General features: G+C 37.2%; 4 protein-coding genes across 6 annotated transcripts in view; 1 reads left to right on the top strand and 3 right to left on the bottom strand.

Moving 5' to 3' along the window:
- Positions 1-34,896: 34,896 nt before the first annotated feature.
- Positions 34,897-50,310, bottom strand: LOC104240412 (putative hydrolase C777.06c). The gene is made up of 10 exons (XM_009795252.2): positions 49,991-50,310; positions 48,854-48,989; positions 42,472-42,599; positions 41,584-41,731; positions 41,388-41,493; positions 40,150-40,208; positions 36,397-36,432; positions 36,202-36,311; positions 36,054-36,115; positions 34,897-35,191 (listed from the first exon to the last, which is right to left on the bottom strand). Exons 1-9 carry the CDS (start codon positions 50,161-50,163, stop codon positions 36,058-36,060), a joined length of 954 nt encoding a protein of 317 aa, XP_009793554.1. The 5' UTR covers positions 50,164-50,310; the 3' UTR covers positions 34,897-35,191; positions 36,054-36,057.
- A 2,421-nt stretch (positions 50,311-52,731) lies between these two features.
- Positions 52,732-57,730, top strand: LOC104240411 (pentatricopeptide repeat-containing protein At1g09900). The gene is made up of 3 exons (XM_009795251.2): positions 52,732-55,719; positions 55,882-57,088; positions 57,180-57,730. The coding sequence occupies exon 1, from the start codon at positions 52,923-52,925 to the stop codon at positions 55,500-55,502; it is 2,580 nt and encodes an 859-aa protein (XP_009793553.1). The 5' UTR covers positions 52,732-52,922; the 3' UTR covers positions 55,503-55,719; positions 55,882-57,088; positions 57,180-57,730.
- Positions 57,731-61,749: 4,019 nt separating this feature from the next.
- LOC138882814 (uncharacterized) lies at positions 61,750-62,745 on the bottom strand. Its single transcript, XM_070163447.1, has 2 exons — positions 62,533-62,745; positions 61,750-62,274 (listed from the first exon to the last, which is right to left on the bottom strand). Exons 1-2 carry the CDS (start codon positions 62,743-62,745, stop codon positions 61,750-61,752), a joined length of 738 nt encoding a protein of 245 aa, XP_070019548.1.
- Positions 62,746-68,470: 5,725 nt separating this feature from the next.
- The window catches only part of LOC104240408 (solanesyl diphosphate synthase 3, chloroplastic/mitochondrial), an 11,260-nt gene continuing 7,641 nt past the window's right edge, over positions 68,471-72,089 (bottom strand). For all 3 annotated transcript variants that reach the window (XM_009795248.2, XM_009795250.2, XM_009795249.2), the window contains 4 exons: positions 71,193-71,325; positions 70,780-70,869; positions 69,915-70,013; positions 68,471-68,978 (listed from right to left, as the gene is read on the bottom strand). In XM_009795248.2, coding sequence (XP_009793550.1) covers positions 68,799-68,978; positions 69,915-70,013; positions 70,780-70,869; positions 71,193-71,325 — 502 coding nt within the window. In that variant the 3' untranslated portion in view covers positions 68,471-68,798. The remainder of the gene's footprint in view (positions 68,979-69,914; positions 70,014-70,779; positions 70,870-71,192; positions 71,326-72,089) is intronic.

Genomic DNA, 72,089 nt, shown 5'->3' with positions numbered 1-72,089 from the left:
GGAATAAGCATAAATCTTTGTATGCTACACTGACTTGCCCGCCTAATCCTCGCATGTCTCTGAACGATTGTTCTAGACTCTTGACCTTCCTGAACATCTCTTCTTGTTCAACATTTTTAGCTGGCTTGTCAATTTCGGTTGGGAGATCAAAACGAGGAGTAGTTGAATGAATTTCGGAAGCTTTGAGGGTGGGCTCCGGGGGGCAATATTGGTTGTCCTGGGCCTGGAATGTAGGCTCACTAGGAGATTTGTGGAATGTAGCAAGGGAAGGTGCTACGAAAACAGGAGTCATAGGTGGAGGAAAATATGGAACGGGTTTCGGAGGTAGAGACTGCGGTGTCTGAGAGGTGGTGCCTCGGTAGTGCTGGTAAATGGGGAAGTTTGGGGATAATTCAGTGGTAATATTATCCTGAGTTTGGGTCATTGATGGAGCAGGGTTATTTGGGTAAGATGGGGGTAACTGTCCTTGTAGACCAGGCTTGGTACATCTCAGCCATTTGCTGCTTGAGCTTAAACATCTCTTCTTTCATTTTCCCGACATCCATCTCCTCTATCTCCATACCTGTGTCAACATCTGGGATAGACATACTTTCGGGTATTGGTCCTTTTGATCTTGTGTGATAGTGATAATATGCCAGTATACTCTTTAGAGAAACTAACTGCTTGAATTCTGGAAATGAACAAACTTGTTAGTTTTGAGAGTTTAACACATATATAATCACATGTTGAGATGCAATGCTCCTAGACAAATAATCCCTTTCTATTATGCATTTGCTCGGCTGCTTGTGTCGTCCCAGCTTTCTTAAAATATTTATTGTTATTCACTTTTATTTATTATATATATCTTTTATCGCGGTGGTCGAATCTTAGAGATTGCCTACGTATTATGCCCTTACATGAATCAGACCTTGCGTAGTTCGGACTAAAGGCAATCACTTTTATTCATTACACAAAGATGGAATTACATTTGAAAACTTTAAGAAAATGGCTTGAAACACACACACTTAAATCAAAATAAAAGATACAATTCTTAACATCTCACAACGTGCCCCACTTTCCACTTGTGTTGTATATTATTAGACTATTTGCTCAATGTGGAGCTTGACCTGGATGACCTCCCAGCGTACGATACATCCTTTCCAATTCCAATGCTAAATGACGGGCAAAAGTGGGTGCATGTTCTGTAAACCTTTCATAGTCCATTCCCTGACAGTTTACGTAACTCTGAGAAGTGTAGACCGCCAAGTCGTGGATTTGTGCCCTGAAATCTTGGAGACGTTGGTCTTGGTTCTGCAATTGTTGCTGACGAGTGGTGGCTATATCTCTGACACGATTTTCCCGATCTAGAGTTGATTCTAATAGAGCTCGGAGTCTGGCCTGCTCTAATCTTGCTTGTGCTCTTTCCCTGTCGAGGTATGCTTGTTGGTGTTCTCTGTTGCATCTTCTTGCCTCTTCTAGTTGTGCACGAAGCTGGTCTTCTGATCGCATCCAATAGTCTTTTTCCTTCTTGAATTGTGCCTTGTCTTTTTCGGATTGCCTATCTTGGCGTTCCTTGTTAGATCTGGCTTCTTCGTTTAATTGTTGGATCCTTTCTTTTGCTTTGCTCAATGCCCTTTCGTTTTCCGCAAGAATGGAATCATAATCTTGCATTCTTTCAAAGAGATTGGCGATGGTTTTTTGATCCTTCCAGCTCCTCTTTGGCGTTTCAGAAACTCTTTTCATTTTTTGGAATCGAGCATGAAGATTTTCATTCTCACAAGCTAGACTCTTCTTCTCGCCTTTAGCTTCTTGTGTTTGCAGATCTTTCTCCAAACTGAGGCTTCTCAGATTTTCTTTTAGGGCATGGATAGTTGCTTTGTACCCTTTTTCCTTTTCTCCCCAGATCAACCGCTCTTGGATTTTATCATTGAAGTTTTGAACATGGGGTCTTTTTGTTGGCCTTCTTAGCTCAGGCTCTGGTACATCATCCACGCGAGACCGTTTTTCAAACCACCTTGCATATCCAGGATTTATCTCACCCTTTGTAGCGTCTGGGACTTGAGTATCACTTTTCAAGTATCGGCACCCATTCCACATCTGCTGAAGTAGAGCCTCGGGAATAGTGGCTTCTGGGTGTAATTCGATTACTTGCACACTCAAATCTTCATCATCAGGAACTATTTGATATCTCCCTAATTGCCTTAGGACTCTCAGTGGTGCATACGGCTGAATGCTTCTCAATCCCAATAGTAGTAGATAACTATTTGAGGTTGACATGTGTATTACTTCCCTCATCGGGAGCCATCCCAGAGTCCATTCAATTTGATTTGCCGTTAAAGCCTTTAGATGAGATACCCATGCTTCTATCCCTTCTGGAGCCTGATAATTTTTTGTTCTTTCCTCATAGCTCTCGATGCAATTATCATTGTTTGACCCATACTGTATGATCTTGGGCTGTTGTTGGAGATGCTCCATCACCCACATTTGCAACAAAATTTTGCATCCTTCGAAGACCTTTGCTCCTGATTTACATAAAGTTAAAGCCTGATAAATATCTGATAGAATGATGGGGACAAGGGCGTGATTTTCTTTGGTCGTGAGGATTTGCACAACTTTCGCGGTGCGAATATCAATTGTTCGCTCTTTGTTTGGGAAGACCATGACTCCTAGAAAAGCCACCATGAAGGCAAAGCGACGGTGAATCTGCCAAGTGTCTTTGTTTTGCTTGTTAGTAAGGCCTTTCTCATGAATTTCGAACCCATCTGACTTTCCGAACCTTGAATACAAAAAGTTGAAGGAACAACATCCATTGATGACATTGTTTTTCCTGATTTGACTGCTGATGTTCAGAAGACCGAAGAATCGATGTACCGAAGGAGCCTTTGTGAATATCAAGCTTTGATTTCTTAGACTTCCGTCAAAACCAGCATATCCAGCTATCTCCTCTAATGTAGGAGTAAGCTCGAAGTCAGAGAAACGAAAGACATTGTGAGCAGGGTCCCAAAAATTTACTTACGCCGTAATCAGATCATCACGGGGTTTAACTTTCATAATGTCCGTGAGATTTCCCAAATGCTTGACGACCCATTTTTGACCATTTTCGCCTAAATCATACCACCACATTTGAAGCTGAAATAGAAATTCTTCTGTACTCGTGGATGAGGGCTTTGTGTGGTGCTCATTTTGTATCTGAAATTTAATTTTAATAAAGTCAAAATTCATTTTGAAAATTTATACTAAAAAAAAAATTCGAAATTTTTTTATTTATTAAATACCTTTATTTCAAGATTTAAAACTTTTTCTTTTTTTTTTTTTGAATTTTTTTTTTAAAAACAACCATTTTATTCCTCTCTTCTCACCATGATTTCATTTAAGCTGGTCAACAAGCATGTTCGAGGCAAATGAATGCACAAGTAGCAAGTAGGATGCATCATGATGGTCTTTTTATTTCGGGTTCACCTGTCCTAGACAGACCCAACCCCTGTGTTGAGTCTCCAAGGCCAAATGTACATGATGCAAATATACGTTCCTACTAGGGATCCGGTACATGGCTGAGTTATTCTAAGTGAAAAACCTGAGGTTGATTGTTCTAAACCTGGCTTACCCAAACGGACAGTTTGAGCCGAAGCGGGGGCAACGTACCGGGAGCACGAAAGTCTGCCCGGCCTAGTTACTTGTCCCAACTCCGTCTTATTTGGTATGACTTTAACAGAAAGGTGGGTCACGCGCACGTGTACACCATAAATTCAGAAGACTCAGAAAGAAGGGGGTTTCGTAGCAGTTGTATATATTCACAATTCAAATAATATTAAAGCGGTAAAAAGCAACATTTAGCATATTAGCATATAAACAGTTGAAAATCATATAGTAAATAAAGCCAATTAACACAGATATTTTAAGCTCAAATTCTTTAAACCCTGAACCAATGGTTCTGGGTTACGGAAACAAAAGTCCCCAGCAGAGTCACCAGAGCTGTCGCACCTCCTTTTTACCGCGCCCGCGAGGCGCGTGGGGAGTTTTCTCCAATTAAAGGACAGTCGAAACGGGATTTATTTAATTATTTCAGAGTCGCCACCTGGGAATTTTAAGGCGTCCCAAGTCACCAATTTTTAATCCCTGAATCGAGGAGAATATGACTCTGTTTATTATTCTGCGAACCAGAAATCCTGAGTAAGGAATTCTGTTAATCCGGAAGAAGGTGTTAGGCATTTCCGAATTCCGTGGTTCTAGAACGGTCGCTCAACTGTTTTTACTATTGGCTTAATTATCTTGACTTTTACTAAATGCGTCCTTATTGCATGATTTTTACTACCGCTTTTATTTATACTGCTTGTGATTAAGGGCCCTTCTTTGAATCGAATCACGCGTACGTATATTCGTGTTATAAATTAAAAAAATGCGGAATTGTGTCACGCGCACGTGTACACGATAATCTTGATAATATATTTATTAAGAAAACAATGATTTTTTGAAATTGTGTCGAATCAAGAATATTCGTCTTTCTTAAATAGTGAATCGCATATCCCGGGTTTTATGAAATAAATTTAATATTTTTCAAAGAAATTCATTTTTTATTAAATATTCACTCGAAATTGCGCGTACGCATAATCCGAATTTTTGCTTTTTTTAAAAATATAATCAGGGTGCGCGAACGCATCCCTGATTGCGTAAAATCTTTGTTAATAATATTATGGACTTTCCCCAAATTGTTTATTATATCACGAGAAATATCCATTTAAGATACCCTTAAACTCTTGAAAAGAATTCACAATTTATTAAATGTTGCCCGTCAATTATAATTTCCGCGTATAAATTATATTTATCCAGATTATTCAAATTCAAAGAAAAGAATAAAAATATGATTAACGTTATTTTTGGCAAATACAACATTATACATCTACCAAAGAATGAATTGCATATGAAACTAAAAAAAATGATTCATAAAGGGAGGAAATATTTTCCAAGAATTTTCATTATTTACTTAGTGCAAATTCTATTTCTAATTACCATTGATATAAAGTGTTGCAATTTATGCTTGTACATCTCGTTTCATTCTCATATACTCGCTTTTAATCTAATAGGCCTAATTATTTGGTTAATTTTTTTTATTAAATTGTTTACGATGGCAGATAAGCACCAAATTGCTAAGAAAGGGAATTATTATGCAAATCGATTAATAATATTGCCTTACATGCAACATAGTTGAACGTTTGAAACATCCATAGCATTTTAACAACGTAATGAGCTATTCAACTCAACTCACCATCCATTAATGGTTCTATATATACCTGCTATCTTATACATGAAAATACTACCAACACCATTTTTACCTTATTTAACAATAGATATCACTACTGTAGTTTTCTTGGTACTTCTACATCACTTCTTACTTAGCTAACAACAAAAATTAAATAATGACCAACATTCATGCCATATTCCCTACTTTGACAATTTAATTATATCTTCCGCTAATGAAAATTTAGAAATTAACCTTATTACAACATTTCAAGCAACTTCAAGAAATGACATTTAATTTACAGCCGTTACGTCAAAATATACTACTATTAAACCAACGCGAAACAAAGCTGAAATTTAAACTAATGAACTTGAGCGAATAGAAGATAGAATTACAATTCGAGCTTCATCTTTGTTATACTCAAGGCTCTTCACAACATGAGTTTTAAGAATATGTACCTGGAGACGAGGGAATAAGAAGTGAATTTCAGCAGTAATGACAGCAACAAAAATAGACAGAAAATGCCAAATAACGCAGCTGATTTTGAGCACAATCAACGAGTCCCGTGAAACCAGACCAATAGTAACAGAGATTTGAGAAAAATTTCAGATTTAAACCACACAGTATTAATAAACAAACACGGACAGATTCCAGAAAAAATATGTTTCGGGTTTTTCTTTCCTTTTTCTATATCTGTTTCAGATTCACTGTGTGTGTGTGTGTGCGAATACTCTCTTTTGGTTTCTTTTCTGTTTCTTCTTCTTCTTCTTCAGATTCCAAGAGGAATCTGATTTTTCTGCTTGATTTTCTCTTTTATCTCACTCTAGGTGTATTTTTCTTAAATTCTCTTTCAAAATCTGTTCTAAAAATCTGATTTTTCCTCTTTCAAAATCTGTCTCCCCAAGTCAGTCCCCATTCCCCCCTTTTATACAGGTCTGCCCCCTCTTTTTAAGTGCTGCCTGGACTCCTTTTATCTTTTAAAAACAGAAAAATTCCATTAAAATCTGCTTTTACTACTTTAAATCCCATTAAGTTAACTTTTTCCTGATTTCCAGCAGCCCATTATCCCTTGTTCCCCATTAGTATCATTAACTAATAGCCATTAACACTCCATTATCAGCACACTATCACATTATTTCAATCCCAATAGTACCCCCTGAAATCCTGATGTTATTACTGAAAAATCAGAACCTACTGCAAAACAGATTCTATAATCTGTATAAACTTAATTATCCTTCTGATTTACAGCTATAACCAATCCTATTAACCTCCTAACACAATTGTATTTGACCAACTTTTGTAAACTTGAATTCAAACTTGACATTACAACAATATTACACTGAGTTCAGCATGATAATTCAAACTGAACTTCAAATTTGAACCAAAATCAAACAAACACAGGAGCATTGTCAATATACTGACAATGCCCTGAAACTCACTGATTTCAGAAATCAACATATACACAGCATTCATTTTGCTTCACTGATTTGCAAACAAACATGATTTAATTGACGAGTATTAATCAGTTGACTATTTACAACATTTGTCCATAATCAGTCTAAAACAATAGAAGCAGACTGTTTCAGTCAGCATTTTCAGAAATGAAAATTCGTAATATAACTAATCGACGAACTTAATCGAGTCGATTACACACATTGTAAACAATCACAACCAACAGAAATAATTCATGTTTGGATTAAGTAGACGGGTAGGAGACAAAGATGACAGAATTAATCAAAATAAAAACATGAAAAATTAACAGGTTATTAAACAAACAAGAATACATGTAGAATACTCATAAGAAACAGAAAAAATACCTTTGAATCCTTCAATTTTATTCCGACTTGGACTCAACTTGGATTCGGACTTTGTTTGAAATCAAACAGACCTTAGTCGAAGTATTTTCCACTGAAAATACTTCGACTAAGGTCGATTAAACCTCAATCTTTTAATCAATTTGGACAAAATCCAGATGTTTGATATTTCTAGGGTTCCTGAAGGTTCGATTTGGGATTTACTCATTTCTGGTTAGATTCGAGGGAAACCAAAGATGTTCTAGGCACGAGGGAGGTCAGGGGGATAACTGGTGTGAGTTTGAGGTAGGTTGGGATAGGGTCAGGTTTTACTCGAATCTTCAAATGAAGATTCGAGTAGTTCTAGTAGGATTCGAGCCATGCAACCAACAGATCCGTGGTGAGGGTATTTAGGGGAAGCTGTGGTGTTATTTTGGGGGTCATCGGAGAAAGTTGGTTTTTCAGGCCAACCTTCAATCGAAGATTCGAGACATTGGGGCCTGATTCGAGGTATATGGGTTATGGAATTGGAACGGGGAGGTTGAGAGGAGTCGAGGGTGTTAAGGTGGGGTGGTTTGGACTACCGGAACCGCCGTGAGGCGATTTCCGGTAGGCGGTGTACGGTGGTGAAGGGCGGAGTTCATCAGATCTCTTTGAAAGAGATGATGAACAGGACCGGGGGTGGGGTGTTTGGTTTGGGGGCTGGGGTGTGGATTAGAGTTATATACGAGTGGGGTGGATTGATCTCATCCGTTGGATCAATTAAGATGCACGGTTGAGATCAATTCACTTAACCAAACGACATCGTTTGGTTTAAGTTGGGGGAAAGGGGTCAGCCCGGGGGTGATATGGATCGGGTTTGGATGAGTTCCTGAGGCCGTTGGATCAAGATAGATGAACGGTTCAGATCTAGTTGCCCTAAACGTCGTCGTTTCATTTATGCAGGGGATGAACTGGACCGTTTGATTGCAATGAATCAACGGCCCAGATTAAAAATCCAGAAGCGACGTCGTTTGAGTCCCGTATGGGACTGGTTGACATGGACCGGGTCCTTTGCGTGATTGGGCCTGATTTTTTTTTTAAGAAAAAATCTTTGGCCCAGGTCCGTTTTTTCATCATTTCCCATTCTTTTATTTTCTAATTAAATTCCTAATTGTTGAATTCCTAAAAATTATAAAAATAAAATTACCCTTACAAAGATAAATTACCTATTAATACATAGACAACACATTAATCACACATTGAAATATTAAAACTAGAACAGACACATATTTTTGTGATTTTATTTTTTGAATCAATTATTAAATGCATAATCAAATCCTAGATATGCATGCAACATATATTTTTATTTTTATTTTCATTTTGTTATGACAAAGTAAACATTTACGGATATAAGACAAATATTTAACAAACATCACGCAAATTCAAAAATTGCACAGTAAAAGAAATTTATTTTATTTTTGATTTATTTTGGAGTAGTTTTCGTAATGCAAAAATCACGTGCTCACAACTACCTTCACCCTTTTGCCTCTTTTTGAACCACTTGTTAAATGTTAGTTATATTTTTTAATGGATGTTGTAATGTTTATTCAAAAGGTCTCTGGGATACATATGACTTGGTTCAGTTTAAGAAGCTTTCTTATACCCGAAATAATGATTAGTGTAAGCACGTGATTTTTGCCCTATATGAGAATTACTCCCAAAAATTTAAAAAATAAAATGATTTTCCTTGGTGTGCAATTTTGTGATATTTTTGAATAATTATTTGTATTTGTCTGTGCATGTTTATTTGTTAAATTAATAAAAATACAAAAAATATATCGCATTTTGCATGTAGGATTTAATTCTACAATTGTTAGTAATTAAGTTTGTTTTAGAAAAATTAAAAAATTACAAAAATAGGCATCTTTTGCATTTTAGGATTTAATGTCCAAATATACAATTTTATGCTTAATTATTACTCAATTGTGCGTTAATTGTTATTGGGAGTTAATTTGCGCTTTTATAACTTAATTTAGTTCTTAATAATAATTTAAGCATTTTTAGAATTTAGTTTTAGAAAAATAAAAGAAGAAAAGAGAGCAAAAAATAAAGAAAAATCGGATTGGGCCACTTCTTCAAATTTCAACCCCAGGCCCAAAAAATTGTCCAACCTTCCCACGACCCGGTCCATTTCAAACCGGGTTGACCCAATCCATAACCCAACACCTCTTATCTTGCATTTAAAAAACAAAACAAAACAAAACAAAAAAAAGAAAACCCTAAAAAACCTAAACTCATCCGCCCCCCCCCCTTTCTCTTTCTCTCTTATCCTTCACCATCTTCAAGCTCCAAACAAACCCATCAATGGCTGCCCCTCCATCCTCACGTCCAAGCAGTTCGCCATCGTCATTTCCTGTTTTATCAGCCCCATTTTCGCCACTGCTGCGTCTTCGTCGTCAATCATCATCCATGGCTGTCATGGCTAGTGCATCCATCGATGCCACAGCTGCGTCTTCGTCGTCCATGGCTGCAACCTTTCTTCTCCAGTTGCTGCTGCTTCTGTTGTTCAATATCACCTCCCATGGCCGCCTGTGTCGTCGCCTAAACGACCAGCTGCTTCACCACAGCCCGACACGCAGCAGTCCGTCGACCACACTACCGTTGTCCGCCATGGACGAGCATGCACAACTGCGTCGACCAGCTGCTTCGGCTTCACGTTTCTGCTTCTGCTGGTGCTTCATCTTCTTCGTTTCGTCAAAGTTCGATGGTTTTTCATTGAGTCGAGGTCCGGTACGTCGAGTTTTCTGTCCTAGTTTTCCATTTCCGTTCGTCATTGGTCATTCCTAGTTAGTTGGATTTTGAGTTCCTCCGTATTTTATTTTTGATATTCTCAAATCTAAAATCGATAAATGTTTGTTTTATTCATTATTTTGTGAATTTTTCAGTTTGTTTCATGTTTGTTTCATTGTTCTTATTTATTGTTTAGGTAAAAGTTGTTAGTTTAATGTTGGTTAGATACAAATTGAAGTTTAATTAATTGTCTCTTCAATTTGTTTCATGTGTTTTATTATTTTTCAGAAATTGTTAATATTGTTAAAATTCAAGTTTAAGTTCATAATTGTTTCTTCGTCGATCTTGTTATTTGTCTAAAAGAATTTAATTGTAATAGGGAAATATGTTGGTTTAATCGTTTGAATACGTCATGTTTTGTTGTTTAAAAATAGATTTAATTCATGTTCATCTTTGTTTGAAGTTCGTTTTTAATTCAGTGATTTAATGTGAAGTTATGTTTTAATTTTGTTGGAATCATATATCTTTGTTATAATTTTGTTGGATTTAATTTTAAAAGATCAATTGATTATTTGAAGTTTAGTGATTTGAATAAGTTTATTTGTCTTGTTTAAACCTAATACAAGTTTAATTCGAATTTGAATATGTTGTTGAATCTTTTCATTTATGTCTATACTTTATTTGATTGTTTTTGAATCCGAAATTAGTATAAGTTTGATTTTTCTTGTTTATTGTTTATCATTTATGATTATTTCTTGAGTTTGTCTCATAATCTTGTTTAAGTTTAATATAGGAATTGTTGGTTGTAATGTTGTTAGAGTTGATTTTAAGTTCAAATGATTATTGAATTTAGAAATCTGAATATACTTGTTTGTTGTTGTTGTTGAATCTGAAAGTAGGTTTGTTTGTTGCTAAAAATATTGTTCAATCAAAATGTTAGTTGTTCTTTGTTGTTCAATTTGTGTTCATGTGATATTGTTGTTGAATTGGTTCAGAAATCATGTTCATGTGATTTGTTGTTTGAATTTGTGTAGAAATTGGTCATATTGGCTATATTTTGGTTAAGTTTGATTAATTGATTGGTTAGAGCTGATGGGGGTAGTTTGGTAAATTGCAGTACGTTCAGGGGTAAATTGGTAATTGCAATAAGGTCTGAGGGGTAATTTGGTAATTGAACATTTTTGAATAATTCTTTATGTTAAGCATGGGGGAAAAATATAATGGGGTATGGGTGATATAGTTGTTTAATATAAATGGGGGACAAGACAAAATGTAGCGGAGGGGAATATGGTAATTGTTTATGGTAGGCATGAGGGACAAAATGTAATGGGTTGGTTTGATATATTAGTTTAATGTAGTGGGGGATGAGTGGGAAGATAATGAGTTTGGTAGGAGAAAGTGGTTGATTTTAATTGATTAAAGGGTTAGGGATATAAATAAGAGGTCTGGAATCATATTTTGGGAAAAAACAAGAACAAGAACGGACAGAGAAGAATAGAGAGGAAAAGAGAGAGAAAAAAAGAGCTGAATATTTAAGAGAGAAAGAAAAATTCCGAAAAATATTTAAACTTTCAAATAAAAAAAAACTAAAAAAATCTTCTGCTTTCTTTCATTGTTTGAAATCAGCATTAATTGTTGTTGTTTCATCGAAGCTTGAAGCTTTTGGTTTTGGGATTACTACTCCATCGATTTGCAAACTCGGTTCCTGGGTTGTTACTGTTGCTGGACTGTTGTTGCTGTGCTGTATTGTTATTACTGCTGCTGATTCTCATCTTCTTTTGTTTCCAATACCAGGTACACGACTGTAATACTAGCTATTGCAAGCTAATAATGTGGAAGCATGAATACATATGAAGAATGAAATTTTGAAGTTTTAATTTCGTTTTTCTTTGTTCCTTTTGTTGATTGTATTTAAGCTATTTCATGTATTACTGAATAATAATTGGAATAAGAAAAAATAACATAAGTTAGTCTTTAATGAATCGGTTTGGCAAAACGGGTTAATTCACTAGTTATGAAGGTTTCAAGATTATCAACAGTAGGTTAATCATGAATAAGTAGCTAAATTTAGCCAAGGCATGAATTTAAATTAAATTTCGTAAATTAGGCATTAAGGCATGATTTGAGTTCAAGCAAGATTAGAAGAACGCTTAAGTTTAATAAACTTTCTAATAAGCTTTAGTAATTATGGTTAAATCTAGTTTCAAATGGTTGTAAATAATTAATCTCAATAATTTCTTTATAACAATGCTGAGTTGTATTTGATTCTTTTGGATATTAGTTGTCGAATTTTTATTTTATTTATAATTTCAAAATTTTGAGTAAAATTCCCTTTTCACCAATATTTGTATTAATCTAGCAATTAGCATGCCATGTTTTCTTAAAAAAAAAACTAGTAATTAATTAGGATTTTCTTTCTTTATTTTAGAGACTAATTTTTATAGAAAAATGTAGTCGCTTTAAGATTTGTCCATTTAAAATAAATGAGATGAGCCTCGCTTAATAAAATGTATAGATTGCGGGGCCCTCAATAAATGTACATTTAATTGCTTAGAATTCGGGAGGAGCCGTTTAGCAAATTTCTCGGCCCTACCCAAAATAATGATACGCTAGTCGCTTTAGGCGCGTATTTAATAATATTATCTTCTTAAACTCGGGTGCGTATTTCATGCAACCCAAATCCAAATCCCAAAACATTGAATAAAAATGTGTTCCGGATTGCGGGTGCATTTCATGTGACGTAATCCAAAGACATGTTTTAAACAATGTTCACATTCTTGTAAAAATAATAATAACAATTATGAAAGCGGTAAAAAGATAAAATTTGCACATAAGTTCATATTTGTATAAAATCAGATAATCAAGCCGAATATAACAGTTGAGCGACTGTGCTAGAACCACGGAACTCGGGAATGCCTAACACCTTCTCCCGGGTTAACAGAATTCCTTATCCGGATTTCTGGTACGCAGACTGTAATATGGAGTCATTCTTTTCCTCGATTCGGGATTAAAATTGGTGACTTGGGACACTCTAAATCTCCCAAGTGGCGACTCTGAAATAAACAAACAAATCCCGTTTCGATTGTCCTTTAATTGGAAGAAACTCCTTGTACCCTCGCGGGGCCGGAAAAAGGAGGTGTGACAGCTCTGGCGACTCCGCTGGGGACTTCGACCCAGAACCACTGGTTCAGGGTTAGAAATCGAGCTTAGAATAAATTGTTATGTTCAGCTTTATCTGATTTTGTTACATGATCTGTGCTTAATGTGCTAACTAACTGCTTTTACCGCTTTGATATTTTGTGAACTGTATATAAATTGTGTCGAAACTCATATCCTCTCTGAGTCTTCTGAATCATGAAGAAGGGTGTACTTCGTACGACTTCTTTTCTGTATAGTGTCAAATCCCAATTTAGAACGAGGTTCGGACAAGTAGCTAAGCCGGTGAAGCTTCTGTATTCCCGGTACGCTGCCCCCCCTCGGCTCGAGCTGTCCGCTCGGGTAAGCTAGGTCTAGAACAAACACCCAGGTTCTGAACCTAGTATAACAAAGCCACATGCCGGATCCTTAGTAGGAACGCTTATTTGCATCATGCGCATTTGACTTATGGGACTTAACACAGAGGTTGGGTCCGTCTAGGACTAGCAACCTGAAGTGAAAAGACCATCCTGCAGCATACTGTATGCTTTATCCATTTGCTTGTTTCGGACTTGCATGTTGACCGGCTTCAAAAAATCGGGAATATTGGAAAATTGCGAAAAAAAGGAAGTAACTGTGTAGAGAGTTAATTGCCTATTTTTTTTTAAAAAAAAAAACAAAGCCCCAACTACTAACGAAATTTTGGGAAAAATGAAAAAAAAATATTATTTTTATATAGTTTGTTTCACTCAAAAAAGCAGAAGAAAAATAGAAAAGAGTCTCTTATTTTTAGGTTGAAGAATAAGTTGGTCATTTTTGTTGAAACGAAAAAAAAAAAATCTTCACTTTATTTTGTTTTCAAAATGAAAAAAAAATAGAAAAGGAAAATAGTTTGTCTTGCCATGAAAAATGAAAATGAAAAAAGAGTCTTGTTTTTAAAATGTTTTTATTTATTTATTTGTTTAGAAAATGTCAAAAAAAAAAAGGTCTTGCGTTGAACGTAGTTTTATTATTTGTTGCAATATATATATATATATACATAAATCCAAAAAGTATTTTTTCTTTATTTCCTTTCTAGAAAAGTTTTTTTTATACCTCCAATTTTCAAAAAAAAAAATCCAAAAATATTTTCCATTTTTGATTTCTTTAGAAAGTCTTTTTAATTGTTTTTTAAAATAAAAAATATATATAAAAAAAATCCGAAAATATTTTTATTTTTCTTTCAAAATTGAAAAGAAAATTCAAAATTCAAAAATATTTTTTTAGAAGCATTTCTTTCATTGAAAATAAAATTCCAAAAATATTTTCCTTTTTCTTTAGAAGTTTCTCTTTCAAAATTCAAAAAAAAAAAAACTCTTCTTTATAAGTCTTTCCTTCAAAAATAAATAATAATAATAATAATAATAATAATAATAATAATAATAATAATAAAAAGAAAAAGGGTTACTTTATTCATGATTGCCCGAACTACGCGGGTTTGATTCTCACCGGATGTAAGATACGTAGGCAACCCTCATCGGGTCCAACCCCCCTTTTTGCTAAATAGCCAAAAACCAATAAATAAATAAATAAACGTGTCAAAATTTTAATTTTGTCATAAATAAGTCGGGTGGTGTCCAACCTCCCCTTTTGCTAAAAAATAGCCAAAAAAAAATATGTTAAATTTTAATTTTGTCATAAAGAAGTCGGGTGACGCTGTTTTATCAAGACATAGCCGAATGTTCCCGAAAGGGGCGCCGGAAGCCTGACTTTGCATAAACAGCCACCTTTGGGTCATTTTTTAAGATTTGGTCCAGTTGACCTACACAGCCTTAAAAATCTTCGTCCCCGAGACGTTGAAAGGCCGTGTTTGCAATATTGAGTTTGCTAATTTGAAAAACGATAAAAAGAGCATGAATAAGTCAGGTGATGTTGTTTTGTCATAAATAGCCGAATGTTCCCGAAAGGGTGCCGGAAGGCTGACTTTGTATAAACAGCCACCTTTGGGTCATTGTTTTAGATTTGGTCCAATTGACCCACACAGCCTTAAAAATCTTCGTCCTCGAGACGCTGAAGGGTCGTGTTTGCAACACCAGGTTATATTATAATTTGAAATAAAAAGAGTCAGCGGTCAGGTGAATACCGTTTGGATTTTTTGTCAAAAATAAGCCGAGCCAACTTCGGCCGCGTCTTAAACCGTTCTTGCCGAAATAGCCTTAGAGTATCTTTCAGTTGTCGAAAGACTATTTTCGTAAAAGAACGGACAAGTTTGTAAAGTGTCAAAATAATCCTCCCCGGCCTCAAAATTCATGTGAGATTTGGAAGGGGTCACATTTGCAAAAATAGCCGTTTGGTTGCATTTGTCAAACGGGGAAAGGAAGCTGGCCATTTGTTTTTGAGTTTGTAAATCTTTTGATTAGAATATGTGGGTTGTTTGATTTTCAAGTTTGTAGGTCATCTTTAAACCTTTGAAACCCAGTTTGTTTCATTATGAAAATTGATAATTCAAAAAAAAAATGTTTTATTGTTGTTACCTTTCATTTAATCCGAACTACGCAAGGTCTGATTCATGCGGGGTCATGATACGTAGGCAATCTCCATAAAATTCGACCACAACAAAAAAAAAGAAAAAAAAAAAGAAAAAAATGATGAAAAAAAAATGAAAAAAAAGAATGAAAAAAATGAAAAAAACCGAAAAAAAAGAAAAGAAAAAATAATGTTGTCAATAATGAGGACCGACTGAGTCCATTCTAACCTGTTCTGTTTTAAATCACAAAGAAAGATAAGGTGGTTGGTTTGTGGTAAGCCGGAAATACGAGATCCAAAAACACACTTTGCGGGGATCAGGCCTGATGACAGAAGCACTCGAATCCTATTGGGGAATTGTTGACTAAGGTTGATGATATTGAAGTTGGCAATGGCCTGGGCGATACTGATGCGAAGCTTAGTGGCTAAGATGCCAATTTTGATAAAGTGGGAGGGCGCTCCGTTCCTTGGTTAGCAAGAGAGAAGCATGTGGTGGCTTATTTTGTTGTCATTTCTGTTGTTCAGATTATTAGGATTGTAATTCGGATATTGTCTTGTGTCAAACTATTTTATCTTTCTGTTTTGTCATAGCGGTTTGTTTAAGTTTATCCAGGTTGTTTTAGGATTTTATTCTGGTTTGTTTTTATTTGTCTTGTTATTCAAACCATTCCACCGGTATTCTAAAGCAAATCCGGTCTTTTATTATTTCCATTCATCTTTTTGATTGATCCTTTTATCATTTTGTTCAGCGTCGATTCTAGTGACATGACATGTACGCACAGTTGGGCCTAATCTTAAAAGTTAATCATAAAACCCCGAAAAATAAGGACGGTTTGAGAATATTCGGAGCTCGAGTCATGTGGAACTAGGGCAAGTAAAGCACAAAGAAAACCGTTTAAAAGCAAGATTCACCAAATAGGCATGAGGGTCGTTCATGATAATACGAGTGAGGGTGTCGCCCAACGGTGCTTTAGAAATGACAAATGAAAAGCAAATGCTGAATATAATTGTCAAGTCCAGCACCATCAGAAGAGACTATAAATCTATGTTCAATTGTGTTGTTTTCACTTGGCATGTTTTAAAGGCTGGAATGACGAAGGCATTTTATTATGCTACCTAAACACTTTATCCTTTGTTACCCCTTTTTGAGCCTTATTTGCTTTTCTTTCGTACCCCTCGTTCGGAATCAATAGCAACGACTAGGAAATACGAGCCTGGAAGGTAAAGAAAAAAAAAAGAAAAAAAATCAACAAAAAATAAAAAAAAGAAAAAGAAAAATGATAACAAAGAAAAAAAGAAAGTCAAATGAAAAAAGAGGAATTGGGAACTACGTTCGACCTGATTCCTCAAAGAGGATACATAGGTGCCTCATGGCTCGGTCATGGTGTAATAAAAATTAATAAAAAAAAAATATATAAATAAATAATCCCCAAGCAAGAAACTGGGGCAAAAGTTGCGCTTGTGGTGAGCAAATATGGTTCCGAAGGTTGTAATTTTGAACCTCAAATTGATTTGTTTTTTAGCCTTTGATACCCTTTCTTTCTAGCCCTATCCAAAAAACCCACATTACGGTCCAAAGAAAGACCTTCTGATCAGTCTTCAAAAGATGCCAAGTCAGACAAATGAGAGTCTTACCGGTGAACATAACACTCTGTTCCACAATAGAAAGGACTCTAATCTCCAGCAGAGAGAGTCATACCGGCAGCACTCCAAATCCCCAGCTGGAAAGTGATACAAATGAGAGAGTCTTATTGGTGAAAATCTTTACGGACACCATAAGGCGATGCGAGCTGAGAAAAAAACAAAATGAGAGAGGCTTGTTAGTGAAAACCCTTCGGACACTACAAGTCGAATAAGATTGAGAATCAGATGGGGAATTGTCAAGGGAAGGTCTTGAAAGACGATTGACGGCGGATGATAGGCCACATATGCATGTCATGACCATTAGAGTCGGTATCTGCGTTTGATAGGTTTTTATTTATAGTTTCTTTTGTTAAAGAGTCGTCTTTTTCCTTTGTCTTTTATTCCGTTCCTTTTTATCTTTCTCCTTTCATAGAAAAATACCCCAGTTGAGTCTGTTTGGTCAGAACAAGTGAGAATTGACTTCAAAATATGCCATCAGCTTTACAATTATGCAAGATGAGATCTGGCTAGTACATCCAAGTGGTATAGTCAGCAAGGAACAAGCGCGAGGCCAGTGTCAAGAAAGATATCCCCGGCAAAAGGGAATTGACAAAAGGATTGACGAATATCAAGAGAGATATCCTTGCCAAAACCAAAGGTTATAAACCTCAAGGCCAAGGCCCGTTGAACAAAGCAAGGAGAGCAGTGAGCATGATTTGGGGAAATTCATACTAGACTAAAAGGTCGGGGAAATGCCAGTTTCCGAGCTATGCCACAAAAGAAGAGGGATATCCCCAGCAGAAAGGGATTATCCCCAGCAAATAATATCATCCCCAACAAGTTGTGGAGCGCAGAGCAAGGAAGGAGAAAAGGAAAAGCCATCCCAGTAGGAGTATCACAACCAACCACCACGTTTTAAACTAACAAATTTTGTTTGATTTGAAACAGGTAAAGGAAATGGCATTGATGACAGAAATGCATGCCATAAGGGAGACTGTCAAACTGGGGCAGAAAATTTTCCTTTCATTTAGAAAATTTTCTGGAAGTCAGGTACCCAGTCGAGGAAGAATAAATATAACACCAGTCTCAAGGGAAGTGGTCTTTGAACCAGTGTTGCCCCCAACATAATAAGTTTCAATGGAGGAAGTTGTTCCCCAGCAGACAGAACAAAGGGATGACACTTGTGCTCAGAAAAGCAAAAGGCCAGTATCATCCCAACAGCCTTCCGAAGAGTGAAGCACTAGTTCTGAAGGAGTCAGAATCCCCCAGTAGTGTTATCCTCGACAGCGTTATCCCCAGCCGATAACATTTTATCCCCCAACAGGTAAGTAAATAATTCACCAACAGTGTTATCCCCAGCAGTTTCGAGGAGTCCAACACAAGTTTGGTGAAAATCGGTATCCTCAGCGGTTCCTTTCGGGGAAAGGCAAAACGAGTCTTAAGGGAGCTAGTCTTCGAAGAAAGAAGCTATGCAAAAACAAAAAAAAAAAAGAAGAAAAAAAAAAAAAAAATAAAGAAAAAGAAAAAAAAGAACAAAAAAGAAAAAAAAAGGAATTGCAAAGGTAAGTTTCTCAAACCTTTGATCATTACATTTTCCTCCTAAGATAAAAGTCCTAGTCTGATGAAATTTTCTACTGAGATATCAAATCTTAGTCTGATGAATCTTTCTCCAAAGCTTGAAAGGAGCTTGATTTATTTTTAAAAAATATTAGAGCTGAAGTCAGGAGCCCGCCTGGAGAATGAAGGTCGTTAAAATTTAAGAAATTGTTGAAATCAGGAGCCCGCCTGAAGAGAGGAAAGGCGTTTTATTTTTTTAAAAAAGTTGTTAAAATCTCGCCAGCCAAAGAGAGGAATGACATTTTATTTTTCAAAGTTGTTGTTGAGGTCAGGAGCCCCCCTGAAGAACAGAATGGCGATTTATTTTTGACATTATTGGTTGAAGTCAGGAGCCCGCCTGAAGAGAGGAAAGGCGTTTTATTTTTTAAAGTTGTTGTTGAAGTTGGGAGCCCGCCCATATAACAGAGGAATACATTTCAGTATTACATTTCAAGTGTTGAAGTTGGGAGCCCGCCCATATAACAGAGGAATACATTTCAGTCTTTTCATTTCAAGTGTTGAAGTTGGGAGCCCGCCCATAGAACAGAGGAATACATTTCAGTCTTTTCATTTCAAGTGTTGAAGTTGGGAGCCCGCCCATAGAACAGAGGAATACATTTCAGTCTTTTCATTTCAAGTGTTGAAGTTGGGAGCCCGCCCATAGAACAGAGGAATACATTTCAGTCTTTTCATTTCAAGTGTTGAAGTTGGGAGCCCGCCCATAGAACAGAGGAATACATTTCAGTCTTTTCATTTCAAGTGTTGAAGTTGGGAGCCCGCCCATAGAACAGAGGAATACATTTCAGTATTACATTTCAAGTGTTGAAGTTGGGAGCCCGCCCATAGAACAGAGGAATACATTTCAGTCTTTTCATTTCAAGTGTTGAAGTTGGGAGCCCGCCCATAGAACAGAGGAATAGACGCGTCTTGACAGAAGCGGCTTGTGAACATTAAATCATGCCCAGCATAACAGATCTGATAAAGAAAGCCATATCCGCAGAGGAACCACCAAAAAGCTTAATGAAGGAAGCCATGTCCCCATCGGACCGAACAAAATGATGAAAACTGGTATTCAGAAAAGCAAAGGGCCAGAAGTCTCGGAAGAAAAGCATCGGAAGAAAAGCACCGGAAGAAACGCAAGCAGACAAGAAAGCAAGGCAACAAGAACAAATTGCAGTCTAGCCTAACTTCTTGTTTTCTTTTAAGCACGATGTAACAAGGAGATCGGTAAGGAGTGGTAATAGCATGCGACAACAGTAACATTGCAGTCCGACGGTAGTCCCAGATACCAAAACTTCCCGAACTACATTGACCTGATTCCTGTTTAGCCCAGGATATGTAGGAAACCTTTGAAGCAAAGGTTCGGTTAAATCTTTTTCAAAAAATGCTTCACACGGAGTACTCGGATGGGCAAAAATCGCTCGCTTTATCTTTGCACGAAAACCCTTCGTGTCTTCGGGCAAAGAGGGGCAGCTGTAAGCACGTGATTTTTGCCCTATATGAGAATTACTCCCAAAAATTCAAAAAATAAAATGATTTTCCTTGGTGTGCAATTTTGTGATATTTTTGAATAATTATTTGTATTTGTCTGTGCATGTTTATTTGTTAAATTAATAAAAATACAAAAATATGTCGCATTTTGCATGTAGGATTTAATTCTACAATTGTTAGTAATTAAGTTGTTTTACAAAAATTAAAAATTACAAAAATAGGCATCTTTTGCATTTTTAGCATTTAATGTCCAAATATACAATTTTATGCTTAATTATTACTTAATTGTGCGTTAATTGTTATTGGGAGTTAATTTGCGCTTTTATAACTTAATTTAGTTCTTAATAATAATTTAAGCATTTTTAGAATTTAGTTTTAAAAAAATAAAAGAAGAAAAGAGAGCAAAAAATAAAGAAAAATCGGATTGGGCCACTTCTTCAAATTTCAACCCCAGGCCCAAAAAATTGTCCAACCTTCCCACGACCCGGTCCATTTCAAACCGGGTCGACCCAATCCATAACCCAACACCCCTTATCTTGCATTTCAAAAACAAAACAAAACAAAACAAAAAAAAAGAAAACCCTAAAAAACCTAAACTCATCCGCCCCCCCCCCTTCTCTTTCTCTCTTCTCCTTCACCATCTTCAAGCTCCAAACAAACCCATCAATGGCTGCCCCTCCATCCTCACGTCCAAGCAGTTCGCCATCGTCATTTCCTGTTTTGTCAGCACCATGTTCGCCACTGCTGCGTCTTCGTCGTCAATCATCATCCATGGCTGCCATGGCTAGTGCATCCATCGATGCCACAGCTGCGTCTTCGTCGTCCATGGCTGCTACCTTTCTTCTCCAGCTGCTGCTACTTCTGTTGTTCAATCTCACCTCCCATGGCCGCCTGTGTCGTCGCCTAAACGACCAGCTGCTTCACCACAGCCCGACGCGCAGCAGTCCGTCGACCACACTGCCGTGGTCCGCCATGGATGAGCATGCACAGCTGCGTCGACCAGCTGCTTCGGCTTCACGTTTCTGCTTCTGCTGGTGCTTCATCTTCTTCGTTTCGTCAAAGTTCGAGGGTTTTTCGTTGAGTCGAGGTCCGGTACGTCGAGTTTTCTGTCTGAGTTTTCCATTTCCGTTCGTCATTGGTCATTCCTAGTTAGTTGGATTTTGAGTTCCTCCGTATTTTATTTTTGATATTCTCAAATCTAAAATCGATAAATGTTTGTTTTATTCATTATTTTGTGAATTTTTCAGTTTGTTTCATTGTTCTTATTTATTGTTTAGGTAAAAGTTGTTAGTTTAATGTTGGTTAGATATAAATTGAAGTTTAATTAATTGTCTCTTCAATTTGTTTCATGTGTTTTATGTATTTTTCAGAAATTGTTAATATTGTTAAAATTCAAGTTTAAGTTCATAATTGTTTCTTCGTCGATCTTGTTATTTGTCTAAAAGAATTTAGTTGTAATAGGGAAATATGTTGGTTTAATCGTTTGAATACGTCATGTTTTGTTGTTTAAAAATAGATTTAATTCATGTTCATCTTTATTTGAAGTTCGTTTTAATTCAGTGATTTAATGTGAAGTTATGTTTAAATTTTTTTGGAATCATGTATCTTTGTTATAATTTTGTTGGATTTAATTTTAAAAGATCAATTGATTATTTGAAGTTTAGTGATTTGAATAAGTTTATTTGTCTTGTTTAAACCTAATACAAGTTTAATTCGAATTTGAATATGTTGTTGAATCTTTTCATTTATGTCCATACTTTGCTTGATTGTTTTTGAATCCGAAATTAGTATAAGTTTGATTTTTCTTGTTTATTGTTTATCATTTATGATTATTTCTTGAGTTTGTCTCATAATCTTGTTTAAGTTTAATATAGGAATTGTTGGTTGTAATGTTGTTAGAGTTGATTTTAAGTTCAAATGATTATTGAATTTAGAAATCTGAATATACTTGTTTGTTGTTGTTGTTGTTGAATCTGAAAGTAGGTTTGTTTGTTGCTAAAAATATTGTTCAATCAAATGTTAGTTGTTCTTTGTTGTTCAATTTGTATTCATGTGATATTGTTGTTGAATTGGTTCAGAAATCATGTTCATGTGATTTGTTGTTTGAATTTGTGTAGAAATTGGTCATATTGGCTATATTTTGGTTAAGTTTGATTAATTGATTGGTTAGAGCTGATGGGGGTAGTTTGGTAAATTACAGTACGTTTAGGGGTAAATTGGTAATTGCAATAAGGTCTGAGGGGTAGTTTGGTAATTGAACATTTTTGAATAATTCTTTATGTTAAGCATGAGGGACAAAATATAATGGGGTGTGAGTGATATAGTTGTTTAATATAAATGGGGGACAAGACAAAATGTAGTGGAGGGGAATATGGTAATTGTTTATGGTAGGCATGAGTGACAAAATGTAATGGGTTGGTTTGATATATTAGTTTAATGTAGTGGGGATGAGTGGGAAAATAATGGGTTTGGTAGGAGAAAGTGATTGATTTTAATTGATTAAAGGGTTGGGGATACAAATAAGAGGTCTGGAATCAGATTTTGGGAAAAAACAAGAAAAAGAACGGACAGAGAAGAATAGAGAGGATAAGAGAGATAAAAAAAGAGCTGAATATTTAAGAGAGAAAGAAAAATTCCGAAAAATATTTAAACTTTCAAATAAAAAAAAACTAAAAAAATCTTCTGCTTTCTTTCATTGTTTGAAATCAGCATTAATTGTTGTTGTTTCATCGAAGCTTGAAGCTTTTGGTTTTGGGATTACTACTCCACCGGTTTGCAAACTCGGTTCCTGGGTTGTTACTGTTGCTGGACTGTTGTTGCTGTGCTGTATTGTTATTACTGCTGCTGATTCTCATCTTCTTTTGTTTCCAATACCAGGTACACGACTGTAATACTAGCTATTGCAAGCTAATAATGTGGAAGCATGAATACATATGAAGAATGAAATTTTGAAGTTTTAATTTCGTTTTTCTTTGTTCCTTTTGTTGATTGTATTTAAGCTATTTCATGTATTACTAAATAATAATTGGAATAAGAAAAAATAACATAAGTTAGTCTTTAATGAATCGGTTTGGCAAAACGGGTTAATTCACTAGTTATGAAGGTTTCAAGATTATCAACAGTAGGTTAATCATGAATAAGTAGTTAAATTTAGCCAAGGCATGAATTTAAATTAAATTTCGTAAATTAGGCATTAAGGCATGATTTGAGTTCAAGCAAGATTAGAAGAACGTTTAAGTTTAATAAACTTTCTAATAAGCTTTAGTAATTATGGTTAAAATCTAGTTTCAAATGGTTGTAAATAATTAATCTCAATAATTTTTCTATAACAATGCTGAGTTGTATTTGATTCTTTTGGATATTAGTTGTCGAATTTTTATTTTATTTACAATTTCGAAATTTTGAGTAAAATTCCTTTTTCATCAATATTTGTATTAATCTAGCAATTAGCATGCCATGTTTTCTTAAAAAAAAAAACAAGCTAGTAATTAATTAGGATTTTCTTTCTTTATTTTAGAGACTAATTTTTATAGAAAAATGTAGTCGCTTTAAGATTTGTTCATTTAAAATAAATGAGATGAGCCTCGCTTAATAAAATGTATAGATTGCGGGGCCCTCAATAAATGTACATTTAATTGCTTAGAATTCGGGAGGAGCCGTTTAGCAAATTTCACGGCCCTACCCAAAATAATGATACGCTAGTCGCTTTAGGCGCGTATTTAATAATGTTATCTTCTTAAACTCGGGTGCGTATTTCATGCAACCCAAATTCAAATCCCAAAACATTGAATAAAAAATGTGTTCCGGATTGCGGGTGCATTTCATGTGACGTAATCCAAAGACATGTTTTAAACAATGTTCACATTCTTGTAAAAATAATAATAACAATTATGAAAGCGGTAAAAAGATAAAATTTGCACATAAGTTCATATTTGTATAAAATCAGATAATCAAGCCGAATATAACAGTTGAGCGACCATGCTAGAACCACGGAACTCGGGAATGCCTAACACCTTCTCCCGGGTTAACAGAATTCCTTATCCGGATTTCTGGTACGCAGACTGTAATATGGAGTCATTCTTTTCCTCGATTCGGGATTAAAATTGGTGACTTGGGACTTCCTAAATCTCCCAAGTGGCGACTCTGAAATAAACAAACAAATCCCGTTTCGATTGTCCTTTAATTGGAAGAAACTCCTTGTACCCTCGCGGGGCTGGAAAAAGGAGGTGTGACAATTAGCACGTGAAGCATAGCGCGGTTACATAGCACGTTATGTGTATTGTCTTGTCGGCCTGATAAAGCTGTCGTTTTGCAAAAGCTGTCTTTTGGAAAAGCTGTATTGCATCGTAAAGAATCATTAGCACGCGAAGTATATCGCGGTTACATACCACGTTATGTGTATTGTCTTGTCGAGCTGATAAAGTTGTCGTTCTGCAAAAGCTGCTCGCTTGGAAAAACTGTATTGTACCGTAGAGAATCATTAGCACGTGAAGCATAGCGCGATTACATACCACGTTATGTGTGTTGCCTTGCCTATAAATAACTAGCGAATTTTAGTTATTATCTGCGCTTAACCAAAACAAATAGCAACACTTTCCATAAAGCAGGTTTTTTTTCATTAACAAATGTCTGAATGCATTTATGTACCAATGTGCTATTGTGGCAAACGATGTATGGTGTCGGACTGTTGGGATGATGTTCATGTTGGGCGCAGATATTGGATGTGTATAAACAGGTTTAGAGGCAACAACGAAAATTATTACAATTTTGAGGTATGACTTGATGAACCCTGTAAGCAGGAATGCTACAAACAATCTTTGCAGTATTATCGTGATATGAACAAAATATACGAACGTGATGAGATTGGAATGAAACGAGAAATTGTAGAGTTGAAGGAAAAACTAAAAGAGGCGGAAGAAGAAAAAAATAAGCTGGAAAAGAAATTTAAGTGGTTGGAGCAAAGAATACTAGGCGGTCATGACTAAACAATGACATGTATGTGTTGGGTGTAGTACTTTATCTTTATGTTTTTTGTGTCATGTGTTTTCATTATTTGTACTGAATTTAAATTATGTTAAGTTTCTATGTTTGTGTTTGTGTTGTAGTATTAAAATAAAGAAGAATCAGGGAAACAAAAACATAATGCGCATATAATATAAACATAAAAAATTGTTGTTATTATTACATAAAAAAAAATCAATGTGTCCCACAGCCTGTGTGCTTCAATGCAGTCGCTGGCTTGAGGCGTATCCCAGCCCACCCGGCTATGCTATCAGGATCATCCTTATCACGTTGCCTCTTTATCGCAGGATGCACTGCAGCACGACCATTAGTAGTGCTGGCAGGATCGGTAGAAGGGGTCGTTAGTCCACCAGAAACCTACATAAGAATAAGTCAACTCAGTATATGAAAATATATATTAGTAATGTATGTGTTAAGTCAAAAAAATTTAAATTGTCTTACCATAGTCTTGTCGGGCTCCTGAATATAAGCATCCACCGCATCCATGTCAGCATCGCACAAAGTGGCCTTTGTGACGAGCGTGGATAAAGCCTTAATAAGAAAATTATAAAGTTATTTATGGCAAGTCAATGAGATAAAAATAAATTTAAATTTAATAGTAATACAAACATACCTGCGCCTGTGAAAGATCCCCAACACCCCTCGATGATGAACCATAACTCAGCCGGCGCCTACTATCCACATCTCAGGTCGGCCGATCCTCAGCATCGGTCGATGGGCATGGAAAGTACAGATCCCAATCCTCTCCGGTAATGCTCGTGCCCGTGATTAACAATGGATCTGACGGGGTCACCTGCGAAGTCCCTGGAGTGAGCGGCAGCTGAAGGCTGAATGACGGCATGCTGATGCGATGCTCGTCTGGCTCATGGAGGTCACCCGGTTGATTAGCTCCAACATCCTTAACATGTGCCTCAACGCTCCCTTGCTGGGAACCACCTCCTTGCCGGCCCCCACGACCCCGTGGGATAGCCCTGCCTCGTTGTCCCCTACCTCGTGGGACAACCTTACCTCTATGGTACTGCTCTGGCGCCACATAAGCAGGGTCGTGTACTAAGAGCTCATCCTCGCTGGCTTGCTGTAGTGTCCGGGCAGCTAGCTCTATAACCTACAGGCCATACTCGTGCAAAATGGCCGCTCCCTCACTGACATGTTGCTGCATCTGCAGTCCCAACTGGTGGAATAAATGTAGGCCAATAGCATGCATAGCGTGTAAAATATAAATTATGGAACGCTAGGTTACAGTTAGAAGTAAGAATACCAAATGACATACTAGTGCCTCGTGCTTCCCGGCGTATGGTACATACCGACCGCCAGCTCGATGAATGGGATTCACGATGAAAATTCGAGTAACGCTGCGGTACCAGCCCATATAATCATGCTCAGTATCCGGCTGACTCGGTAAAGGGGGAGGGGGGCAGAATAAGGTCAAATCGCCGGTCCCAAGTATCGATCTGCTCCTTTAGCCATGCCACATATGCCTGGTCCACCCTGAAACGATCATCCCGCTATAAATGTGTGGTCTGCCAGGTGGGCGGTATCGGTACAAGTTGCGGACGGCCAAACTGGCGAAGTACCCGCTCGGTGGCATGATGCTCCATAATATCAAGGTACATCAACGGGACGGAAGAGCCCTACATAAGTCGGTCACTCGAGCAATAAGCGAAAAGGCCAGCTATCAGCGCGTCGCTGTATGGCGTTCAGATGAACTATTAAGTAACAACAGAAAACGTGAGTATACGCAACACATGTGAAGCTATGCCAAGTAAACTTAGGTATACATTTACATGTGCGCCCTCCATCAAATCGAAGATATCCCTGCACAAGGGGAGATTATGCCAAGCCTCGTACTCACGCGTATATCCCCGTCGGAGAACCCACCTTCTAGCTAGAAGGAGAAACGGAGATGATACATCCGGAGCTAATAGTGGTAGAGGCGGCGGCAACTGCAGGAACCGCTCGCAAACCCAAACCTAACATAAAAAATTGACGTAAAATTTAAGATATATTTTACTAGGTATGTTAAAATGAATAGAGTATTCGAATATGTTGTCACCTGTAGTAGCGGCAAAAAATTCAGCAACGTCACGCTGGGTGCCCATGCTCGCCCATCACATCTGCTTGTACAAGTAGGTGAGAACAACAACACCCTAGATCTAGTGGGGTAAATCATCTAGTCGCTCAAGATGATGAAGAAATCTTAAGCTGACTAGGTTCCTCAAAGTGTTCGGGAACAAGACTCCTCCAAACATAAGGAGTAGCAACAACCTCGTATACCGGTGAACATGATAATCTGGTGTATCGCCATCGATGTCATCATGCAATATCTCCAAATACTCTCGAATAGTCGTCAATGGAAAATGACTGTCCCCAGCCAGTGCATTCTTATCCTGTAGGGCCGGAAACTAGTGAGCTGATATAGCATGTCCAGGTACTGCGCACCTTTCATCTCTCTCATGCCCTACGGCAGAGCAACGGGGTGTCCATCAACGGGCAACCCATATATAACCTCCACGTCCTGCAGTGTGATGGTGGCCTCTCCAATGGGCAAGTGGAATGTGTACGTCTCAGTTCGCGACCGCTCTATCAGGGCCGTGACCAAAGACCAATCGAGCTGCAGCCGCCTGATCTCCAAAATCCTGTAGAAGCTTGTATCCTGCAGGCGTTTGAATACACGGGGATAGAGAACTTTACCCTTCAAAAAATCTCACACGTCGTCCACTCTCCTGATGCGGAGAGTCTGGGCTAGTAGCTCTCCCTCCCATATGTGGGCGGACTTATGATCGCCCTGTAACGAGAATAGCTCATCGCTGGAAGGTCCGAGATGAATAGGCGGCACCTCCATGTCGTCTACTGTAAATTAAGCTAACATGTACAACATTAATTACATGTTAGTTTTATAATTTTATATGTTTGTTTGTAAATTAAATAATTCATTTTTATAATTATACAATATTTACTTATTAAGTATTCACATAGGGGTTCCATGCTCGATATTTGAGGTCCAGCAGCACCAAGATATCCTGAATTCTTGTATGTGTTAGTTTTATTATTTTACATGTTAGTTTTATAATTTATATGTTATTTTGTAAATTAAATGATTAAGTTTTATAATTATACAATATTTATTTATTAAATATTCACATAGGGGTTCCAAACTCGATATTCGAGGCACAACAACACCAAGATATCCTAAATTCTTGTATATGTTAGTTTTATTATTTTATATGTTAGTTTTATAATTTTATATGTTTGTTTGTAAATTAAATAAATAATTTTTATATTTATACAATATTTAATTATTAAATATTCACATATGGGTTCGAGGCTCAATATTTGCAGCCCAGTAGCACCAAGATATCCAAAAAATATTGTTCTTTTCTCATATTATTTTCTTATGACGGTTGACTATAATTGGACAGAGTTTGTATTTGATCTATCAATTATCTTGACATATTTTTGAGTATAAGAGATACTTAAACTACATGGATATTACGCTAAAAGGCACCACATTTTACTATGCTAAAAGACACTATATTTTACTACCCTAAAAGGGCACGATATTATTAGTCTTTAAACAAATAAATAATATAAACTAGATAAAAATAACAAATACATTTAATCACAAAACATTCACGAAAATACATATAACAGCAAAAAGTAAAACAAATAATAATGTTTTTTAAATTTTTACATTTTTTTAGCACACTAATATTTAAGTCCGGATAAAAATAACATGTCAGTTTAATCGCAAAAAAAAATACAAAACAACATAGAACACGATATTACTACCCTAAAAGGGCACGAAAGTTGAAGAATTAAAGATTTTAGTCCGAAACGAGCAACCACAACGAGAGAAGGCCTTAGCTAGGATGTGGGAACAACACTCTTTACTTTTTGTGGGACGAGTGGGGTCCACTAGTGTGTTTTTGGGTCGTTAATTTGGGGGGGGAGGGGGGACCGCTGGAACGATTTAAAAATTAGGGGGGGGAGCTTCTGTTTGAACGTGGGGGAAGGGAAGGGGATGGGTATTTGAAGATGAAAAGCGTGGTTTATTAAGGCGTTTTATATATAGCGCTTTATTAAACCACACTTTATATAAAAGTCTAATCAGCTTCGGGTAAAGCGTATTTTATAAAAGCGTTTTATATAAAACGCCCTTTACCTTAACGTCCAAAACAGACATTAAAGTAAAGCGCATTTTAAAACCGCGTTTTATATAGTTTGGTCACTTAATTGTTTTCACTTATTTTGATCTTTTGAGTCCAAAAAGACCAAATTTAAATTTGGAACTCTTCTTAGACATGTTTGAAAATTTAAACATAGCTACCTAATTAAAAGCCATGTAATATATAGACCAACAAAGTTATATTTAAGTCAAAATCTTGGATAGGATTCCTTCTACCGGTTCAAGCGATGAAAATGAAAAAAAATAAATTGAAAATGATTATTTCTCCCTTTATAAGTCATATGCAGCACAATCTAGATTGAACAGGCCTAGAGGTGGCAAAATGGTTTAAAAAAATATTCATCCACCTATATTATTCATTAAAAAATTGGTTGGATAATAAATTTTTTAAAAACGAGTCCAATATGGATAAGAACTATATTATCCACTTAAAAAATGATTAACCAAATGGATAACCAATGTGTTTAACTTTTATATTTGTAAAGCCTCAAATTGAGAATTCTTCTCCCATAAGTGATCATATTCAAGAAGCCATGGATAATATGGATATTCATATTATCCGTTGGATAACCCGTTTTTTATTCGTCTCAAATAAAGATCAGGTCGAATAATTTATTCATTTTTTAAATTATCCATTTTTGACCCGCTTATATCCGCACTGCCGATTGCTACCCCTAAAGAGGCCCTTGCGAATATCGAACACAGAACATTCCCAGTGAGGAAGTAAAAAAAAAAAGGTCTATAATTTACTCTTTTCTTCTATTTGTGTGGTCAATAATTTATTAAGGATCCTCGCTCCCTCCCCCCCCCCCCTAATTGTTATCTTCCTTAATTTTTTTACTTGTGTCTGTAAAACTGTGGACAAGTAGGAAAATGTTTCTCCAGCAAGGCTTCAAGTTTGAAATTTTGACGTATCATATTTAGAAAAGTCCCTGCTTAGCTAAAGCTGAGGGAAAAAAATAACACTAAAGGTGTGTTTGGTAGGAAGGAAAATATTTTCCTAGAAAATGAGTGTTTTTATCACTTATTTTTTCTTGTTTGATTGGTGAGTGAATTTTTTTTTCGTAAAATATTTTTTAGTGTATGGTTAGAGAGTTGAAAATAATTTTTTATGCTACTCTCCTCCCCCTCTTCCCCCCCCTCCTAAATACCCAACATTTTTATGACTCTAAATTCATACAAACTCAGAGGAACTAAAGTGTTGCTTTACTTTTTTTACGCAAAAATAAAGTTGAAATTTGTGCTCCATAACTAAAAAAAACTCTTTTTTTTTTGTTAAAAAGAAAGTATTTATTTCTACAACATAAAAATAAAGTACTCATTTTGTTGAAATGAAAGAAAATATTTTTTCTACATCATGGAAAGAAAATACTTTTCTACATCATGAAAATAAAGTACTCATTTTGTTGAAATGAAAGAAAATACCTTTTCTACATCATGGAAAGAAAATACTCATTTTGTTGAAATGAAAGAAAATACTTTTCTACATCATGAAAAGAAAATATTCCTTTTGTTGAAATGAAAGAAAATACTTTTTACTACATCATTTTGTCGAAATGAAAGAAAATATTTTTTCTATATCATAAAAAGAAAGTACTTTTTTTTTTGTTAAAATGAAAAAGAGAAAGTACTTGTTTTTGTTAAAATGAAAAAGAAAAAAACACTTTTTTTATATTGCGAAAAAAAATCTCATTTGTTGAAATAAAAAAAATATTCTATCTATAACATAAAAAGAAAGTACTACTAATAATATTTTTATTTAGGGCGGGGTGGGGTGGGGGTAGGGGTGGAGGTAGGGTGGGGTGGGGTGGGGGTGGATTGGTGGGGTTGGTGGGGATGGGGAAAGGGTGAGGTGGGTGTGGATTGGTAGGGGTTGGTGGGGATGGAGCAAGGGTGAGGTGGGTGTGGATTGGTGGGGATGGGGAATGGGGGAAAAGTCGAAAAATGTTTTCCCTTCTCTTAACCAATAATCTTGGAATTGAATTAGGGGTGTTCATGGTTCGGTTGGATCAGTTTTTCCCTAAAAAGAAATCAAACCAAGTAAGTCGATTTTTCAAATACTAGAACCAAACCAAACCAATTAAGTCGGTTTTTCTCGATTCGATTTATGTCGGTTTTTCGGTTTTTTCGGTTATTTGTCGGTTTTTTCTTAAATATAAGACATACACTACCAAACACATATTCGGCGACCACATTTTCAATGTAACACTATCAAATCAATTGCCCTTTGAGAAATCTATTATTTACCAAAATATACTGATGATAATTGAATCAAATAGTGATGAATAATTTAAGGACTCAATTAAAAATATGTTATTTTTAACACGAAATGGATTCTTACACAAAACAAAAGAAAACTACCAATCAAAATAGAATGTAAAGGTAAAGAACTATATTAAAAGTGCAAACTATTAACATTTACCATAAATTTTTTGAAACTTTATATAATAATATACATACATATAGGTGTAATAATAAATTTGAAATAGCTACTCCTATAGTCGGCTTGGTTCGGTTTTTTTCTGATTAAAACTAAAACCAAACCAAATTTGATCGGTTTTTAAAATTCAAAACCAAAACCAAACCAAACCAAAAAAGTATCGGTTTTTCTGATCGGTTTGGTTTGGTTTTTGGTTTGGTTCGATTTTTCGGATTTTTATGAACACTCCTAAATTGAATCCTGAAAATAAAAAAGATGCTAATAGGAAACACTTCCCTCATCTTACGCAACTCGAATCCAAATTAATCGAGACTCCAAAATGAATATTAATCACGATGAGAAACGGAAAAAAAAGACAATAATTTATGAGACTGTGAATGCAACTTAAAGAAATAAGCATTTATAAATAATAAAAAAGTGTCAATGCAATTCACCACTAAAACTTTATCAATCGAGGAACTCAAGCAAATAAACAATTCAATACATTTCACCACTAGGATTTTATATTTGAGGAACTCAAGCAAAATAAACAATTAAATACGTAGGCGGATCCAAGATTTAAAGTTTATAGGTTTCTATAACAATCTTAAGTAAATACTATACAATAAGTAGCTGGATTCACAGATATTTATTGATATTTAGTAAAAAATTTAATATATATACAAAGTATATGTAAAAGTTATGGGAAACAACACGTAATAAGCTGGATCTAGCCCTGATTAAATATAAGCCGCGAGCTCTTACATTATTATTATCAGTCGACAAACTGTTGTATGCCAAGAATAGACTTGTTTGTCATTACATGTAGATAAGGAGCGCATATTAGTAATTGATTGGGGAAAGATGAAATAATATCTCTCTCTATCTCCCTCTTTAATTCTCTCCTGATTTCATTTCCCATTTAGCGTTTTGTCTCTATAAGAAGGGTGCATTTCGAGCCGTGTGAAGTGGAAGAAATCATATAGAATTTTAAAGATTTTATTTTAAAGCATGTCATCAAAAATAAATTATAGGTATTTGTGTAATTACAAATCATATTATTAAGAATAAAATCGAAAGGTTAATTCTTTTTCAGACATTGAAAAAGAGTGTTACATAAAATGAAAGTGATGGTGTATGCTTTGTATATATCTCAATCTATCACGTCCGATGAAGAATATTAAAGGGAATATGTTTGTCAATATAGGGCCAGATTTTCTCGAAGCTATTATCAATCAGTTCACCATGTATGAAAAAGTCCCACTCAGTTCATTGAACCTCTAGACTAGTATTCCAATTTGAATAAAGCACTAGAGTATAGATGAATCCAGAATCTAAAACCATTGATCCGGGATCTTTACACAAATAGTCGGTCATATTAATTGTTAATTTTTTCTAGCTATAAACATAGATTATATATTGATTGTACACATGTAGTATATAAATTATGCATATAATGAGGGGAGAAATTCATAAATAGCCAGATTTACAAGTGGTCATTCAAAAATAGCCACAGTTTCAAAAGTAATCAAAATTTAGTCACTTTTTATGTAAAGATAAATCTGAATGAAAATACTGTTCAAAATCCGGAAAAATACTCCAGCATAATATACTGGAGTTCCAGTATAATATACTGGTCCAACATAATATACTGGAGTTTGGAGCACCTGTGCTCTAGTCTCTAGTACATTATACTGGAGAAAGCAAAGTATACCGGTCCAGCATAATATGCTGGAAGTTCATACACACGTGCACCGAATTCCAGTATATTATGCTGGATCGGTCTCTGTTGCACCAAAATAGTAGCTATTTTTCATTGACTTGGCAAACGCTAACTATTTTTGAATGACCAGTTCAAAAACTGGCTAGACCGTGCTATTTTAACTATAATGGGGGTGTTTGACTAAGCTTATAAGCTGGTCAAACTGGCTTATAAATATTTTTTGACTTATCTACACGTTTGGTAAACACCCAAAGTGTTTATAAGCCAAGTGCTTAAATAAGCATTTACGTATTTGGATAAGTCATAAGTTGGTCACGTCCAACTTGTGGCTTTTCAACTTATAAACACTTTTAGTTTTACCAAGCATTTTACTAGTTTATCCTTAATAATATTTTGTAATTCACAAAAACCTTTTCCCAAAATAATTCTTTTTAACTTTCTCTTCATTTCCTATTCGTGGTTCATCTTTTTCTTTACAAAAAAAACTTTTTAATTTATAATCTTTTGTAAAGTTTTAAGGGTATTTTAGTCATTTTGATAAAAAAATAGCTTATCCGGCAATTTTTTACCAAACACATCAACTGCTTATTATCAGTTTCAGCACTTCTATCCAAACATGTAAATGCTTATTTAAAAAATCAATTTCAACATTTAAAAATGCTTTTCAGATCTTCATGCTTATCAGCTATTTACAATTAGCTAATCCAAACGGGCTCATTATATATTCGTCGGCTATATTTAGTTTAAATGGTAAGGTAGGCGGCTATTTGGGTTAAATCTTCTTATAATATGTGTATATAATTCGGCACTTCTATACAAGATTAATCAGCTAATTCAATGGCGCCGTTGAACTTAATAGGAGGAACATGTTGCAATGCTCTAACTCTGAAACTTGTTTGATAAACCAAATCACGATTTGAGATAAATTTTCAAATCCAGGGTATTCTTTTTGTTAATGATATTTCGTAATTGGAGTTGCATTATATTTTTCGAAACGTCTTTTTCTCACTGATCGCTAGATCAATGTACATATTTACTAGTCTTTTTCAAGTAACTCATAGTGGTCCTTAAGGAAAAGAAGTTCCATCAGCCATATCCTCTTTGTGTTCCATTTTAAATCAAGCTTTATACATCCAAGATCAATTAATAAGCTCATTGGTGATTGATTCTTTACTATTCTACTGTTTTTCTTTGTGGCGGACCTATAATTGTTAGTGCTTTGCATCTATTCTCTTGTTCTTACGTTGCTGTCAGTATTTCTATTGTTTTCTGTTGATAGTACTGATATATTATTTCTCTTTTCGTCTTCTTGAGCCGAGGGTCTTTCGGAAACAACATCTCTACATCTGTGTACACTACCCTTCCCAGACCCCACTTGCGGGATTTTACTGGGTTGTTGTTATTGAAGCTAAGCAATTACTCGTCTCAAAGTTAACTCTTCATTTTCTGACAGCTTAAAAATGACTATCATTCGATGTGACATACGGTGTAATCAAGAAAATGACAAGAATACAACATACAGAAGTAATATATGGTGAACATCTATATCAATGTTACATCATGTGCCAGCTAATTGCACCTGGATTGATATTTAATACAGACAAATGATAACTATCCTCCCCTTGTATTATTGTTACAGGTCAGAATCTCAGGTGTGAATGTGACAATGTGTGATCATCAGCAATTCCAATGGGCAATGGTTATAGACTACCTGCAATACCAGATTAAAAGGCTGCTATCAAAGTGTTTCTTAGTCTTTGGGCATTCTCTTTTGTCCATAAAGAGCAGATCATCTGATTGAGATTATGACTTGGTATAATATGGAATGTTCTGAAAACTACCTCGTCAACAAATTTGGACAAGAAGCTAGAAACTGTGGAAATTGTGAAAGTGCAGGTAACACCTAGTGAATAGCAATTGATAATAGTTGTGACTTGTGAGTAGCGAAAACTAAATAATTGGAGGAAGGAAGTTGAATGTAGTAGGAGTAGAGAAAATTAATTTTCATCCTCCCACGACATTGGTACTCATTTAGATCACTAAACTCAAGAAAGATTTCCCACAGAACATTTTGTCATACCAAATGAAGTAAAATCAAAATTCATCCAGAATAGTCACATAAAATCATGTCAGAAGAAGCTTCTATATCAAGGACTTGTAATTTGTCTTTATCATTCTGTTAAAGACAGTATCAATATTGTTCTTGTTCTTTTCAATAATGTGATCAGCTGTTTAATCAGTGATCACAAACGTCAACAGCATGGTTAAACATTTTAGCTCATGCTTACAGAAGCACCATTGATGATTAGACTCCCCAAATGATGTCAAAAATCTCCTAACTTCGTAGTACATAGAATGAGAACATACCATTAAAAAAGTGAATTTGTATATAAATATCATTAAGGAGTTACATGCTCCTTGGTTTGGGATCATCTATTAAGAGTCCTAGTATCCTCTAATTACTGACTTTTCAATGAAACTCGTCAATACCATGAAAGTGAAAAAACAAATGAAAGTAGATAATTTAAGGAAGTTCTTTCATGCAAGACGTGTGTCTGAAATATTACTGTTACCTATTTATAGGTCAACAGGGACCCTCAATCCATCATGTGCAAGTTGAACTTCTATACCTTCTCTGCAAGCAAATAATCATGTAAGTTCCAGACAAACTGCTAACCATTAAATTTCCCCCCTTTTAAAGAATCATATTAGACGATATACCTTCTAGACCATTCCACTAGGAACTCATTGTCTTTGTGGTGGTCAAATTCATGCGTCATTCCAATTAGTAGAGCTCTTTTTGGGCATAGCATCTTCAATGCCTCAAGAGTCTGGAAAATTAAATATTTTCAAATCTGTAAATAGGGCGTAAACAACACAAAGGTCGAATGGAGAGTTCCTATAAAGTAAGCATACCTGAGTAAGGCAAAGGTGAACATTGTGGGAACCCTTCTGCACATATTGAAGATGAAACAGCAAATATATTAGAATATAAATTAAGTAGAAGGAAGAACAACACCTAACTAGCCTAATGAAAAGAAATTCCCATTGCCAGTGGCATTGTTTTATACGTAAATCCTAGATGTGAAAATATACAGAAAACAAAGCATGAAAAAGACAGCTCACTACCCTTTATCTTTAAATGCCAGCATTTGTACTAGAGAAACATATTTTTTTACCTTCTTTTTATTGTAGATATTACACTTAAGCACAGCCCTCTCCATGTATATAATAAAATACACACCTAGAGGGAAATCCAACAAATTTGAAAAGAGCTAAGCAGAAGGAGCTAAAACTAAAAATAATTATATTTATGGGTTCAAGTCTCCAACATTATAATAAGAAAGCACTCTACATGTATATAATAAGATCCGCCACATTATGGGAAATTCAATAAAACTGGAAACGGCTAAACAGAGGAAGACAACACACAAAAAGAACAATACTTGTGAGTCTAAGACATCAGTTTTTGTTTTTTTTTGTTTTTTGGTTTGGGGGATGGGGGTTGGGGGAGTAGATGCTGCATGCATCACATGGTATACACCTAGAGAGCAAATATAGTCGGGTGCATCAGAGTGAAAACAAGCATGATGCTTTTCTTAAATCGGCTGAACATTCCTTTTCTACCACTGTATAAGAAAATTCCACTGCATGCAGCACCTCCAAATGCAACCTAAAGTCCATTTCCTCCTTCCCAATTTCGAAAATCTAACCCTCAGCCATATTTTGATAAGAAATTGAACCTTTTCTTTCCACATTTTTTTTGATTCATAAAATCTATAGAATTTGCTTATCAGTTGTTCTGTAGAAATGAAATTAGTTGAACTTAATAAAATCAAAACTAAAATAAAGAATTCAAAAAATACTTGATTTGGATTTATGGTTCCACATATCGTAACATGAATAAAAAACCGTGTTAGAATTCTTGGACCACAACAAAATATAGTTGGGTCGAATGAATAAATGGATAGGGCTGTGGCTTCAATTAACCATCCAACCGCTATTCCATCCCCGTTATTCATGAATAATCCTCTTTTGCCGGATTATTGCAAATGTAATCATAAAAAGCTAAGTTTTCAGGAATTTTAGACCAGACTTCTAAACTTTGGTTTTCTACAAGGCCAGACTAACTCTTCGATATATTTCTTATTGGAAATATAACATTTACTCATAGCATGTAAAGTATAGTTTGGCTGGTAGAGTCGCGAATAGCTAGTAGGAGTTCTGTTATATTCTGAATAGACAGAGTGTTAATGGGTAGGCTGGAACCGAATAGGTAATCCATTTTACCCATTTTTCCATCACAAGAGTCCAGACTTCTGTTTAATGGATAATGGATGATGGTATAGTCCAGGCTTTGTGAACTTAATGGTATTAGAATATTGTCTGCAAAAAAGTACTATATCTTCAAAATACTAATCAGCAGAGTAACAGTGTTACAGTTTAATGACTGCAGCAACGTAGAGGATTCAAGCTGTAAGAATTGACAAGAGCAGAACCTTCTCTTCTTTTGTAGGAAGAGCTGAGAGGAGCATTTCCACAGGGGTTTTGCTTGGATGGAAGGAGTCGGAAAGGGAAGGAGTAGAGAAAACGGGATTAGAAGGAAATATTTAAACAAGAAAAAGGGAAGAAAAGGAGGAAATAGGAAGCATAACAATCTTAAGATTAATATTTTCTTCAGATTATCCCTCCAAGGGCAACAAAATGTTATCCTTTCAACTCCTTTCAAGAAACAGACCAACCCCAATAATTTGAGCTCAGTGAACATTCTTAGGGATGGTACGTGGAGTATGGTAGTGCACAGGAACAGCCATACACTTTAAATAGGGGCCTAGTTCATATACCATACACTTTAAATAGGGGCCTAGTTCATATATGCATAGCACAAATAAATAATTCTTGTTATTACTAAAAAAAGTTAAAATATTAACAGCAGTATACTATCATATGACAATATTCATGTTTTTGACATAAATAACAACATTGAAAAGAAGTCCAAAAAACCAAAACAAGAACAGCAAACAGGTAATCAGTTTAGTCTTTTGTCCTTTTAAACTTAAAAGCCAAAGAAATATAACTACATTTGAAAAGTAAAATTATGAAATAAGAGAACCTGAGGTTTGAATCATGGTTTAACATATGAGTGCAGAAATTCGAAGAATTACAACAACATTAGGTAAACCTACATTTGGACTGTAAGAGGTATGTATGTGTATTTTATTTTTGTCTGGCCAGCTTGCATGCACTCGACTAATTCACTGGGGAACTTACAGCAATCCACAAGCACAGCAGCTGGGTAAACCTTCTCACTGAAGAATGAGAGATGGGCTCACACCAAAAGTTGTAGCAAGGACCTAATTCCATTCATTTAATATCCCTTTGGTCGAGACTGGGATCTCTAAGTTATTACTCCTTATACCTCAACCACTCAAAGCATCCACTTCGGAGTTCGGACTACATTTCATTTTTCCAAATCGAAGTTAACTTTTTGGGTTCGATCTCTAGGCTGGTCTTTCATGTTTTCAGGACCATTTTAAAGAAATTTAAACATATCTAGCACCCAAGTAATTTCCAGCATTCATAAAGCTAGAATGGGCCATGGTACCATGGTTCAAAGCCCAACAAAGGCAATAAAATGCTCGGCAATAAAACTCTCTGTGATTTCTTCCCATCTCCTCTCTTTAAGCCTCAGTGGACAAAGGGTCCTTTAATTAAAAGACCTAAGTCTTCAATTAGGTAAATGGCCTCAAATTATTTTTTACTGGGTGGATGACCCTTTAATTAGATTAAAGAATATTTAGAAAAAAATTGTCTAATTTGTTTGTTCTTTTTCTATACCTGTTGCGATTAGTTTCGATTAAATCAACCGGAACTTGGTCAATTATCAATTACTTCTTGGTCGATTATCACCCTATTGTCCATCATCAACAAGTAGTGGTTTAAATCAACTTCCTTCTAGGTTGATTGTCATTTACTTGTTGGTCGATTATCACCCTATATTCAATAATCAACCTCCTTCTCGGTCGTTTATCAACCCATGGTCGCTAATCAGCCTCCTTCTTGGTCGATGGAGGCCATTTTCTTAATTTCAACTTCACGAGAATAAAATAAAGGAAAAAGAAGATGAAGGCCATTTCCTTCAATTTTAGACTTACTGGGTCCTTTCGGTTAAATCTTATCAAGTTACTTGGTACCTGTGCTGCTTTGGAGTTAGCAGATGTCATTAGCCGATAAATGCGCAAACTAACTTGGAAACCGCAGTTATCCAAAATAAATATCTACAGTACAACATACTCAGGCAAATGGAATGCATTCCCCCCACCCGCAGTGACAATCATTGTGTTGGTATAAAGAGGGCATTCAATAACTATTCTATTAAAGGGAAATCTGGAAGAATAACCGACAATGAGAATATGTAGACGTAATATGAGCTCCCTTATTTCCAGTCCTGTTATGCATAATAAAGAAACAGAAAAGTCATGTAGACATCAGGTCCTAATTTCCAACCAAAGCATGTTCATGTGGCCATAGCCAGTAGGCAAGATAGATATACCACTTAGATATGCTAGTGAGTCACACTCTATCGCTTTTAAATGTAATGCCACAGGCTAGCCACGGGTTCAGTAAGATAATATCAAATAATTGAAATTTTAAGTTGCCCATACTGACCTTGTATAGCGTGTCCAAAATAAGCAGATCTAATTGTTGACCACTATCTTTTGAAATGTCTGCAAAAGCAAATCTTCCTTAGCAAGAAACTCAACCTTCATTTATCAGAAATATACACATTTCCAGACAATGAGACTAGACCAGGCAGCTTCAACTATCTGCAAGACCAGGATTAACTTGTTCGCATAATTCGCCATGTGCAGGTAAGTTTGCATGTATGCTATTGGTTTGTAATTGTTCAAAGGTTTCTGTTTTTTCAGATCTGTACCTGTTTGTGTAACAGTACCTTTAACCGTTTCTCTCCCCAAACAAGAAAAAGCGACCCAAAAAAAAAACAGAAATGCAAGCTTTGGTAACCATATCGAACTGCACCCTAGATCTCCATTTTAAACACAAAAAAAGGATCAGTTTACACATCAGTGCATTCTGAAAAAATCCATTGACCAAATTGTGTGCTCTGATCAATTTCATAAGTTTCTGACTTTTTTCAACAATCTTTGTCTATGTCCAAAATAACTCCAATATATCAGACCTAGCAATATGATCAAAACACCAGGTTGTCAGTTGGAAAGCTTTAATCAGCCTATTGGTGCTTGAAAATTGCTTTGCATTTGGTAACAAATGGACAAAAAGCAAAGTGAAACCAATCCACTTCTCTTTTCCTTTTCTCATTTCCTTCAAGGAGAACGGGGTTTTGTCACTTCTACCCTTCCTCAAGTACCTAAAGGTTTCAGAAAGCTGAATCAACCTTTGCACATACTGATGGGGCCGTTGAGAAAGAAGGGAAGGATATGTATCACTATGTGCCATAGGAGTTTAAACTTTCCTTCCAATCCATGCATCAAGTTAGAACTTATCTTCAGTACGATATGATGTTTGCTCAGACCAAGAAAGATTGACAAATAACCGGTTTGTGCTGCAACCTTCATTTTCAATAAAGACATGTACGATGCCATTTCCACTTGATATGAAATTTTACTGTGTCTGCATCATCTCTGGTGGGTAAGACAATTAAAAAGATTAAAAAGCTAAACCTGAGACAGGTGAAAATGGGTATCCAACAGGGACTAGGTTGAGGGACAGGGTTAGGTATTTCCACCCCCATGCCAATCCATTGCAATGACTGGTTGAAAAAATCAGTGCATTGTGTGAAAGGGTAAGATCCACAACGATCAAGATCAAACTCCACATATACAAAGGGATAGAGATAATACTCACAGGATAGAGATAATACTCACAGGATACAGTAGTTGGAAGAAAGCGTGAAACATCAGATATATATGCAACTCTGAAGTTTTTACCAAAAAGAAACCCCAAGCACACATAATCTTCACCATGCATTACCTACATCCACGTCTACAAGTTAAAAAACAAGACAACTCACAAGGAAATAGAGAGTGCATTAAAATGAAAGGAGATACTAGTGAAACTCACGGGCAAGGGAACAAATTCTAGCCCTGATGCAACAAATGGCTTTTCACAATCATTTTCAATAATCTGCCAATCAAGTTGTGCTACACGTCTGATTTCTTGGCCTTCCTTAAGTTTCTTCTGTACTAAGTAAGGAAATTTCTGATCAATGCTGTTTCAGAAAAAGAATCGAAGGAGAATCAAGCAACTTGCGTAACAACTAAATAGTGCATAAATGAGTATAAAAAAACTCTAAAAAGACACAGAAGAACATATCAAGTTTAGTAACACATGCGCATATTCTCAGTGTCAATACTTCGCTATCCATGCAATAACCGATTGTTAGTGAAAAGCCAATAACAAGGTACTTCAGTAATAAATTAAGGACAAAGGGAAACTGTTACAGCAGAGGTAACAACATAAAGGAATAGCAAGAACCCAACAAATTCAAAATTTTACATTCTTTTATGCAAATAAATTTTTTTATTTGTAGTTGACAAAGGGTTTGGGACTACGGCGTAGTTGTTGTGGCTTTGACAAAAACAAAAACCTCATTTCAGTACAAAGAAAAACTTGTGCCACAAAATTAATGAGAACGGCATGCAGCAATGGAATTAATATTAAAAGAACAATTTTTTTTATCATGACAGGATGTTGAGCTAAATGTTAAGTGCATCATCCAAGTGATGTGGAGGAATTGACACACATACTTTCAAGCCATCTTTTCTTTCATCGTCTTTCAATTTTTTCCAAGTTCTATTTTTGGTTGTCATGGAGAAGATGGTCCTTGTTCGAAGGGATTAACTTCAAGTCCACTCAGCCATTTGTTGAAGTGCAATACTAATGATGAATTAGATAAGACTATGGCTATCATGGCTCAATACACAAGCAGCAAAAATTTCACCATTTTACCTATCCATTGAATATTGAGTGAGATATACTGGTGTAGGATTAATGTCATTTGTCGGGCTAAATGGTTGCACTGCCCGGATATCATCCAGACCAAGAGTTGCATCAGCATGCTCATGAGTCAAAATAATCTGATAAAAGCATAGGCATCAGCTAAGTATAATTGTGTTTCCAAATAGAACAGCTTTACATGGAATAGAAAAAAATTCAAAGACAGTTTTATCTCACAAAACAATAACAATAATAAATCAGTAAGCTGTTTCAATCATATAGCCCATCTCTTATCACAGTTCAACTAGAGGTTTCTATATTTTTAGTGAACACTTCATACAGTTAAATTAGTCTAAACAATAAGAGAAATATGGTAAAAACTAATATCTGTAGCATTTTCTGATCATTAACAACGCATGTCACTCTATTGTGTATGGCCAACCTAGGATCAAGTGGGGAGCCTTGACGGAAGCCAAAGCGCAGGAGTTGGTGGTTAAGTTGATGACTAGGGGGGCTTGGAGGAGTAGCGGGGACGCAACCGCTATGTGGACCACGACTATGCAGTGCATTAGGGAAGCCGCTAGAGAGGTATTAGGGATCTCGAAGGGTTCCTCTGGTGGACACAGAGGAGATTGATGGTGGAACGGAGAGGTGCACGGAAAAGTGGAGACCAAGAAAACGGCATATCTGAAGCTAGTAGAAAGTGTAGACAAGGAGGGGAGAAGGGTGAATAAGGAGCAATATAAGTTAGCTAAGAAGGAGGCGAAATTAACAGTTACGGCAGCCAAGACTGCAGCTTTTGGTCGTTTGTATGAAGAACTCGAGGGCCGAGGTGAGGATAAGAGGTTTTCAGGTTAGCCAAGGTGACAGAAAGGAGGACTCGTGACTTGGATCAAGAGAAGTGCATCACGGACAAAGAAGGTAGAGTTTTGTTGGATGAGGGGCTTATCCGTCAGAGATGGCAGACCTACTTCCATAGTCTCTTGAGCGAGGAGGGAGACAAGAACATTGTACTGGGTGATTTGGAACTCTCCGGGAGTCGTTGCGACTTTGGGTATTGTAGGCGGATTAGATTTGATGAGGTTGATGGGGATATACGTAAGATAAGCAGGGGAAAAACGACCGGGCCGGATGAAATCGCGGTGGAGTTTGGAAAAGTGCGGGCAAGGTGGGCTTGGAGTGGCTCACTAGGTTATTTATTGTCATTTTTAGTACGAAGAAGATGCCCGAGGAGTGGAGGTGGAGCCCGATGGTTTCTTTATACAAGAACAAGGATGATATCCAAAATTGCAATAACTATCCAGGTATCAAGCTGCTTAGCCATACTATGAAAGTCTAGGAAAGGGTGGTGGAGCTAAGGGTAAGGAGGAGTGTGTCTATTTTCGAGAACCAATTTGGGTGTATGCCGAGGCGCTTGACTACAGAGGCCATTCACCTTGTTAAGAGTTTGATGGAGCAGTATAGGGAGAGGAAAGAGGACTTGCATATGGTGTTCATCAACTTAGAAAATGCGTATGATAAAGTCCCGAGATAGGTTTTGTGGAGATGTTTGGAGGCTAAAGGTGTACCTGTTGCCTACATTAGGGTGATTAAGGACATGTATGATGGAGCAAAGACCCGAGTAAGGACGTTTGGAGGGGACTTGGACCATTTTCCGGTCATGATGGGGTTGCACCAGGGGTCGGCACTCAGCCCTTTTTTGTTTGCCCTGGCGATGGACGTTCTGACGCGCCGCATCCAAGGGGAGGTGTCGTGGTGCATATTATTTGCAGATGATATTATATTGATTGATGAGACGCGAGGCGGTGTGAACGCAAGGTTAGAGGTGTGAAGGCAGACCCTGAAGTCTAAAGGGTTCGAGTTGAGCAGGACCAAGACAGAATACTTGGAGTGTAAGTTCATTGGTGTGACTCAGGGAGGGGAAGGGGAGGTAAGGCTGGACTCGCAAGTCATCCCTAGGAGAAAAAGTTTTAAGTACCTTGAGTCTATTATTCAGGGGATGGGGAGATTGATGAAGATGTCATACATCATATTGGGGCAGGATGGATGAAACAGAGACTCGCTTCTGTGTTTTGCGCGACAAGAAGGTGCCACCAAAACTTAAAGGTAAGTTCTACAGAATGGTGGTGTGATGACCTTTTGGTCATCACTTGTTTTAGAAATAAATTTTGCGTTCCGGGGCCTTAAAAACCTCTTCCAGCATCACCTCGATTTGCGTGTGCAGTCCGGGCGCGTAGCCAAAAAGCCATTATGTGAAAAACTGTGAAAAATGATGAATTTTGACTTTAAAATGAATTTAAGTTGACTTCGATCAACATTTTGGGTAAACAGACCCGGACCCGTGATTTGATAGTCCCGGAGGGTCCGTAGGAAAATATGGGACTTGGGCGTATGCCCAGAATCGAATCCCGAGGTCCCAAGCCAGAGAAATGAATTTTTAGAGAAAATTGTTTTCTGGAATTATTTATGAGTTTTGGAAATGAAATGTGTTTAAAATTTGATGTTATCGGGCCCGTATTCTGGTTCCGGAGCCCGGTACAGGACTTATATGTGGTTTAAGTCGAGTCTGTGAAATTTGGTAAGAAGCGAACTTGAAATGACGTGAATCGGACCGTATTTGAGAAAATTGGAAAATTTAAAATTCTTAAGTGATTTCATGATTTTGATGCTAAATTCATATTTGTTGATGTTATTTTGGCGATTTGATTGCACGAGTAAGTTCGTAGGGTGTTTTTGAGGTAGTGTACATGTTTGGTTTGGAGCCCCAAGGGCTCGGTTGAGTTTCAGATAGGCGTCAGAGTGTTTTTGGAACTGTTTGCTGGTGTCCAGTTCTTTTGTGCTATGCGATCGCATAGGAAGGTTCGCAATCGCATAGTGTAATTTCAGAGGGCCCTATTTTGTGCTATACGATCGCATAGCTATTTCCGTGATCGCGTAGAGTAAATTCTGGGGGGGGGGGGGGTCACCAGTTGCTCTATGCGATTGCATTGCTTCTCCCGCTATCGCAATGGGTTAAGCCAAGCCTGGGAAGGGAACCATTCTTCCTCTATTCTGGTCCGCGATCGCACTCCCTAGTCCGCGATCGCAATGCCCAATCCCCCTTACCCTATATGATCGCAAAGACCAATTTTGCCCGGTGATTTTAAAACAGTACCAGAAACGAGATTTAACCCCAAACTCATAACTTCTTCCAAACTCCAAATTGGGCGATTTTTGAAAGATAACTTCACCAAAAATTCATAGGTATGTAATCTTAGACTCATTTTCTTCAATTTCCATTAACACCCATTAGATTTCTAGGCCTAAATCATGTTCTCAAGGGTAGAAAAATAGGGATTTGCGTAGAGTTAGGGCTTTTTGTATAATTGGAATTTAGACCTCGTTTTCGGGTCGGATTTTGAAACTAATTACATATTCGGGCTCGTGGGTGAATGGGTGATCGGTTTTGGTCCGAACCTCGTGTTTAGACCAAGCGGGCCCGAGGTCGATTTTTGGTTTTTTGGGAAGAATGATAGGAAAATCTATAATTAAGCATTGGGTATGAATTCTTTAGCATTTATTGATGTTGTTAAATCAATTTGGACTAGATACGAGTTGTTCGGAGGCGAATTCTAAAGGAAAAGCGGTGTTTGAGGCTTGAGTTGGCCTTGGAAGTTCGAGGTAAGTGTTTGGTCTAACCTTAGCTTGAGGGATTAGGAGTTGTGTCCTATTTGCTACGTGTTACTTGTTGAGTACGACGTATAGGCATGGTGACGAGTATCTCTACGTTGGTGTCAAGCATGACCGTGAGTCTTAAATTGAAATTGTTGTGTTCTTAACAAATACTACGAATGCCTAATTTGTTGATTCTGTGTTGAGCACGGATTATGATTATTCTTGTGGAAATTACTTATGATTGAGTATTGGTGCTAGTTGAGGAAGTTAGATGTTGGAACAAGTTTGGTTATAGCTGATTTTCCCTTGCCGGGACGTATTTATTTATACTGTCGATTTCCTTGCCAGGATAGTGTTGTTTCTTTATTGATCCCTTGTCGGGACTCTCTTTGTGATTGGTGTTGAACTGTATATGTGGATCGAGTTGCACGCCGCAACAATATTATATTTGGATCGGGTTGCACACCGCAACAATATTATGTTTGGATCGGGTTGCACATCGCAACAATATTATATTTGGATCGGGTTGCACGCCGCAACAGTGATAAATGATATGGATCGGATTGCACGCCGCAACAGTGTTTTGATGATTTGGATCGGGTTGCATGCCGCAACAGTAGATAATGAAAGTGTTTATTGGTTGGTTACGATTTCCTTAATTATAAATTGCCTTTATGTTTTTCTGTTGAATTACTATTGATAAATGATATTCCCCCGCAGCGTGCCCCCTCCCATCTTTATTGGTTCATTTCTGTTTTATTTTCCGCTGTATATTATATAACTGCACAGGTTTATTTGGTAGACTGGTCCTAGCCTCGTCACTACTTCGCCGGGGTTAGGCCAGGCACTTACCAGCACATGGGGTCGGTTGTGCTGATACTACACTTTGCACTGTGTGCAGATCCCGGAGCGGCAACTTTTGGACCATAGCTTTGGGTGGCTGCCTTCAGTCTAGTCGGAGATCCCGAGGTAGTCCTGCAGGCATCCGCAGGCCTCGATGTTCTTCTCTATCTTTATATTCTGTTTTCATTTACTTCAAAGACAGATTGTATCTTTCTTTCTAGACAACTGTTTGTAGTATTCGTAGATGGTCCATGATATTGTGATACCGGGTTCGGGTAGAGATGTACTTGGTATTGTTGTACTTGTTTTTTTGGCTAAGTTATCATATTAAGTCTTCCGCATATCTTTAATTATTATTAATATGTCAGTGTAGATCGCATACTATTTTACACTGTTAAAAGGGCTAAACAAAGAGTTAGTGAATCTATAATACTCGGCTTGCCTAACTTTCACGAGTAGGCGCCATCACGACTCCCGAGAGTGGGAAATTCGGGTCGCGACAGGTGGTTAGACCAACTATGTTATATGGAGCTAAGTGTTGGGATGTGAAGATCGCCCATGTCTAGAAGATGAAAGTAGCAGAGATGAGGATGTAGAGATAGATGTGCGGGCACACCAGGTTAGATAGGATTAGGAATGAGGTTATTCGCGACAAGGTGGGTGTAGCCTCCTATTGAGGACAAGATGCGGGAAGCGAGGCTTAGGTAGTTTGGACATATGAGGAGAAGGAGCACAGATGCCCCGGTGAGGAGGTGCGAGAGGGTGACATTGGAGGGCCTACGATAGAGGTAGGCCGAAGAAGAAGTGAGGAGAGGTGATTAGGCAAGACATGGCGCAGCTTCAGCTGATCGAGGACATGACCCTTGATAGGAAAGTGTAGAGGTTAAAGATTAGGGTAGTAGGGTATGTGGTCTAGATTGTTCATTCCGGTAGTATTAGTACGCACTCTCGCATTCTGTTGGTAGTAGGTTTCTTTGACTATCCGTCGTTTTCTTTCATTTTGATCATCTTATTATCGTGTTGTTTTTTGTTGCTTTTACATGGCTTTTTGGTGTTGTCCCCCTTGTCTATCATTTTAATTAATGTGGTGCTTATGCTTTCCTGAGCCGAGGGTCTATTGAAAACCGCCTCTCTACCTTCACAAAGGGGGTAAGGTCTGCGTACACACTAGCCTCCCCAAGCCCAAATATTGGGTATGTTGTTGTTGTTGTTGTTATCAATCTGTTGTGTAAACCATTGCCCAAAGGTAAAATAAAAATCTTCACTTTGTATATATTTATAATTTTTGTTGAAATCAATATTAGTCTTTGAATAGAGAGTCAAACTAGGCCATTTGATGTCAGATCTGTTTTTGTGAATGAAAACTGGGAAAATCTTGTGTTCTCTGAGACTCGGAAGTTTTGTGCACTCTTTTTTCTATACCTAGACTCATGTAGTTCAAAAACATTCGGTCTTTTTAATTGAGGTTTTAGTTTTGGCAATAAGTTGAGTCAAGCTGGTGTAGACCATGACAGACTTTGTGAAAAGCAAATTCAAGATGACTTTCATATGCAACCTCTTAATTAATTTTATTCCAAATACAAGCAAAAGGAAGGATATTGAACTAATGATCGTCCTACCAACCTTGTTGGTTTAAACTGCAGTACCCAATATTTATTCCTTTCCCAAAATTTGCAGCAATAAGGGTAAATTAAACTGCTCGTCTTTGGAACTCTTGATTTTGGTCGAAAATTCTGGAAAAAAGTAAGACTAATTTTATATATTGACTTTGGTGAATTCAGGTTTTCAGAAGTAGCTTTGGATGTAACATAGTTCTTTTCTCATTAACTGTGTAACACATCTGCTAAACAACGGGGAAAGAATTTAGTTAGTAGTGAAGAACTTATAAAGAACTCACAGAATCAACTTGAGGAATTTTATAACGGGTGAACCACCGAAGAACTTGCTCCCTAAATGTCTTCCCCACATCAATTAATATGTACTTGTGCTCACCATTGTCCTTAAAATAATCAATGAGAAGAGATGTATTACACCTGCAGACCATTACGCAACTGTTAACCACTACCACATAACTCTAAGGTCAATTAAACCATTCTCAGAGTGCAAAAATGGAGTCATCATCTAGCATATTGCTTAAGAATTTACTATATACTTGTCTAAATTTTTAGAGACCTAGTATAAGTAATTAAATGTTCCATCTCTCTAATAGATTAAGCTTTTAGACGAGACGGTTGCATAATTTAACATGACGTTTAGGATTTGAGTCTCACCCTCAGCCATCAACAATAATATCTCAATGTACTCGGTCCAGTAAAAGGCCATGTTGCTGACCTAATATAAGTAAATAAATGCATCTCTCTAACAGCTTAAACTTTTTGATGAGGTCTCATAGAATTCATCATAAACAATCCTTGACACATACATTTTTTTGATAATTAAACACACTACAATGAAAAGCATGGATATGTACTTGCTTCCTGAACATTTTCTCAGTTCCCAACTTCAATAAATATGTACTTGCGCTCACCGCTATTTTTTAAAACAGTGGTGTCTCGATCAACTTACATGCACCTCGACTATTCCACCTGGTACCTACTATCTCTCACTAGCACAAGTACCACGTAACTCAGCTCACTAAGGCTCATGTATATGGAAAGATATATTTTGCCACTGGGATTTGAACGTGAGTCCCCATGGTTCTCCTCACACTTCATTGACCACTAGGAACATCCTTGGGTTGTTCTTACCAGTATTCTTACAGTAATGAATTCACATTGTTAATCACAAGCCACTACTCCATATAACTCAGATAAGCTGCAATTAAATGGTTCTCTGAATGCTGAAAATGTAACAATTACCAAACACATTGCCTACCAGGTTGCTAGATTCCTCTAAACTATACCTAAAACAGAACATCCAAAATATAAACGCAGATCACTGCCTGAAAAACAAATTAAAGTTCGCAATTATCCAAAAAAAAAAAAAATTACTCACAATGCAATAAAAATGTAAAGCAATAATGTAGAAAATTGACCTGTAATTAGGGTTTTGTTCAGGCGGTACGGCAAGAGACTGGGAACAGACGGAACAAGGAGGATCGGAGCGCCGGATGAGGCAGAGTGCATTGGGAACGGCGCTGGAACAACCGGTGCCGAGGAAGATCAACGCTGATTGCGGCTCCGCACTGCCGTTCTCGACGGCGGTCATTTTCGATCGACGGAGAGATTGGGGAGGAGATATGAGTTCGCAATTCGAACGAGAGGAATGTACCACTACTTATTCGATTCGAAATGGAGACATGGGAGACCGAGGGAATGAAATGTAGCGGTTTGGTCGGTTGGTACTACTGTTGACGGTTCAAGTTGGTGAGTTTACTCCATAATTAACTGAATTTAAACAAGACTTTAGAAATATATGGTATAAAAAGTTATGTGAGATTTTGCTGGTTAAAAAGCATATTATTAAGAAAAAATAAGAAGTTTAATATTAAATTGCATGAAATATAAAAATATTATCATTCTTTCAACAAAAAATTAAGTCAATAATTGATTGTCCTTGCCCATTCTAATTGGGTATTCTCTTTCTTTGAATCCCACACAAATTGAATGCTAATAGTCTGGTATTCCTCTCACTTCGTAGTTATGCTCCTAAGTGAAATACATTCAAGAGCATCGAAACGGAAAAGAATAACCAATTGATAAGAGAATATGAATTCAGAAATATTGTCACATAAAATGCACTAAGTGTATGTTTCATGATTTATAGGCCTGAAACAGAAAATATATATATAAAAAATGAGAAGACCCTTGATTAGACTTGAATTATTCACTCCCCGAAGATAGACTTCATATTGTTAATAGATTTTATAGACGCCATCCAATTATACATAAAAAATATATACTCTCCAAGTTCCATTTAATTTCGCATGGTTTGGAATGAGGGTTAAAATACCTAATATCTATATGAATTTGAACATATATTTTTTTATTTTATTTTGAAAAACAAATTCACATGTTTAAAAACTACCTAAAAAGTATTATAAGTCAAAAAAAATTAGTCTAGTCAAAGAAGAACCTTTTTTGACTATCCAAATAGTATGTTAAAGTAGAAGAGGGAGTATAGCTTTTAGAAGGCAATTGTAAAATGATTGGCAAATTTGTATAAATATACAACCCGACACGACATATTACAGTATTACACTCACGTTGTCATATTCTTTGTTTATTCCCGCATAGCCAATATTTTTTTACAACAGTATTTATATACTCATATAAATTATTACACAATATTTAAACACTTAATAGATAATATATTAATCTTGTATAAAAATGTATAATAATATGTACCAACCTTACATAATAGTGTATACTAATACATAAAATATATAAACGGCACTAGCTACGGTGCAAACTTCTTATACGATTTTCAGTTATAATTCTTGTTCAAAATCAATTCAAATTTCCACCAAATGGCTTCAAATTTTTTTGGATAACCTCCTTAAGACTATTTTCAACAAATCTTAAACAACATGTACTCCTAATTTCTTGCATCAATTATATCTAAAATGCAACTTCTTAAAGCTTATTCAATAGTGGTTGCCCCAACTGCAGAAAGTGAAAATAGAAAGTGACAATTTCTATTTTGGGGCCAAAATGTTTGAAAATAGAAATTGGTTAGCAAAGTAGCGACATGTCTAACTGTAAGCTTATTCGCCGTATTATTTAATTTATGTTATCAAATCACATTATTTTATTTGTTACTGTAAGAATACACTCTGTGTATATTCTCCAAAATTTTAATTTAATAGTGAGTGGACATTAACATTTAAATGATATTAGCGAATACAATTCAGGTCTCTCTATAACAACATCCCTATATAACAACACTTCACTATAAAAGCCAAGTTTTTCCGGAACCAAAACTCATGTTAATAATATATGTTCTCTATAACAACACTTCGCTATAACATCTAAAAATATTAGGAAATAGGAACAAAAGAGGCTGTTTATAGAGAGGTTTGATTGTAGTCACTTTTTGATGAGTTTAGTGTGTTGGGATTTTCCCTTTCAAAGCTTCGAAATCTGGGGTTTTACTTGTGGAGAATTTAGTGGGAATTTAGATATAAAAATTATAAAATTTCGGAAAAAAGTGAATATATGCGTTTGGACATGAATACTATATAGAGTTGTTTTTGAAATTTTATGAGTGATTTGAAGTGAAATTTTTGGAAAATAACTTCCGAAAAATTTCGAAATTCAACTTCAAATAAAATTTAAATTTTTTATAGCCAAACACTTATTCCGAAAAAAAAGTAAATTTTTTTTGAAAAAAAGTAAAAAAATGTTATGGCCAAACGGGCACTTAGGATTTTACATATAGAGAATTTTAAAATTGTAGGAACAAATCATGGGTCCTATAAATGTTTGATTCTAATGTTATCTCGAGCCTCTCTATAATAGCATCCCAATATAATAACCATTCACTATAAAAGTCAAGTTCTTATATCTCACATACTGAATAAACTCTAATAACCGGTCCAAACAATAGTTACGCCAACCAATTTTTCAGGGGTATTATCTCTTTTAGTCCGTACAGAAACTATTTACATTTAATAGCCGAAAAAATATATAAATATAATTTTTATATATAACATATAAAATACTTTATATATATATACACACACAAAATATAGTATAAAAAATATATATTTTTCCGGCTCTTATTTCCTATTTTTTTCCTAACATTTGCTAATACATCCGCGCAAGCACACAAAGGGCCGGCACATATGTACTCGGATGCCCCGGCCCGCTCAATCAAGCTTGACATAGGCTTCTGTCAAGCTGCAAACTTTTCGCAGAACTGGTCCCAGTCCAAAGCAATAGAACTCACAAGTAAGCAATTGAAGCTCTATTCAAACTTCTTATTGCATAAAAGAAATGCTTTAGAATCTCAGTGAATTCATTAAAATGCTGCTGAAGTCACATATATGCTCTAGAATTGGAATAGCCTTGCCTAGGCATAGAAACAATTTCAAGATTCTTTGGTTTGGTTTATGTAATCATCGTGTTTATGTTGAATTTTCTGGAAAAATTGCAACTTTTGAATCAAGAATCCATTTTGGTGGAGACCCATTTACTTATAATGGAGTTGTTGCATCTTTTTCTTCTTGTTCATCTGGAAGTGATAGCCCTAGAGTCAATCTAAACCCTAATTTGTACTTGAAAAATGAGCATTCTGATGATACTGGAGATGGAATTTTTGTAAAAGAAGAATTGGGTTCTAAAGAATGTAAAGATTTGAGCTTTTCTGACAATTCTTGTGATGAAGATGGAAAAGATTGCAGCTTTAAAGAAACTGCTAGTAGTTGTAGGTTTGATAATGTGGATGAGTTTGAAGAGTCAGAAAATGAAGATGGAGGAGGTAGTTTGGACTGTATTGATGATGATTTTAAGGTTTTGGATTCATTTGGTAAAAGTCAAAGGCAAGTGAATCGGGCGGAGAATGTTGGAATTTCTGAAAGAATTGAAGGGGTTGAAGATGAAATGAGACACCCTTTGGTTAAGGAAACATGTAGATTAATTGAACGTCAGTCGGGTTGGACTCCGAAGCTTGAGATTGAATTGAGGCGTCTGCTAAGAAGTATGAAGCCTCTGCAAGTTTGTGCTGTGTTAAGGTCTCAATCCGATGAAAGGGTCGCTTTGAAATTCTTTTATTGGGCGGACCAGCAATGGCGTTATCGACATGACCCTATTGTTTATTATGTGATGCTTCAACTTCTAAGTAGGACAAAGTTGTGTCAGGGAGCTAAGCGCATTCTCAAGCTGATGCCACGTAGAAGAATTCCGAGGAGACCTGAAGATTTTGGTTGTGTGATGGTTTCTTTTAGTCGAGCTGGACATTTAAGGAAAGCAATGCAGATCCTGAACGTGATGCAAAGAGCAGGAATTGAGCCTGATTTATATATATGCAACACTGCAATTTATGTTTTGGTGAAGGGAAATAAAATTGAGAAAGCATTGAGGTTTCTTGAGCGGATGCAACTAGTTGGGATAACACCGAATGTTGTTACGTACAATTGTTTAATCAAAGGTTATTGTGATGTGCATCGAGTTGAAGATGCATTAGAGCTGATGGCTGAAATGCCGTATAAGGGCTGTTACCCAGATAAAGTTAGTTATTATACGTTGATTTCATTCTTTTGCACGCAGAAACAAACCGATAAAGTGAAAGAGTTGGTGGAGAAAATGGATAAAGATAGTAACTTATTGCCTGACCAGGTTACTTATAATACAATTATACATATGCTTTCGAAGTGCGGTCATGCTGATGAAGCGATGGGATTCTTAAGGGAAGCTGAAGAAAGAGGATTCCAAGTGGATAAAGTGGGTTACAGTGCTGTGGTAAATTCCTTCTGTAAAGACGGAAGAATAGATAAGGCAAAGGAACTGGTCAATGAAATGATTGCCAAAGGATGTAATCCTGATGTGGTTACTTACACTGCAGTTCTGAATGGGTTTTGTCTTGCAGGGAAAATTGATCAAGCTAAAAAGTTACTTCAACATATGTACAAGCACGGTTGCAAGCCAAACACTGTATCATATACTGCCCTATTAAATGGGCTTTGCCGGAGTGGAAGGTCTGTTGAGGCAAGAGAGATGATGAGCATGTGTGAGGAGTCGTGGTGGAGACCGAATGCTATTACGTTTAGCGTGTTAATGCATGGCTATCGCAGGGAAGGGAAACTGTCTGGAGCCTGTGATGTGGGTAGGGAAATGATTGCAAAGGGCTATTTCCCTACCCCCGTTGAAATTAACCTGCTAATTCGATCCCTTTGTCAAGAAGGCAGAGTAGATGAAGCAAAGAACTTTATGGAAGAATGTTTCAAGAAAGGATGTGCTGTTAATGTGGTGAATTTCACCACTTTAATTCATGGTTTCTGTCAAAAGAATGAATTGGATGCTGCTCTCTCGGTCCTTGATGACATGTACTTGATTAACAAACATCCTGATGCTGTCACATATACAACGCTAATAGACGGATTGGCAAAGCAAGGAAGAATAGAAGAGGCTATTGATCTAGCCAATAAAATGCTTCATAGGGGTGTGCTTCCCACTGCTGTGACGTATCGTACGGTCATCCACCGATTTTGTCAGCAACGTAGGGTTGATGATCTGGTGAAATTACTGGAGAAGATGCTTTCAAGACAGGGGTGTAAGACTGCTTATAATCAGGTTATTGAAAAACTTTGTGGTTTCGGATATGCTGACGAGGCTTATAAGCTGTTGGGAAACGTCCTCAGGACAGCTTCAAGAGTTGATGCAAATACCTGCCACATTCTTATGGAGACCTATTTAAAGGAAAGGAACCCTCTTTCATCATATAAGGTGGCTTGTCGAATGTTCAACCGGAATCTGATACCTGACTTAAAGCTCTGTGACAAGGTGAAGGATAGATTGATGCAAGATGGCAGAGTAGAAGAGGCGGACAAGCTCATGTTGCGCTTTGTCGAGCGTGGCCGTAACTTGCCTCAGCTTCAGAGGGCGTGAATTTTGACTAGTAAAGAGGAAATCATTGTGTTTCTCAGGAGAGATTACTGGTCTGACAAGGCAATGCAATAGCTCATTATATTTCTGTGAGAAGTTATTGTCTCAGGCATAACAAGATTTCTGGAAATGCTTGTAGTTTCAGATCAGAGTGGTGATTTGGACATATGTGCAACTTCACTTCCAAATATTTGACATGCAACAGAGATCTTTTGTCATGGTATGATATTTTGTATTCCCAGCTGCACTTATTTTGATAATTATTCCCTGTTAGATGATGTCCTAAGTTTTCTCCTGTCTTCCCACTGAGTTGTTAGTGCTTCTTTATCCAGTTGTATGGCAACTATTCTCAATTAAATCTTAGAGCTTTGGTGTTATGCAGGAGTTACATATTTAGCTGGATATTTTTAATTTTTGAGTTGTAAGCCAATTAATGCGGAAGATTGAGACTCAGCAGTCTGACCTGGTTGAGCATATTTTTTGAAGTGCAAAGACCTCACGGAAAGAGTAGAAGTCGGTAAAGATCTGGGTGAGTCTAATGCTTTTTAGTAACACAATATATTCCACAAGTACAACAACAATGCCTCAATCCCAAGCAAGTCGGCGTCAGTTATGATGATGAACAGCCCACAATGGCCGCACAGCGGAACAAGCACCATGCAGGCAGCACCTTGTGACACTACACGCACAGTGCACCACCTTCCCCTGCCAACAGCTGACTGCTCGCACAGTGGAACAAGCACCACGCAGGCAGCACCTTGTGACACTACACGCACAGCGCACCACCTTCCCCTGCCAACAGCTGACTGCTCGCCACAAGCAATGCCACCGACGGACCTGCTACAAGCCTACCAACTCATAACTAAAACACATTCCTTACATACATGGGATAAGAGCCCATTTGGATTGGCTTATTTTAAGTGCTTTTAAGCCAAAATTGCTTTTAAGCCATTTTGTAGTGTTTGGATAAAGTAAAAAAGTGCTGTTAAGCACTTGTTTTTAAGCTAAATTGACAAAAATAAGCCAAAAGCTAGAATTCCTAACTTATGACTTTTGGCTTAAAAGTCACTTACAATAAGCCCAACAAGGCGATCATTGTTCCTTAGTAGTTATTTCACTCACTAGCTATTAGGTATTATTTTATTTTCTGTACTCAAATAATGTCACATTATTTATTCGTTATTTAGCCTACACTTGAGTTCTCCCTCACTCTACTTTATTAAGATGCTGATCAACATGCACACTTCTTTATTTTATGTCTGACAACCCTAGAATGATTTTTCTGTGTCCGTACGGTTCCACATTTCCACTTTATCATGCTCTATTGTTGTAATAACTGTGTATATACTGCTCTGTTATGGGAACTCGTTTTAGGTCATACTATGCATTTGCTTTACTTGATACACTACATTGTCTTAGTTTGGTATTCTATGTAGTTTTTAATGTGCTGGGATGACGAAGATATGATTTGATTTATCTGTGCACTATCTCAAGGTGTGGCAGCGAAATTTCCACTGTTGATTATGGTCAGGGTATGACCAGGCAGTTATGTATGGCCACAATCACTAGACAGCAAGCCCATAGAATAGGTGCTGGCTTAAAACTCTGATATGGTACAGATACATTTTCAATCCTAGTAATGCAGTATGTCATGTTTATCAGTTTTGGGATCAATCGCAGGTCTCATTACTAACTAGTTGGTGGCAACTCAAAGTCTCAAACAAGGGATGCAGCAGGAGGACTTCTTGGTGTGGTGGGTAAACATCCTACTATCGCTCGCTCAAACATGTTTACCTTCAAAGTTCTGACTTCTGGGATATCATTATCATCGTCCAAATTAATTGGAGCAGCTTGAGCATGTGAGGAAGAGGGCTCAGAGTCTTGACCACCCTCTTCTGAACCTTCAGAAAAACTGATAGAAGATGATGATTAATCTACCTAGTGGAATCTACCCATAATTTGTAGTGATTGGGCTTCTGGATATGCTTGCACGGAGTTGCCCTCAGAAGCTTCCCCATATGGGAGATACTCACTGGTCTCGGAGGGTTCAGGAGCTCTATTGGCGGTTGTCTTCTTACTTATGGCTCTTTGGATTGCTAGGGGTAAGTTGCTTTTGCCTCGACCTCGGCCTCGGGAGGGTTCTGCCCTCCCTTTAGATGTATCACCTCTTCCCCTTGATCTAACCATTGTCAGTAACACATAAGTAATAGAAATCAGTTAGAATTGAAGCTCATAGTGTGTACAAATGCATATTTGAAAGTTGCAGTAAAGTAGTCTCAGAAGAGGCAGTACGGCCGCAGACTGCCAAGTGCGGACCGCACAAAAGTGAGTGCGGCCACACAACCAAAAGTGTGGACTACACAATTTTGAGTGCGGCTGCACAACTCCAAGTTCAGAATACTGGAGTCTCTAATCATTTATCAGTGCAGACAACAGAAAAATGAGTGCGGCCGCACAAGTCCACTATGGATCGCACAATTTTGAGTGTGGCCGCACAATTCATGCACACACATGCCCTAACTCAGAGAGCTGTGGACTGTACAAAAGTGTGTGCAGCCGCAAAGATCAAAGTGCGTACCGCACAAAAATGAGTGTGGCCGCACAATTTAAATTTTACGGGCACTGCCTTACGATTCAGACATGTTTTTCAAAAATTAGGCATGGCTCTAGAAATTAAGCATGATTAGCTACTTACCCATGCCCCAATTAACATTTAAGATGCTACCCACATGATTCTAAGCAAAAATGACTAATTGTTGACATTTTTAGGCATGAAATGAACCCTAGGCAAAAGAACAAAACTAAGAGAAGATGAAAATCTAAAGATGTAATGAACATACCAGTAATGAAGGATGCAGGTGAGAATCTGAGAGATGAAATGCTTGAAGTTTGAGAATTAGTGAGGGATGCACTGTGCTTGCTTAAGGCTTGAAGGTTCAGAGAATGTAAAGTGTAAAAAGTCGAGAAAATCAATATTTATAGGTTGATCTGTTGGGCCCAAACCTACTTGAGTGTGGCCGCACAATTTTGAGTGCGGTCCACACTCATTACCTAATCCTCTGAAGACGTTCTGCGGACCGCACAAAAGTGAGTGCGACCGCACTATTTTGTGTGCGGCAGCAATTTGTTAAGGATTTTTGACAAGCCAAACTTCAGAGAGCATGCATTTTTGATCTTCTAGTTGTGTGACTGCAGACAGAATTGTGCAACCACTGAGTGTCAGTGCGGTCCGCATAATTCTGGTGCAGTCTGTACTTTTGTGACACTTAGCCAAATTTTCTTACGCAGCCCCTACAATGCACACCCAATCCTACATACACTCTAAAACTAGTTAGAACAAAACAAAGCATATCTAATCTAAAGAAGAAAAAACAAGAAAAAGAAAAAGACATATTGGTTGCCTCCCAAGAAGTGCCTAATTTAACATCGCGACACGACGCAGATTCCCAATCACTTGAAATGAAGAACCGCCAGAATGTGGCCATCATCAACCTTGCCGAGATAATTTTTAACCCAGTGCCCATTGACTCTAAACACCTCACCATTCTTGTTTTTCAAATCTAGAGCGCCAAAGGGGGTTATATTTACCACTTCAAAGAGGCCACTCCATTTTGACTTCAACTTACCCGGGAACATTCATATCCGGGAATTGAAAAATGGCACAAGATCACCTTCTTTAAAATCCTTGTTGTGGATGTACTTGTCATTGAGGTACTTTATCTTCTCCTTGTAGAGAGACGAACTTGTGTAGGCATGGTACCAGAATTCATTAAGCTCATTCAAATGTGTCACTCTTAGGTTTGCGGCGACATCCCACTCAAGGTTCAACTTTTTCAAAGCCCACATGGACTTATACTCAAGTTCTACCGGAATATGACACACCTTCCCAAACACCAATAAATATGGATACATCCCAATCGGCGTCTTGTAGGTCGTCCTATAAGCCCAAGGAGCATCATCAAGTTTTCTTGACCAATCTTTCCAGTTGGCATTCATAGTCTTTGACAAAATACTCTTGATCTCCCGGTTGGAGACTTCAACTTGTCCGCTTGCTTGAGGATAGTAGGGGGTCAAAACTTTATGAGTGACACCATACTTGGTGAGTAAGGTATCAAAAGCCCGGTTGCAAAAATGTGAACCCCCATCACTAATAATGGCCCTTGGAGTACCAAACCTTGTAAAAATGTTCTTCTTCAAAAATGCCAACACACTTCAAGCTTCGTTGTTGGGTAAAGTCGCGGCTTCAACCCAATTTGACACATAGTCCACAGCTACCAAAATGTAAGTGTTCCCATAAGAGCTAACGAACGGACCCATGAAATCAATACCCCAAACATCAAAGATATCAATCTCCAATATAGTGGTGAGGGGCATATAATTCTTCTTAGAAATCCCACCGGCCTTTTGCATTCATCACAATGCTTGACAAGATCACTAGCGTCCTTATTGAGAGTAGGCCAATAGAATCCACAACTCAACACTTTTGTAGTCGTTCTAGCTCCACCATGGTGACCACTATACGGTGAAGAGTGGCAAGCCTCAAGAATTCCCATTTGTTCTTCTTCCAGCTCAAATCGCTGGATCACACCATCGGTACATATTCAGAAAAGATACAGCTCATCCCAATAATAGTCCAAGCAATCCCGTTTGAGCTTCTTCCTTTGGTTTGAAGAGAACTCATTCGGTACAATGCCGCTCACAAGATAATTGGCTAAATTGGAAAACCACGACATCCCGATCATTGAAATGGCTAACAATTGCTCGTTAGGGATGAAATTATTGATCTCAAGGCCGTCATGTGGCCTTCCCTCCTCCTCCAATCGGGACAAGTGGTCCGCCACTTGATTTTCACTACCCTTGCGGTCTTGAATCTCTAGATCAAATTCTTGTAATAGAAGCACCCACCGCATCAGTCGTGCCTTAAAATCTTTCTTTCTCATCAAATACCTAAGCGTCGCATGGTCGGTGTAAACAATCACCTTAGTACCCATCAAATATGGCTGGAACTTTTCCAAAGAAAAAACAATAGCAAGTAGCTCTTTTTCGGTCACTATGTAGTTGACTTGGGCATCATTCATGGTCTTGCTAGCATAGTAGACCAGATGGAATATTTTGTTGATTCTTTTCCCAACACCGCTCCAGCCGCAACACCACTAGCGTAACACATGAGTTCAAAAGGCAAGCTCCAATCCCATGCGGTGATAATAGGAGTAGTAATCAACTTGAACTTAAGAAATTCGAATGCTTTCATACAATCTTCATTGAAATGTAACTTGGCATCCTTCTCCAAAAGTTTGCACAATGGGTTCACCACCTTGGAAAAGTCTTTGATGAATCGACGATAGAAACTCGCATGACCTAAAAAGCTCCTCACTCCCTTCACGGATGTAGGTGGATTTTAGTGATTACCTCAATCTTGGCCTTGTCGACCTCAATACCATGCTTTGAAATTTTGTGTCCAAGGACAATATCTTCATCGACCATAAAGTGACACTTCTCCCAGTTCAATACCAAATTTGTCTCCACACATCTAGCCAATACTTTATCCAAATTGTTCAAACAATCTTCAAGTGAATTTCCAACCACAGAAAAATCATCCATAAAGACCTCAAGAATATCCTCCACCATGTCGGTGAAAATATTCATCATGCACCTTTGAAAAGTCACTGGTGCATTACACAACCCAAATGACATCCTCGAGAATGCAAAAGTACCATAGGGACAAGAAAAAGTGGTCTTCTCTTGGTCCTCAGGAGTAATAAGTATATGATTTTAGCCGGAGTATCCATCAAGAAAGCAATAAAAGCACGTCCGGCCAACCTATCAAGCATTTGGTCAAGAAACGAAAGCGGGAAATGATCTTTCCGAGTGACTTTGTTGAGCTTCATATAGTCCATGCTCACTCTCCACCCGGTGATGGTTATTGTTAGGATCAATTCATTCTTGTCATTTGTTACCACAGTCATGCCACCTTTCTTTGGGACACATTAGACCGGAGAGGTCAACGAGCTATCAGAAATGGGGTAAACAACCCCGGCATCCAACCACTTGATGATCTCCTTCTTCACCACCTCTTGAATTGCTTTATTTATCCTCCTTTTATGTTCGACGGAGGGTTTGGCACCCTCCTCCAAAATAATCTTGTGCACGCAAAAGGCAGGACTTATGCCCCGGATATCCGCCAAAGTCCATCTGATTGCTCTTTGCCTCATTTGTAGCACCTCCAATGTGGACTCTACCTGCATGTTAGTTAAGCAAGGAGAAAGGATAAAGTAGAAGAAGGGCCAAGGAATTCATACTTGAGATGTGGAGGCAATGGCTTTAACTCCAAAGTGGGAGGCCCCTCGATCGAGGGCTTTGTCGGAGGAGTCTTTCGGTTTTCAAGATCTAAAGATAGATTGCGGGGCTCATATGTGTATGACCCCATGCCTTGCAATGCATTCACACACTTCACATAGCCTTCTTTCTCCTCAACATCATCAAGATTGAGCAAAACAGCTTCCAAATTATCCTCAACATTCATGGTGGCACTAGCATCATCAACAATCACATCGGTGACCAAATCCACGAACGAACACACTTCATTACTATTTGGTTTCCTCATATATTTGCACACATGAAAGACCACCTTTTTGTCACCTACCCATAAGGTGAGCTCATCGGCCTCCACATCAACAAGACTTTTCCCCCTAGAAAGGAAAGGTCTACCCAAAATGATAGGCACCTCATAATCCACTTCACAATCAAGAATCACAAAGTCCGCTGGGAGGATGAACTTATCAACTCAAACCAACACATCATCAATAATACCCAAAGGCCTCTTCATTGTTCGATCCGTCATTTGCAACCTCATAGATATGGGTCTTGGTTGCCCAATTCCCAATGTTTTGAACACCGAATAGGGCATCAAGTTGATACTTTCCCCAAGATCACATAATGCTTTGGCAAAGTCGGCACTCCCATTAGTGCAAGGGATTGTGAAAGCGCCCATATCTTACAACTTAGGATCCGCTGAGTGCACAATCATACTCACTTGATGTGTCATCTTGATTGTCTCACAATTCATCGATCTCTTCTTGGTTACAAAATCCTTTATAAATTTTGCATATCCCGGCATTTGTTCCAATGCCTCAACCAATGGTATATTAATCGACAAACTCTTCATCATATCAATAAAATTTTTGAATTGGTTTTCACTGTTTTGCTTTTCAAGACTTTGAGGGTATGGAGGAGGAGGCCTTGGCATTGGTGCCTTAGCCTTTGGCACTACCGTTTTCTACATGTCAATCACGTGTTCCCTAGACAGGTTCACTTCTTCTTGCATATCCTCCACAATTTCATCAATATCAATTCTCAAATCTTCATTAGCTTGAACCACGTTGCCTGGGATTTCATCATCTTGTACCACAGCATCTTCATCCACAATCCTTCTTTGATTTGAAGTGGTTGCATCTGCATCTTTTCCACTTCTAGTAGTCACGGCCATAGCATGCCCCGTATTATTCCCACCCTTCGAGTTCACCATCGTATCACTAGGTAGTGCCTCCTTAGTACGAGAGTTCAAAGTTTGTGAGATTTGGCCTAATTGAACCTCCAAATTTCAAATAGAAGTGTTGTGAGAGGCTAATTGAGCATCGAAGTCGGCATTATTCTCCATCATTTGTTTAAACATATTCTCGATTCTACCCATTTAATTATTAGAAGAGCTCAGGCCTTGACAAGGATATGGGGTGGATTGCTCGGTTGTTGGAACATTGGAGGCCTTTGAAAACCCGGTCCCCGGTTGTTGTTATTGTTCCACCTTCCTTGATTATTGCCTCCCCAATTACTTTGATTTTTGCTGCCCCAATTGCCCTGATGATTACCTCCCCAATTGCCTTGGTTACCTTGATTAATCCAATTGCTTTGATTATTGTTACCACCACTCTAATTGCCTTAGTGGCCTTGGTTGTTCCAATTGCCTTGATTTCCTTGCGACCTCCATTGTTGTTGATTTTGTCCTTGAGCATTGTTTCTTTGGCCTTGATAATTGTTAACATATTTAACTTCTTCTTCTTTCTCATTGAACGAATCATCTTGATCATAACCACTATCATCTTGCATGAATTATTCCAGACGGATTTGCATTTCGACCCTTGAACTTGTTGAAGCTGAGCTTTGGCCAATTGGTTCATTGTGGTTGTCAACTCGGCAATAGCTTGCCCATGATCATATAGCTCCTTGTGTAGGTGAATGACATTAGGGTCACCTTGCGGAAAATTGGCTCTACTTTGCCATGCCAATGAGGTATCCGTCATCTCATCAAGAATTTCACAAGCTTCGGCATAAGGCGTGTTCATGAAGTTCCCTCCGGCGAGTTGATTTACCACACATTGATTTGTTGTGTTGACCCCTTGTAGAAGGTTTGTTGGATCATGGCCTCGGTCATATCATTATTCGGGAACTCTTTAACCATGGTACGATATCTTTCCCAAATCTCGTGCAATGGCTCATTGCATTCTTGCTTGAATGCAAGAATCTCATCCCGAAGTGTCGCCATATGTCCTGGAGAGAAGAATTTAGAAATGAATTTCTCCGCCAACTCATCCCAAGTGTGGATGGAATGATTGGGAAATCTCTCTAACCAGTCCAATACCTTTCCCCGTAGAGAAAAGGGAAATAGCCTCAACCTCAGCGCGTCCTCAGAGATATTTGTTTGCTTGCTCCCCCAATAATTATCAATGAACCCTTTGAGATGCTTGTAGGCATTTTGACTCGGAGCCCCGGTGAAGAATCCATGTTGCTCAAGTAGTGTAAGCATCACGTTGGTGATTTGTAAATAGCTTGCCCTAATGCTGGATGGGACTATAGCACTTGTATAACCCTCATTCGGTAACTGTCGGTGGGTTGCTGCTCTTGGTGGAGGTGGGGGAGGGACGGGAACATTATCTTGAGGAGGGCGACCTCGTCTATTTGCTTGAGGTTTAAGAGAAACCTTGTCCATTTGGTCATCATCCACTTCCTCCCCCAATGGCACATTTCCAATGGGCTCGTTGTTGAGAGCCATTCACGTACCTAAAATCAAAACAAAACTAGAGACTCGTAAGGAAAAGAAGACCAAGCACACAAAAACCTAGATATATAGCTAAATCCATTTAACTCCCCGGCAACAGTGCCAAAAATTGATGTCGCCCAAACTCACACCACAAATATAGGTAGTGAGGCGGTCGCAGCAATAATAAAACCCAACACGAGTCGAGGTCGAATCCTCAGGAAGTTAGAATTGGGATTAGGTATATATTTAGTGTAATTGTATGATGTGCCTCAAATTACACTTCCATATTCTTGTTTGTTATTTTTACTTCTACTTTAAGCTATTGATTGCAAATATGAAACTAGGAGACAATATTTTTGGTTTTGGTTGTTTTTCAAATAATAAAAGATCTAGAGTCGTGACTTCCACCTAGGTGGTTACCTAACAGGTTGTAAACTCTAGGGCAAGTTTGATTAGTCGGGGTTGTAATATAGCAATCACACGCAATTACCCACTCTATACCTCTTGGTAGTTTGAGTGATTTTGCCCAATTTGGTTTTCTCAAGTCCAAATGGGATTGCACAAAACAAGTGATATATGCTCAAGTCGGGTCTTACTATCTCTAGATTTGACCCATTAATTGGGGCTATCAACTTCTTGAGTTCACCCCAATTTCTTGTTAGCCAAGTTTTCCTAGACTTAATCTCTCTGTCTCAAGTAGAGACTAAGTCAAATAGGCATGAATCAATGTTTGCAACCATTAATTCTTGAATTCAAGCATGAACAAGGCTAAATATCACTAACCCAATCACAAACAAGCCCTAAATCAAATACCCATCAAGTATCCACACTATGGTTGGGCCACAACCCTAGCTAGAAATTTAGCTACTCATGAAAAATAAAGAAATACAAGAAGAAATTAAGATAGAATGCATAATAATTGATTAAAGAAAGAAAATCTAATGTTTAGAAGTTAATCTAGTATAAAATTGCTCAAAATAGTAAAGAAAACGGCTCAGTTGCTCTCCCAAAACTAAAATTAACCTAAAAATAATAAAAAGTTCTATTTATACTAAGCTAGAAATATCTGACAAAAATGTCCCTACGAAGGTTGTGCGTCCGCATAATTGTGTGTGCGATCCGCACAATGAGCTTCTGCGGCCGCACAATTATAGTGTGGCCCGCATTCCTAGAACTTAGGCTTGGCACTTTGGGACTTTTGCGGTCCGCATAAAAAATGAGTGCAGTCGCGCTTTTGATTGTACGGCCGCACAAAAATAGTGCAGTCCGCATTCCAGCTTGACTCTAGAATTCTCATCTCTCTGATCTTTATCTTCTGCGGACCGCATAATTTTGAGTGTGGACGCATTTGTCCTTCTACGGCTGCATAATTATGGTGTGGTCTGCATGCCTTCAGCCTTCCAAAAATCCAACTCTCTGAATCTCCTCGTATGCGGCCTCACAATAATTGTGCGGTCCGCACTGTAAGCCTTTTTGTGTTGTTTTGGTTCTTGTTTATTTTTGACTCCTTTATGAGTTGATTATCACACAAGGATTTTTGCAAAGGCCTAACATTGATTATATGAAAAAATAATATCCTATGGTGGATGTAATCACCTTCAGGTATCTTATAAATTTGGCAGTCCATGAAAAACTTGATATGCATCTGATGGATGTTGTCACAACCTATTTGTATGGCACATTAGATAATGAAATTTACATGAAAAATCCTAAAGGTTTTTAAGTACCCGAAGCTTATAAAGGTTTACGGGAAACTTGTGCGATAAAGCTTCAAAAATTCTTATATGGATTGAAACAATTAGGGCGAATGTGGTATAATCGCTTGAGTGATACTTGCGGAAAGAAGGGTATAAGAATGATCTAGTTTGTCCTTGTGTCTTTATAAAAAGGTCTGGATCTGAGTTTGTTATAATTGCTATGTATGTTGATGATCTAAATATAATTGGAACTCCCGGAGAGCTTCCAAAAGCAGTAAACTGTTTGAAGAAAGAGTTTGAAATGAAAGATCTTGGAAAGACAATGTTTTGTCTTGGTCTACAAATTGCACAAATGAAAGATGGAATTTTTGCCCATCAATCAACTTATACCGAAAATATCCTAAAGCGTTTCTATATGGATAACGCACATCCATTGAGTACCCCGATGGTTGTGAGATCACTTCATATAAATAAAGATCCACTCCGACCTCATGAAAATGATGGAGAGCTTCTTGGTGATGAAACTCCATATCTTAGTACAATTGAGGTACTAATGTATCTTGCAAATAATACTCGACCAGATATAACTTTTGCAGTAAGTTTATTAGCAAGATTTAGCTCCTTTACAACAACAAGACACTGGAATGGTGTTAAGCATATGTTTAGATACCTCCGAGGGACTATTCTTTAGCTGCTACATCTTCCAATCATGCAGAGATAATAACTATTCATGAAGCTAGTCGAGAATGTGTATGATTGAGATCAGTGACTCAACACATCAACAACTGTGTGGTCTTTCCTTAAAGACGAAGATTCTAACAATATTGTACGAAGATAATGTTGCTTGCATAGCTCAACTAAAAGGAGGATATATCAAAGGAGACAGAACAAAATACATTTCACCAAAATTCTTTTTCACGCATGATCTTTAACGAAATGGTGAGATAGATGTTCAATAAATCCGTTCAAGTGATAATCTGGCAGATTTATTCATTAAGGCATTGCCCCCATCAACATTTGAGAAGCTGAGGCATAAGATTTGAATGCATCGTCTTCGAGGTATCAAATAAAGTTTTCATCAGGGGGAGTATAATACGCGTTGTACTCTTTTTTTCTTAACCAATGTTTTGTCCCAATTGGGTTTTCCTGGTCAGGTTTTTAATGAGGCAGCACTCAATGCGTATTACAAGATGTGTGTACTCGTTTTCCTTCACTAGGTGTTTTCCCACTGGGTTTTTCCTAGTAAGGTTTTAACGAGGTACATTACATTTTAGATGGACATCCAAGGGGGAATGTTATGAATATATTAAAGTGGATGTCCATTGAACACTCCATACATCCCTATTCCAATAACCATTTGAATTCATGTATTTAGTTAATTCATCACTTAATATTTGTAACCTTTAGGTGTATTCTTGTAATCTTTCATGTATCCTATATCCTATAAATAGGGTATACTTTATCTTATGAAGGATACACAAGAAACACACTTGAATAAGATAACTTATACATTCTCCTCTTATATATCTTCTCTCCATTACTATATTGTTCTATTTTGCTCTTATTTCTTAACAAAAATCAAATTCATACAACTAATCAACTTGTTTACAACTTTCATGCGATATTGATATAAGAAATAATACTATAATAGTATACAACTTAAATACAAATTTTGTGCAATTATAATACAACTTTAATATAATTTTCGTACAAAAATGATACTACTACAATAGAATATAAGTGAAATACAATTTTCATACAACTATAGTATAATTTTAATACATATATACAACTTTATGTAAAAGAGAGTATTTATAGTTTCAATACAAATTCCATACAACTATTCATATAGTAGTATACAACTTATATGTTGCTTCCTTGTATATCTCCATTTAGTTTCTCCTTCACATGCCCGGTTAAGAAGCACCAACGATGATGATGTTGTTAAATAGGAACGAATATCAACTTGACAAAAAATCCCTACAAATGCCATCACCAAGAAATCGATTGTAGTACGAGTGACAACTTTGGTGAACTCTTTGCGATCGGGCTTGTGACACCTCTTAACAAGCCTAACGCTGTCTTTGACGAAATCACGAACAGACAAGTACATCTAGATACTGAATGAACAACTATTTTTGAATGGCAACAAACGCAAACATATTTGGTATCGGATTGGATTACAGTTTCTCAATACAGAAAATCAAAAATCCAAATCCTAGTAATAAAAGACCGAACCGAATGCAACATCTAGTCAATAGCCATTTCAACCATTATGTATCAAAGGATACATCCATTTACTTTCAACTGGATAACCTTTTACAACATCGATGTGATCACATTTACTCTACAGAATTGTTCCCAGTACAGGAAAAAGAAAAACCAAGGGTTTTACCAAATAATTATTGGATGAAAAAATATCATAAATTATCTATCTAGAAGAAAATCATGATCTAAAAATAGGGTCTGTTGTCCCTAGAAATACAGGAGTACGTGTTGAGTCTCAAACAAAATTTTCATACACTAATCAAATGTGTGGCTGCACCTGGATAGATTCCCCTTTTCCCACTATTTTGTTCTTGTGATGACTCTTTGAGTAAGTTCCACAAGTGCCCGTCTTGATCTCTGAACATCCTCGTCATCGCTCTCAGGAAGAGCGTCAACAGCTGCTGAGGCAAGGTTAGCATGTTTTCTTGCAAGTTCTCTTGTTCTCTGTATCCCTCGGCTCTTACCAAGGTAGTCCAGAGCCTGCAATTTCATGGTATATTTTGGTTGATTATTCACGACTACCAGAATTTGACGCCAACACTGATCAGGACAAGGAACGTAAACAGATGCTGGCAACAACACATTTATAACATGATCTTCATATAGAAAAATAGTAATAAAAAGTCAACCGAGAATCCAGAAGATCCGAGCACTAACCTAACAGTGGATATTCTTTCCAACATTTTCAAAAAATCAAGAACCAAAAATCAGTTTACAACAATGGGCGGTTGCTAACAAGAAACAAAACCCCAGAGCTGGAATAGACTTTCGAACAGAAGGTTGTAACACAAACTATTCCACATTGAATTTCGAAAGGACAAACTTGCAATAACCAGTTCCACTCAACCACTGCATCTTGTTGATGACTTGATGGGAATACTTAATTTAGAATAGAAAACAAATGAAAAGGAGCAATTCAATACAGAACTAAAACTATAGACTTAATAGAAAATAGTGACATATTTGGAGGAAAAGACCTCTATAGTACTCCCTCCGTTCCAATATGTGAACCTGTTTGACTGGGCACCGAATTTAAGAAAAAATGAAAACTTTTAGAATTTGTGGTCCTAAACAAATTGAAAAGGGGCCCAGAATATTTGTGTGGTTATAAAAGCATCTCATTAAGGGTAGAATTGTAAGTTTAGCTAAATTGTTACCAAATTTAGAAAGGGGTCATTTTTTTTAGAACGGACAAAAAAGGAAATAGGTTCATATAAACTGGAATAGAGGGAGTATATAATTAGGATACACATATCTTTTATCACCATTTGCACTAAAGCGTGCCAAATTAAGATGTACAAGAACATTCAACCACAAGGTTAATATGAATACAGAGGTTATTATGGACATGCTAGGAAAAAATGAATACAGTGGTCATAGAAAGTGCTAGGAAAAGATGAGCAGAAAAATGCTTACAATCTCCACATTGACGGGATCATCAAATCCTCGGTCCACCACCGTTCGCAGTTGAGGAAATTCCTCCATGGCGTACAATATTGGGGCAGTTACAATCCCCTACAAACACAAAAGTTACAGAGAAACTCAAGACTAAGGGAAAATGGTTGAGAATACCTTCTTAAGACATGATGTTGAATCGTGAATGAGCACATCATGCAAAGAATTATCGACAGAGTGTAAACCTACTTTTGATCGTATAATATCTGGAAGCCTTAGTCTACATGAAACTAAGAATGGCACACAGATCGAAAATTTAATTGGAAATATGAAATATGAAAAAAAACCTTCACGCACATCATTACTGGAACAAAAGTTAAGGAGAGAAAGGAAGCATCATGAGAGTAGACAGGAAGAACATACCTCACTTATACACTAATGGGGTACTGGGAACAATTCCCCAAAATTTCAAATATTCTAGAGAAAGATGCGAGCTCGCAACTTTCCACTTGAAGTAGTTGAATCCTACTTACACTATCAAATAATAACAGCAGTGGAGCAGCCGTGTTGATGGTGGTAGCGGTGGTGAAGTAGTGGTAGTGGTATTAGTAGTAGTAGTGATAGTGGCGGTAATAGTAGTATTATTAGTAATAACAACGACAATAATGATAATAAGATTTTGAAGTATTGGAGTAACAATTGCTTGCTAATTCGTAACCTATAAACATATATCTGACCATGCTGTAATTTTTTTTTTCCTTTTGATGAGTAAATCTGCCCATAAGAAAAAGCTCTCTACTTCATAAACTGCATAGCCACTCTTTTAGGTTCAACTAAAATGAGTTCAAAAGATATGAGAAACAATTGGCAAGAACAGAGAGGTTACATGACGAATATCAGACAATGAACCCTTGCCGAGGGTGGCAGATGTGCCTGTGAAATCAAGAACATCGTCTATTAATTGAAATGCCAAGCCCTGCATGAATAGACATAGAAAACAAGAACTCAGAACTACGGAACCTTATCACCGGGAAAAAAAAAAAGGTAAACTACTTAAACAGGTCTTTATTTGCACAATCACAAGAAAATTGCATATCCCGCCAAACTGAAATTTCTACCAGTGGTCAGATTATCGAAGATGCATAGAGTCACTTATGAGTATTTACATGCTATTTCCACCACGATAGCAACAATGGAGAAAAGGTTGGAACATAGAACTATTTTTATTTCGTCCTGCTGATCCCATTACACCATTAAGTGATATATTAAGTCAAATAGAATGTAGAAGATTACACAGACCAAATTTTTCCCATAGTCAAAAGCCAACATGGAGACTTCAGCAGTATGCCCAGCAAGTAGCGCTATTGCTTTGCAACTGTTTGAAATTAATGACGCAGTCTTGTAATATGTTTTCTGCATGTAATACTCCATGCTGCAAAAGATGACGGAGAACATTAATTTCAGAGAAAGGTTGGTCAAAACAAATCTAACAAACAAGTGGATGTAGATAGTAAACCAGATTGTAAGCAACCTTTAGCACAATGCATACATGACGCACTTCACAAGTCATGAAGATACGTTTACTCTACGTAAACAGCAGAGGTGCTAAATCTTCTACGTATCCCCTATATTTCCTAATATTAAAACTGCACCAACTAACATGGATGTTTCATATGACATGAGGTACAAGCTTACGCCCCTTTGAAATCCTTTTCACCAAAATTAGACATTTCAAGATCCCACAACCCTCCATCTCATACTGAATGTTTTTGCAACTATTGGGGGGGGGGGGGGGGAATTAGTAAAACACCTGGTGTCCTAAAACAGAGATGATATTACTGAAGTTAGTATATACTCTGACCAGCTACCATAAGGTGAGAAAGCTAGGCAAAAGTGCATGTTTAGTATGCATCAACTGACACGAAATACCCCATTTATTAGAGAAATGATGCCTAATACCCAAAATTTAAATTCAATGTGATGTCCTTGAGAGACATACAAGCTCAGCCTTATTTTCTCCATCTGCAAGCATCCTTTTGCTTGTAGTATTATTGTTTTGAGTATTAGAATCTCTCTCTTTTTCCCCTCCTCCCTTCAATTACCCCCCTCCCCTATACTCTCTCTCTCTCCCCGCTCTCCGCATAACTATTTCTTCCTCTTCCTTTCTCCCTTCTCTCTTTTTGTCACTACAGCAGA

Source organism: Nicotiana sylvestris, chromosome 12 (genome assembly GCF_000393655.2).
Source record: "Nicotiana sylvestris chromosome 12, ASM39365v2, whole genome shotgun sequence".
In the NCBI taxonomy this organism is placed as follows: Eukaryota; Viridiplantae; Streptophyta; class Magnoliopsida; order Solanales; family Solanaceae; genus Nicotiana; species Nicotiana sylvestris.
Note: the sequence above shows the minus strand (reverse complement) of the source record. Positions and strands in the feature narration are given on the sequence as shown.

Coding starts and splice junctions, on each gene's coding strand:
- LOC104240412 (XM_009795252.2), bottom strand. CDS start 50,163: ATGACCGCCGTCGAGAACGGCAGTGCGGAGCCGCAATCAGCGTTGATC. Junction 48,990..49,990: donor GAACAAAACCCTAATTACAG/GTCAATTTTCTA, acceptor AATGGTCTGCAG/GTGTAATACATCTCTTCTCA. Junction 42,600..48,853: donor AAATTCCTCAAGTTGATTCT/GTGAGTTCTTTA, acceptor TGCTTTTATCAG/ATTATTTTGACTCATGAGCA.
- LOC104240411 (XM_009795251.2), top strand. CDS start 52,923: ATGCTGCTGAAGTCACATATATGCTCTAGAATTGGAATAGCCTTGCCT.
- LOC138882814 (XM_070163447.1), bottom strand. CDS start 62,745: ATGCCAAGGCCTCCTCCTCCATACCCTCAAAGTCTTGAAAAGCAAAAC. Junction 62,275..62,532: donor CAATCAAGATGACACATCAA/GTGAGTATGATT, acceptor TGAGTTGATAAG/TTCATCCTCCCAGCGGACTT.